The sequence below is a fragment of the Cornus florida genome, unplaced genomic scaffold, assembly GCF_030987335.1.
Source record: "Cornus florida cultivar Cherokee Brave unplaced genomic scaffold, ASM3098733v1 CherokeeBrave_3.0.0_Hap2_Chr05, whole genome shotgun sequence".
Lineage (NCBI taxonomy): Eukaryota > Viridiplantae > Streptophyta > Magnoliopsida > Cornales > Cornaceae > Cornus > Cornus florida.
This window is the reverse complement of record NW_026775575.1, coordinates 84682672-84754760: the sequence shown is the minus strand read 5'-3', so window position 1 is coordinate 84754760 and position 72089 is coordinate 84682672. Positions and strand designations below refer to the sequence as shown.

The window sequence follows — 72089 nt, the reverse complement described above, 5'->3', positions numbered from 1 at the left end:
AGAACGGCACTTGTCGCAACACTAGATACTCCAAGATATAGAAATAACTTTTCTTCTGGATCCGGGGCTGACAGGACTGGTGGATTCTGCATATATTCCTTCAAATGGGTCAATGCTTGTCGTTGCTCATCTCCCCAGACCTATCTTCCATGACTCCGAATCGTGTCAAAGAACGGCTTGCAGCGATCTGACAACTTATAAATGAATCGACTTAATGCAGCTATTCGTCCTGTGAGGGCTTGCACCTCTCTGATCGTCTTTGGCTCGGCATTCTTAATCAAAGCCTCTGCTTGAGCAGGGCTAACTTCGATGCCTCTGCGGTTGACCACGTGTCCCAAAAACTGACCGGAACTCACACCGAACGAGCACTTGGTTGGATTGAGCCTCATCCCATATCGCCTCAGCACATCAAATACATCTTGCAGATGTTTCAAATGATCATCCTTCTTCCTACTCTTTACCACCATATCATCAATATAGGCTTCCACAATCTTTCCTATTTGATCCTTGAAAATTTTGCTAACAAGTCTTTGATAAGTTGCTCCCGCGTTCTTTAGTCCGAAAGGCATAACTTTGTAACAGTATGTCCCTCGCTCGGTTACAAAAGAAGTTTTTTCTTCATCTGTCGGGTCCATAGGGATTTGATTATAACCTGAATAAGCGTCCAGAAAGGTTAAAGGCTCATACCCGGTGGTGGCATCCACCATTTGATCAATCTTTGGCAGCGGGAAGCTATCCTTTGGACAGGCTTTGTTCAAATTGGTGAAATCAATGCATACTCGCCATTTCCCATTCTTCTTCTGCACGACAACGACGTTGGACAACCAATCAGGGTAGTGTACTTCTCTGATGAATCCCGCATCAAGCAGCCTATCAACTTCCTCGGCTATGATTTGGTTGCGTTCTAGAGCAAATCTTCGTTGCTTCTGTTTTACTGGTTTGAAATTGGGATTGACATTCAAAGAATGACAGGATACGGAGGGATTAATTCCAGGCATGTCTAGGTGACTCCATGCAAATACATCGGCATTGTGAGACAAGAAGTCAACTAGCTCTTGCTGCTCTTCCCTGGTCAGTCTTACTCCTACTCTGGTAGTTCGTTCTGGCCTGGACTGATCGATCTGCACATCCAGAAAGGGCTCCTCGGTCGAGTCAACTGACTCCTCCACCCTGTTCTGCTTGGGCGGAGGTTCCTGTAATTGCTATTTGGGGCTCGCCGATCGGACGGGCGCCTTCCCTTTCCCAGCATACTTTAGTGTGACGGAATAACACTCTTTGGCTGCAACCTGATCCCCACAAATATCTATTACCTTATTTCCATCGGGTCCGAGGCACCTCATGAGCTGATGCAGAGTTAAGGGTACATCTTGGACTCTGTGAATCCATCCTCTTCCCATCAGGAGATTGTACGAGGGGTGAATCTCCACAACCACAAAAGTTTCCATAAGAGCTCGTTCTGCAGCTTGAACTTCTACTTCCACCATTCCGACAGGCTCCACCCTCTTGCCATCGAATCCTAACAGGGGATTTCCCGTGGGCTTGAGCCTCTCTGGTTTAATCTCGAGCCGATCAAATGTATCCCTCGGCATGACATTCGCACTGCTCCCGGGATCGATCAGGACTCTGCGCACCAGGCAGTCCGCCACTGTCAAACTGACTACCAACGGGTCTTCATGGGGGATTTGAACACGCTGCAGGTCTGTCCTGTCGAACTTTATCTGTATCGATGTGATCTGCTGGTGTAGAGTATTCACACTGCTGACCCTTTTCTTCATCTGCGCCTGCCGTAGGCGCGCTCGGAGTAGCTCATCTGAATCTTCGCTGGGCTCGGGTCGACCGTGGATAGCATTGATTATCCGAACTGGTTGTGAATTGTGGGAGCTTTGTTTATGACTCCTTTTTATTTGTTCCATCGGTCGATTCTGCTCTGTCGCCAAGCCTTCTCAACATCTAGCTATCAACATCTCCACTTGCCTTCTCAAATTCCTGCATTCGTTAGTCTGATGACCGAAATCGGAATGGAAAGCACAATGTTTAGTCTGATCCCTCTGTTCGAGGGGTTGCCTAATTGTCAGTGGTGGATGAAACTTATCTTTGTTCTCCTGATATAGCCTCGCCAGAGTGACCTTCAGCGAAGTGATCAGCTCTTCCTCCCTGGACCTCTTTTCTGCCTTCCAGGAGGTCTGACGTTGCGGTTGAGCCTGCTTCTGCCTGATCTTTGCCTTGGACTTTTCCTCGGTCGACACGAGCGACGCTGTCCGAGCATTGGCTGCCTCCTCTTCTTCTAGGCGCACAAAGCCATCGGCTCTTTCATTGAGTTCATCCATAGTCGTCGGCGTGTTCACTACCAGACTAGTATGGAACGGAGTGCCACATGTCATGGCTAACTTGAAGGCTTGAACCGCTGTAGAGGGGTGGCATTCGATCACCATACTCTTAGTGAGATTAGACCTGGTGAGAAAAACTTGGAGACGTTCATCTTTGTGCTGTCTCATTGTGAATAGGCTCGAGATGTCCTTCGGCGGACGCTTGTTCCCATAGTACTGGCTTATGAACCAATCGCACAGGTTTCGGAAGCTACCAATGGAGCTCCTAGGCAAGTTCTTGAACCAGCTGAGCGCCGGTCTAGCTAGGCTTGTAGGGAAACATTTGCACATTAAAGCGTCGTTTTCCGTATTCAGGGCCATCTTCAACTGGATATGGTACACATGATCGATCGGATCGGTTGTTCCGTCAAACAGAATAAAGACTGGCATAGCAAACTTCCTTGGATGCGGGGCATTCAGGATCTCGTCAGTGAATGGTGAATCAACCGTCCGAGCCGCGGATCGGAGTGCTTCATTCTCTCTTTGGCACCCAGTGGTAGCTCTGTGAGCTACGGTTCTGCTCTCCGAACCGCAATGAGTGATTGTAGCCATGGAGGGCCGGTAAGACGGATCGAACGACCGTTCCTTTATGAGTTCTCTTTGCCAAGGAGACACAACTTGGCGGCGATCAACCTCTATCACTTCCTCTCGGTTGAACCTTTCCCGATGCGGATCGAAGGTCGTGGCTTCGTTCTGTCTGATCTGCTCATGTCGCGGATTAACGTGAGTCGATCCTTCGTGATCCTCAACTCGAAGAGCATTTGGCGGCAAATCATCCATCCTCCTTTCATCACGGTGGAGAGCTGACTGATTGTTCTCGTCCTGCTCGCCTTGATGCGCGATATTAGATTGAACACCTCCTTCACCGGCCGGAAGTGGACGCGAAACCGCGGGTATTTGCTGATGTTGCATTCCAGCTTTCAATTCTGCATTCTCTTTTTTGAGAGCCTCGATCAAGTTCATCAACTCCTCAAGCTTCGTTTGCTGGACAGCCTCCATCGGATTGGAGCTTTCACCTATCATTATTCCTGAACAGAGTAAAGACATTAATCTCAAGTTCGCGAATAGATCTGAGCTTCGTGAGTGGGAATTTTTCAGATCTGGTTTCGAATTCTCTGAATTATGTTCACGGTTGACGAGATCTGAATTGTCCGAATTCTAAATCCGTCAAATCCTGCCACAATCGAACAACTCGTTGTTGCGTAGATCTGAAGCCACTTCTGCCAAAGCAACATGAACTAAAATTCCTCCAGAGTAGGTCACAATCGCTCAGATCTGGATCCAACTCCCAAAGATCGAGTTTCGTTCCCACGAATTGGTCTGTATCCACGCGATATTGATCAATGATCAATCAATCTTCAACGACTTCCCACAGACGGCGCCAATTGAAGATGCAAGAAATTCCTCCTTTCTTTCTCTCTCTAGAATTCTTACATTTCAACCAAAAAATATCTCCCATTCTCCATCCATCACTTTTCCTATTTATAGATACTTACAAATGTTGATGGACTGCTGGATCTAGGCCCGTTCCTCTATGAGTTTTGGTCATCTTTCATGGGCTATTCGCGTTCGGCCCATATGGCAGTGTCTTTCTATGGGCTTGACCCATCTGTACGGACCGGATGTCGTGTTTGCAGGTCATATCCGGCCCATCTCACTTTAGGCCTCCTCAGTATACATTCGAGACATTATCTGAGTAAACAGCAGCATTTTGGAAATTACTTTGTTGTTCTTTAATGCTAAAATATCAAAAAAATAAATAAATAAAAAAAATAAATAAAAAAACTTTAGTGGAAAACTAAAATATCAAAATAAAAACGTAGATTATTTTATTTTATTTTTGTCAAATTTTAATTTAAGGGAGAATGTGCAAGAAAATATTAATTAATTAGAATTTTAATAAAGGTCAAAAAGGAGTTGAAATTTTAAAAGAGTAGCATAGAGAGTGATAAGATAAAAATTCTAGTAAAGGTCAAAAGGGTGTTAGAAATTTTGAAAGAGTCCCACAGAGAGTGGTAAGATAAAAATGCTATCTAGTCTCCACCAGGCGAGACCCTAAAAATGTCCGAAGAACAAGAAGAGGAATTTATGGGAAAAGGCAAAAAGAGGAATTGCAGAAAACAACACAATATTCTGAAATAACATCAAGATACAAAGGTGTTATCCACAGCTATGTTCTTCTCCTATTTGAATATATTTTATATTAATGTTCATTTATTGATATTCTCTTATTTATCCTCTGATACCTACTTGAAATCTTGATATTTGAAATTTTATTCTATCTACTGCTCTGCTAATCAGATTTTATAGAATTTTAGGAAATTTTTTAGTCGAAGTTTTCACTTATTTTAACAATTGATTTCTTAATCAGAATCTCTAAACCTGGAAGGGTTTCTAAGAACAAGAATGTCTTATGGTAGTATGAACACACACGCACACACACAAACACAGCAGGAAGCCACCATAAAGTTGAATGAATGTGACCTTAATTTGCACGCTGATTCTCAAATTTTAAGGGATCACATTCCATTCCATTCCAACAGTTGTATCACATATCCTGTTTTCCAATAATCATGGTTTTGGATGCTAATCTTCTTAGCCATGTTTGTATTTTGTGTAAAGCTTGTTATAAACATTGACACTGAAAAAATGAATTTGCCTTATGTTGTAAGCTTGGTACTGAATTCTGTTCCTTATTTAAAATTGGCACTTGCTTTGACACACATTTACAATTAAGAATCCAATACAGACTACGATTTAACCGTGGATGATATTTTTATAACTTCCAACACAAATAAATATGGTGGCCATGTTTTTTTCTTCTGAGACGTTATGCACATCATGATGTTTTTTAGTATAGTAGATACAGGTGAACAAGAAAATCCTAATATTGATAACCACATATTTATTAACAGAAATCCATTTCATTCTCTGTAATCATATATATTGTTGTCCTCGTGTAAACTTAGTTTTTAACATTGTTGATGTTGCAACCCCTGTTACGGTGTCCGTGGCAGTTCCAGTTATGGAAGTTCAGAACTCCTAAATGGGATTTCTGAATAATGGACTTTGTTTTTTTGGTGTCTCCATTATATGTCACAAATAATAACATTATTAATTGTTTCTGAAGCATGATCAGTGTTTTGTAAGTATTAGTTAGGCACCTTTGGTTAAGTTTGTCCAATTTTTAATGCTTAAGCGAGCAATTTCACTAGATCAGATGGACGTGTTATGAAGAACATATTACAGCCTTCTTCGCGCCTTCCGTTATGGCAGACTTGAGATGTTTGCATTTCTCTATAAGAAGTCAATGAAGATATTGAAAGTGAAGCAGATCGCAGGGCATTTTATTAGGAGGAGTATAAAAATCATCAAAGCACTATGCTTCACATGGCTGTTATTTCTGGGCATTTCGGTGAGTTCCTTTGTGGAAAGCATTTCTCAAAGAAAATGTAAAATATGAATTGGCTTCAAAACTTGCCAACTTCTTAGTTGAAAAAGTCAATATTTCATGGAAGGACACTAGGCCTGTAGAAGAGTCTTGCCAAGAGCTACCGGAAATAATAGTTCAGGAAAAAGATGGAGGAGGGCCATCCACAGTTTCCAATCTTGAAGAGGTAAAGAACGTGCAGAAAGTAACCCCAAGAAACAATCCGGAAACACCATTGTTCTTGGCAACTAAGGCAGGTTGTGTGGACATTGTTGACAAAATACTCGACTTGTACCCTCAGTCGGTTAAGCATGTTGATGTCAATGGGTGCACCATTTTACATATAGCCATCATGTACCGCCAATTAGAGATCTTTGATAAGGTGGAGAAAATGAGAACTCCAATTAGGAAGCTGACACAAGACAGACAAAGATTGGAATTCCATTCTGCACATGGTTGGAGAGAAGAGAGAATATGCTGTTGAACAGAGCATTCGGAATATGGTTGGAGATAATAGAAAATTTCATAAATTGAAGAGACAAAACAAAATTCTGTTATGCAATTGCAAGAGGATCTGCTCTTGTATGAGGTATATATATATTCATTTCTATAGTTCCATTCCTTGATATTGCGCAAAGAACAATTCTTCCCTCCTTATTAGATAATATTCATACTTATTCATAACATTATGTAGTGTTACTTTTGTTTAAGAGAGATGTTAGGATAAAAATACTATATACATACATAGTATTAATTTGTTATTATGTGTACACGTCCTATACATGTATTGTGATATATAGTAATAGTCAGTCTAAACTTTTATCATTGCACCAAAAGGCGGTATTGATACAAAAACTTCAAAAGATTAATGGCTGTGGTTTCTGTTGTATTTTTTTATGATGCTAGAGACCATGATCCAAAATAGTGAAGCACCTTGTCTTGCTTTAATATAAGAGGGTCACACGATCATAATATATATTTATATTTAATTAAGCTTGAGTTGCAAAATTAGGAGCAATGCCTTGACGCAATTTCTGTTTGGATGCATGCAGAGAATAAAAAAAATCTGCTCAGAGCATTTCTTCAACCATATCAACGCAAAAGGTCAAACTGGCGAAGAACTATTTGCTCTGAAGAGTGAAAAACTTCACAAGGAGGCCAAAGAATGGCTAAAGCGTACATCAGAAAATTGTTCCATTGTTGCTGTTCTCATTGCCACTGTTGCCTTTGCCGCGGCCTGCACAATACCAGGAGGTTCAAATGAAGAAACAGGTGTTCTCATTCTTCTCAACCAACCTTTGTTTGTCATCTTCACCATCACCGATGACCTTTCTCTTACATGCACATTAACTTCATTAGTCAATACTCACGTCAGCTTTTTGCTTAAAAGACTTCAAGCACTCTCTTCCACAAAAACTAAGCTTCAATACTCTCTTCTCAGTGTCAATGATCATGACAATTAGTGTACCAAGATCCCTTGCACTTATCTCTGATTCTCTGCTACTATTTCTTACCATTATCGCTTATTTTTTTACACCTCACATGGAATCACAATTTGAAGACTTACAATGCAAGACACGCTATGTTTGTTTGAGCGTAAAACACTTTCTGAAAAACATTTTCTGTGTTTTCTGTTTGGTAGTTCCAAATTCAAATAAAATCTTTTACGGAGAAAAATAATTTCTCAAAACTTAACCAAAATAACTTACACATTAATCCTTCGGAAATCGATTTTCGAGTCTATCTATTTCACTCTAGATCTCCTCAACAAAAGCATAAGGCATCGAAAACGTCAATCAAGTATGTAGAAGAGTTACATAGTGGCCAAAAAGCCGTCTAGAGAGAGAGAGTTTAGAGAGAGCAAGAGGGCTTCTATAGAGAGAAGGAAAGGAGCCCTTTAATAAAGATAGAGTTTTTGGAGAGAGAAAGAGATGAGCCAATAGACCAATACCTATTGTGGGGCGAGAGGCACGAGGCCAATCTATTCTTTAACAACAATCATACAATTTCCTATTTTTGATTTATTCAATTTGCTTTTATTATTATATTTTTTTGTCATCATTATTGGCTTAGTGATTAACATGTAGTATTACTTTCTCAAACCTTAAAAAGTGATATGTAAAGTGGAGAAAAAAAAGAAGAGATTAGACTTGTTTCAGTTTCCTTATCATTTTTTTCAAAAATCAATTGATTATATTTTTATTGTTGATATAAAAAAAATTGGACCAATTGATAGTAAGAGAAAATTTGAATAATTAATGACTCAAATAAGAATTTTGATTTTAATTAAAAAATACTTTTAGAAGTCGACACCAAAAATATTTTCTGAAAAATATTTTCAAAACCTTTGCCAAGCAATGGAAAATAAAAAATAAAGAAAACATTCTACATGAAAAGTGTTACTTAGAAAACATATTACAAGAAAAATATTTTATGCTCAAACAAACGGAACCGTAATGTAGGCTCAAGAATGCAGAGAAGAAAGAAGAAAACAGAATTCTGAAAAGGGCAGAAATCTCGTGTTGCTAATGGGGTGGCACATGCTTTGGCAATAGTTGGTAGACAACTTAGGGAGCATTTCCACGTGCTTGAGGGTCTGCTAGGTCACATTGCTAGGGAAGTTAGAGTTGGATTGTTCTTGATTCTATTTACTAAAAATAAAAAATAAAGAAAACATTCTACATGAAAAAGTGTTACTTAGAAAACATTTTACAAGAAAAATATTTTACGCTCAAACAAACGGAACCATAATATAGGCTCAAGAATGCAGAGAAGAAAGAAGAAAACAGAATTCTGAAAAGGGCAGAAATCTCATGTTGCTAATGGGGTGGCACATGCTTTGGCAATAGTTGGTAGACAACTTAGGGAGCATTTCCACGTGCTTGAGGGTCTACTAGGTCACATTGCTAGGGAAGTTAGAGTTGGATTGTTCTTGATTCTATTTACTAAAAATATTTGTTGCTTTGCTAAGTGAACAATAAAAAATGGTTGCCAAGGACATTTATAGACAAAGAGGTGTATGTTCGGGTATTCATGGTGCTGTTCGGTAGGCCCGAACTGCCAACAGCTGCAATGTTTTGGATGAACCAAAACACCCCATGCCCATTCGGATATAACCACCCAACCGCAACCGATTTTCGGGACAGCCCACACACTTAACCAGGTCAAAATCACTAATTCTTTTTATTAAAATGAATAGTTTTTTTTTTTTTTTTTTTTTTTTTTTTTTTTTTTTTTTTTTCGAACTGTTATCGAGTAAATAACGAAACAAAAGTGATCAATTATAAAATGGATAATAATATGACAAAGAATTGTTATTATTATTATTTTAATATTGTAGGTTTATTCTTAATTTTACACATTTCTAACAGCTTTTATTCAATATTAGGTACATTTTGGTAATTGCAATACGGTCACATGTATTTCTCCATAATTTTAACAAATGAAAAATTGTTATGAATTCGTGAATTGAATTTGAGGATTGACAAAATTGAATTCACGAATTGCAGAAGGATTTGCTCTCAGAGCGTCATTCACGCACGGAGCGTGGGAGCCGCACCCCTTCAAAAGGATTATGTGACTTTGCCCTCTACACTGTAGGGTTTTCGACGTAAATTTTGTTGCCCCTTGTTTTGCTCGCATTATTTATTTATTTACCACTAGAATTGACCTTTGAGGATGTGAATTAATTTTAAGAGTGGTCATTTTGATTAAAATAACACCAGAGTTTAAACGTATCTCTAAACTTTTCCTCCCAGGACTCGTGTAGATAGACCAATAGTAACTGCTCCTTAATTTCAAAAAGTACAAGAGCGCCTTCTGAAATTCATTGCAGAGAATTGGGTGACTGTTTAAAAAGAAAAAGAAAAAGAAGAAGTTACAACCCCAATAATGATTGCAAAAGCATTGCAGTATGGATTCTCACAATGTGAAGTGCATGTTCATCACAGAGCTTCTCATTTTTTCATTGCTTTATCCTTTATAGATGAGCAACAATGATAAATGATATGATGTTAAGGAATCCTCTGTTTTGTGAATAATCTTAGTTTCCGATGCTAATCTTTCATTGTGTTTTCGTACAAAACTTTGTCATAAACAGCGATAGTGAAGGGACAAATTTGATTATGTTGTAAGTTAAGGACTAAATTCTGTTCCTTGTTTCATCATGGCACTTGCTTTAAATAGGTTACAGTGAGAACCCATTACAGATAAGAAACTGCAGATTGACATGTCCAGCACAAGAAAAAAGGTGATCTTGTATTTCATTCTGAAAAATTATGTGCATCACGATGTTTCTTAGTAGATATGACACATTTACAGTGATCACTTTGTTGATTCAATCTCATATATCTGTTAAATTCCATAAATCATTTCATTCTTTGTAAATCTTATACGTTATGGAAGTTTACAGCTGTTAAATGGGAATTCCCAAAAATTGTTTATGGTGTCTTTGATGTCCTCAATATATATTAGTGGTAATTAACTATAATAGCATTATGTGACCTTCAGAAGTAGCTCATGGAATATTATGTTGGTAACAGCCCAAGCCTTCATTTTGTTCCTAGTACATATATATATGTCTCAATCCTTTTCTCTTTTTTGTTTCAAGTTACAAGATCTATGCTTTCTTGGTCAAATAATATCATAAACAGAAAGTTAAAAGTGCGATCTGTTACATTACTGTACGTATATCCTTTATTCCTATATAACTTTATTCTAGCTAGCATTAGAAAAGTTATGAGGGCCTGAGAATAAAAAAATGCTTCCTCATGAACATTGCAACATTAACGAGAAATTAATGTTTCACATTTGAACAAAGTAGTCAGAATTAAACCACTTTATTATTAAATGAAGTAAGAATAATTACTTTAAAAAGATGCCAGCAGGCCAAAGTGGAATCACAGTACGTACAGTGGCACTTGCTTAGATGTTTACCGAATTGATTTTACCTGTTTGTGCGTGTCTATATGTACAGTATATAAATAGACATTGACAAGCACGCGTGTGTATCTATGTATGTTTTCATAATCTCATTCTACCACGTACATCCGGCAAATGGTGCAATCTCAATCTGCCATTGAACTAAGATATGATGTTAGTATGACAGAAGATGAGCCTAATGCTCGGCTTTACGAGGCTCTAAAGAAGGAAAAAACTAGAGATGTGGTTGAACTCTGCGGAGACGGTGAAAAGTATCCAGATGGTCCATTGCACGTCCTAACCAAAACTGGTGACACAGTACTACATATGGCAGCATACACTGTGCAAGCTGACTTGGTAATTGAATTGCTAGGGATGTTGACTGGGGATCAGCACGGCAAATTGATCTTTCAAAATTCTGTTGGAAACACAGTCCTCCATGAGGCAGCCGCCTTCAACAAATTAGTCCCAGCTGCTGAGAAAATGCTATAAATGGCACCCCAGTTGTTAAGTATGCGCAACAAATTTGAAGAGACGGCTCTGTTCCGTGCAGCTTACTATGGAAAAATTTAGATGTTCGCAATTCTTGATAGGGAAGTTCGGGGAAGCTGCCCAAGTAAAGAAGAGCGCACGACTACATTTTATAAGAAGGAGAACAATAGCACCATACTTCACACTGCGATTATCTCAGGGCATTTTATTGAGTTCCTCCTGGCTCTTAGCAGCTAATTTCATCATCTTTCAATCTCATCGGGCTTTAAATTTGAGTTTGGTACTTGCATTTTGGATTTGGTATATATGATGCATGATTTTTTGGCATATATAATTAAGCTATAGAATTGCCTGATCGGCTTTATAAATTAAGTTACCTGGTTTTGTTATTCGTTGCTGCTTCTTTTTCTAAATTTTTCTTTTTTACAACTAACATTGCAAATATATATAGATATATATATATATATATAGATATATATATATACACTTTGAAATATGAACAGAATTGGCTGTTAGAATTGCGAAAAGGTGTGACTATTTAGTTGGTGAAAGAGATGAATTTGGGTTGACTGCTCTTCAATATCTTGCATGTAGTTCATCGGCATTTAAAGCGAGGAATGTAGGACACCTGAAGCGTCTTCTCTACAAACGTGAGATACATTTTTTCATAGAAAGTTATATTTTCATTTAGCCTTTTCTTTTATCTATGCCTATTTTATTCACCATTTATTATTAGAAGTAAAAGACAGTGGTCTCATACATATCAAAATGTGTTTCAAATACAATTATTGACAGGGAGGCGTGAACTCACACGACCTTACAAATTAAAGGCTTAATTAGATAAACTGATTACATATTTATTTGATTAATTTATAGGGTTTCTATTACATTCTATTAAAGAAAAGTGCTTTTCAGGTGTACATGTCAAAGAAGATTCCACTCCAGTATTACGAGAAGAATATGGTATGTGGTATATAATAGTACAACATGTTTAAAATTAATCACATCAATGCTACTGACTTTCATTTTGTTTAATTAAATCAAAAGATGCAGGGGGTTGGAGAGTGCCTTTGTGGGAAGAAATTAAGCAGGAAAAGCTAACATATGAATTTGCTAAGAAACTTTCGAAAATCTTAGTTAAGAAAGATGCTCCATCATGGGATAAAACTAAACATGTTGAAGAGTCATCCCAAAACTCATGGGATAAAACTAAACATGTGGAAGAGTCATCCCAAAACCATGGAAGACGGCCATCATCAGCTCCCATACAGGGCAAAGAGATAAGGAATGTCGTCAAAGCACCATTAGTTTTGGCAATTAAAGCAGGGTGTGTGGACATTGTCATGGATATACTCGACTTGAACCTTCAGGCAGTTGAGTTTGTAGATGGTGATGGGTGCACCATTTTACATTTAGTGACAATTAGAGATCTTTGATAGGTTGGAGAAAATGGGAGCTCCAATTACCAAGCTGATGCTAAAAAGGGACTACCATTGGAATAGCATCCTACATATGGTTGGAGAAAAGAAGGAAGATTCCATGGTTTTTGAAAAGACCAACCGCAACCCTCATCCAATTGCACCAGGATTTGCTCTTCTTTGAGGTACGTGTACCTACCTAGTTGCAGTACATTCTTGATCAATATATATAGATAATTAATTAATTGTGATTTTTGTGTATGGATGTATATGCGCAGCTTGTAAAGAAAATGTTGTCAGCATATTCAATCAATTTAAACTTGCTCCGAAACAATGAGGGGCAGACTGCTGAAGAACGATTTGTTGAGAACAAAGAAGATCTTCGGACGGAGGCTACGCAGTGGCTAAAGGGGACAGCACAAAATTGCTCCATTAATGCTCTGCTGAATGCAGCTACTGCTTTTACTGCGGCCTATACAGTACCTGGAGGTTTAGATCAACAAACAGGTTATCCGATTCTTCTCAACCAACATTTCTTTGATGTTTTCCTCATCGCGGATACCCTTTCCCTCACATGCACTTTCATATCAATAGTTGTATTTTTGTCCATCCTCACATCCCCATTTCGCTTTAGCGACTTCAAGCATTCTCTTCCACGAAAACTAGTGCTAGGACTTATAATTCTAGTAATTGCTGTGACAATGCTAACGCTGGCATTTGCAGCGTCCATATTTCTTCCGATAAGTAAGAATGAGCGATGGACAAGAATTGGCTTAAGTAGTGTCGCCTTCCTCCAATTCACGGTCTTGTCAATTTCATTGATGCCTTATTACCTAATACACCTTGTCAAAGTTTTCACCCACACCATCCACCAAATTGAACCGGCTTTTCCTCGGTATACTGGTTTATTTAGTAAATTTGAAACCAAAATTTTGAGTTATATTAGTAATGCCAAAACCAAATTTATGAGTTTTATTGGGAAGTCCGAAACAAAAGTTCCCCATCCCGGCTCTGTTGTTTGAAAAGCCAAGTGAAGATGATCTCATTTAGTACTCTCCATCTTCTAAACACTTTTGTTGATTATTATTGTTGAGTGATTACTAGTACTGTTCTGTTTTCTAGATTTCAAGTGCGGTCGCAAGTAATTTCTTTTAATTACAGTGTGTTGAGAGTGAATCCAAGCAATGTACACTGTGATATATCATAAATAGCACTGGTTTGTGTTATGTGGTTTGCACTCGTCTGTGTTTCCCTTTAATATTATCTCGAATTATTTTTCACACGCATGAATCCACAATTTGAAGAGCTAATTAAGTCCAATGGCAACCCCATTGTCGATTATGCATGGCCAAGGTAATAAATTCAAGAAAGAAGTTGGGTGTAATTGAGATGATGGCAATGATATATCTCAGACCTTGAGATCATTGCTGCTTGTGTTGATGTAATATTTTGTTTGGGAGCCTTGCTCTGTTGTTCAACTTTGCAAACAACATCCACAACAATGGGTTACTTTTGGGTTCAAACTTTGTTTTGTATGGATTTAATATCCTATCTGTTGGGCCACTTTGTGGATTTCTCTTTTCTCTCTCTTTTTCAGCCCACCTTTAATGGGCCGGGGGTCATACCCTCGTTATCCTTGTAATTTATTTTCAAATCCTTAATTACCCAATATATATATATATATATATATATATATATATATATTGTCAACTCCCATCTTTTTTACTTCGTCACTGGAAGTACTGAAACTACACTGTTCTAACATTCATAGCACATACTACCATGCTCCTAATCAATCATGTAATATATGAATGAACACCAAAACAACCTTAGATCCAATTGCCTAAATACTAGTGTTCAATATAGTTTGCAAGGACAATTGATAACGGTCATGGATGTTTCATCAATTACCCGAAAAGGAACTGGGGAACAATTACCCAAATTAAAAACAACTAATTCTTGTCAGTATGATTAATGGCATTAAATCATCACCTGAATTAATATAAGTGGTCAGTATGGCTACCATTTCAAGAACTCTGGGTAAAGAGACCAATTTAGATTCAGGAAAATAAAGAAGCAAATGAAGCATTATTAGGACTTCTTACCCTCAGAAAAGGCAATTAGTACTAACCCGAGAAAAAGATACAATCACATAGGTTTAGAGAGAGAAAAATCAGATTTGAAATAGCATTTAGAGAGAGAAACAGAGAACACACATGACATATGGTCTTCTGCTACAGTGTTACTACAACCGTCGATATGGGTTTTGATTGTTGAAGAGAGGGAGAGAGAAACTGAGAGTTCCTTGTAGAAGGATTCGTCTACATGCTCTGCAAAAATTTGCCCTAAGTATTCGTCTGCGCGCGCAAGGAGGATGTCGACTGTGTTCTCTACAAAATTTGCCTTCATTTTTATTTTTTAAAAGTAAATCCGAAACAAAAGTTCCCCCACACCCACTTTGCATGGTGTTTGAAAAGCCTAAGTGAAGATGATCTCATTCAGTACTTTCTTGACACATTGTCAATTGCTATGTTTGAGAGCACGGTGGTTTGGAATTTGGAATTGAAAGAAGTTGAGTTTAAAATTTGTACTAAATTTTCTTTAATTCTAAATCCAAAACGTCCATAAAGTGTCATCAACATAGCATTACAGAAATTGTAAGTTTGCTTTATTACTATTGCTGAATTATTAGTACTGTTTTTCATTTTCTGGATATTAATTACTGTCGCAAATAACTTCTTTGAAATTACAGTGTGTTAGTGAATCCAATTTTTTGTGATTTCAGAATTTCCACTACGTATATGTGCACCTTTGATATATATCATGAGTACTGGTTCTGTGGGTGGATCCGAAGGGGGGCTAAGGGGGCTTGAAACCCCAACCCCCGACTCCCCTATTTCAGAATTGACCTTTGAGGATGTGAATTAATTTTAAGAGTGGTCATTTTGATTGAAATAACACCAGAGTTTAAACGTATCTCTAAACTTTTCCTCCCAGGACTCATGTAGATAGACCAATAGTAACTGCTCCTTAATTTCAAAAAGTACAAGTGCTCCTTCTGAAATTCATTACAGAGAATTGGGTGACTGTTTAAAAAGAAAAAGAAAAAGAAAAAGAAGTTACAACCCCAATAACGATTGCAAAAGCATTGCAGTATAGATTCTCACAATGTGAAGTACACGTGCATAACAAAGCTTCTCATTTTTTCATTGCTTTATCCTTTATAGTAGATATGACATATTTACAATGATCACTTTGTTGATTCAATCTCATATATCTGTTAAATTCCATAAATCATTTCATTCTCTGTAAATCTTATACGTTATGGAAGTTTACAGCTGTTAAATGGGAATTCCCAAGAATTATTTATGGTGTCTTTGATGTTCTCAATATATATTAGTGGTAATTAATTAACTATAATAGTATTATGTGAACTTCAGAAGTAGCTCATGGAATATTATGTTGGTAACAACCTAAAACGACCTGAATCCGAGGGTCCGAATCGCTAATCAGGTCTTTATCCTAACCCAAGGTCAACTAAGGACAGTACTATCCTTTCCTACGTCAATACATAATATACGTGTCATTCCAAAGTTTTAAAAAAATAGTAATAGCAATAATAATAAAAAGAAATCATAATTACAAGATATGTCAAAATAGTCCACTAACCCATTGAACCCTGTGGAGGAGTGTCGTTCGTCACTTCCTTCCCGTGACTTGAAAAATGTTAAATATATGGGGTGAGCAAATTACTCAGTAGGTGGTGCCTAAGACACACCTTTTGTGACCCCGTGAATCCAAATAAGGAATAGGAAAAAGAACCGGGATCATGCCATTACCGGGATAAATATAACAATAATATCAACCACAATAATCCAAGTCGTAACAAACCATGCCATGCTATGGAATGCAATGTCATGCGTATCACTCCCCATTTCGAAATATTTCCGTTTCAACCTCCAAACCGTTAGTGTAATCCGACCCAAAGCACCTCCAAGGCATCACGAAAGGAGGATTGACTAACTATCCATGACCACAAGGCACCTCCAAGGCATCCCATCCAGCCTAGTTAGCTCAACCATACTCCCCTTTAGACTACACTAACACCACGGACCACTAGGCGCCTCCTAGGCGTCCGGTTTTCGCAAACACTTTTAGAAAAAAAATTTCCAAAAACAATTCCATTTATTTTTAAAGCAAACTTTTCTCTTTACTTTCCCAATAACAATGCATGAATTATGCAATATCTTCAATGCCATGAGAACATAGAATTTCATACATATTATCCGCAATCATTTAAGTATGTTTTAAAACATGAATTTCCACACAATATCGCATTCTCATATTTCCAAATCATGGCATTTTACATACTTTCAATTCGCAAATCCAACAATTAAATTCTACACATTCCATCAACGTCATATTCACATTTTGAGAAGAAATTCTAAATTTATTTCTACAACTAATACTTCCAATTTTTACATTTATTTCCACAACTAATAATCCCAATTTTACATTTATTTCCACAATTAATAATCCTAATTTTTACATATCAATTGACAAACATTTTACATACAACTTGTTATAATTGAGCATGCTTTTCATCACAATAAATTAATTAAGTTCATAGGCTCAATTAACACACCACATCACTTAACATCATGAACACAACTAAATACAATCACCATATTCAAAATAACTAAAACTAAGCATGCTTATGACCAACTTTAGAAGGAAAATTTCACAACGAATCAAAGAAATTGTGAATTAGAACACCCCTACCTCAAATTAGATGAAAAGCCCCAAATTAGACCCAAAATTTGAAATTTCAAGAGTGCTCCAAACTAGAAATTGCTCCGATCAAAACAAAGTTCTTGACGCGCTCATTAACTTTGCTTCAAGCACCAATATCAAATTCCCAAAAGTTATGGTAAGATCAAGCTTGAATTGGTGTAAAGAGAAAAAGAAAATAAGAAAATAAGAGGGACGAGAGAAACTGCTGAAATGAGAGAATGAGAATGGGTCTGTGATGACCCTAAGTCATTTGTAATGTTTTATAGTGATGGTGGGTCCCACAGCTTATATATATATATATATAAATCACAAATTTTACAATCTACCCTCCTTAAAAGATTTCGTCCTCGAAATCTACCCTCCTTAAAGAAGGAAGTTCACAGTCACACACCTTCTCAAGAAAACCTCACATAAACCCCGAGACTATGAACTCACCGACGTATTGCCTTAATACCGGACGTCACCAAGCAATCACATGTCATTGCTACTAATACCCAATGTTCACCACCCTATGAGGGTACTCATCACTCATAACAACACAACACAAAAACCGACTGGACTCTACGCCTAACTCATAACGGACATCAGTCTACTCCACACAGCTACGAAAGGCTTCAAAGCCCGAAAGAAGAATGGTCGCCTTACCACCAAACATGACGACGTCCAAGTCCAACTTATCCACTAAAGAACACACAAGACCCCAGACTAGAACCCAGTCCATCACACAATCAAGCTCAAATTCAAACTTACACATCCTTATTAGACCAATCACTCGTTATCTACTGCCTAGCTATACCATCACATAACCGCAACAGCGACTACTAACCGCAGTATACAACAATCATCATACTAAACAACTTCAAGATGACTAAACAACAGATCTCCCAACGACTATATAATCATAAGTCACCAAAACAATAAAGCGTATTATCCTGTACCTAGGACTCAAATCCTCAAAACAAGATCTTCAATAATCAACAATCGTACCGCAAACCCCTTTATTGGACACTTAGTCCTACTTAACACACCTCGTCACCCGAGACAAACCACCCGAATCCACACTGTCACACCGACACAACGCGCAATAATGTGTTCTCACTATTCTTGACAAATCGAAACAATCATTGACCTTTAATCCGACATTATGCTAAGAGGGATTGATTCAGGAGAAATGGTTGGCCAGGCCATTCCTATCATCGATCTGGTCTCAACACAGATGTCGTTCCTGTCCTCAGGTCCAAACTTTAAACACAATCTCACACAGTTCACAAAACAATAATGAGATCCACTCACTATCAATTCATCGTTCTACGTAACCACAACGGCTAAACAATCACATACTTACTCCAAAAATCCCAATCATGCTTTAATCATACAACCCTAACAAGCTAGTAATAACACAGCACCAAACGTCACAATCATCGACCAGGGTAAAAACTCTCTAATGATCTCATAACACCCATACCAGGTAGATAACTCCATAACATCATTCGGTTCAATTCTTATTGTCTTCAAAACACACAATACGACCATCTCATACCTGAAACCTCAAAACCAAAATCAATCATTCCCATTATTTCTCAACGGAATCTCACATTCACTTTCTTTAATCACGTAGTTCTAAGGCGACATCGATACTTGTCCTCAAGACACTACTCGAATCAAATGCCTATAAAAACATCCGAGTACATGACTCACATCACATCACATAACCATCCTCAAGCTTATAATTCACAACACACCCCTAGCCATCACCGAAAGTATTAGACACCGGAAACACAATCCTTATTCGGCAACTCGTGCCGTTAAAACCACCTTCAAAATAAGCACTACTAAAATCAAAGACTACACCTCCCTCCGTGGGAGTGAGTAAACCAAATCAAACAAACCTTTATCGATGAACTTAGCAACATAACAAATCATACACAGGTCCGTCCACCCACGACCACGCACAACTCCTAAATGGAAAACAAGACTCACGACAAACGACGTCCTTGTCAGGATTAGAACAAATGGAAAGGGTAACAAACCCTGCTCTTATAAGAGACTGACGACTTGCACCTGAATGCACCTGACACCTTATCACGTGCTACACACCAACTGTCTAACCATAGACACCCAATCTCACCTGAGATGAACTAAACTCCTTACACGCGAAGAGAAGAACCAAATGAATACCGGTACAGAACTACGAACTCAATTCTAGGCGACCTCGCCACTAACGGACTGTCATACACTATCAACACAGAAACCTCGCATACGATACCCCGCAACGCCCATGCTAACCAAAACCAATCAGATCCCTATCACTCATTCGTCGAGTACTAAGATACAACTCACAACACAACCATCAGATAAGAGCATTAATGCTTACAACATACCAACACTAGAAACGATCACAACCCATCGGACACCACATCCCGTCACTCCTAAATGACAACCCATATGCCATAAAATGACACTTTACCACTCGTTCCATTACTACCTTCCTAGACGATATTATCTCGATCACCGTGCACACCCGACTCGTGACCTCAGTCACAACAACCCACTGACTCGTAAAAAAAAAAGGGTGCATATCTAGCAATATCATCCCCACTGGCTCTAAAAGGCTAAACAGTCCATAATCGCCTTGACTAGTGTATAACCCCATCACTTACCTGACAACACATAACAAACAACTCATAATCTTTAATCCATCCTCGGATCATACCTGAAATCATTCTGCTCATCAGTACTAAACATCATGCCATAACGCCTCTACTACCATCATCCTCGAATGACAACTCAAACTCGCGTCTCATCGACTCAACAGGCTACCGCCAAACGATCTCTCCTCAAGCATCCCTAGGATAACACCATCATAACAAGAGAGTATGCCTCACTCTCGATACTCCCCACACTAACCACCACATACCACTAGGATAGAACCCTTACATGGCAATGCCATGTCGACAGATCCCAAAAAAAGGAATGAGCACAAAAACCAAAATGCTCAACACCCAACTGTCTCCTCAAACCATCTACAACACAATCAGTCACCAACACTTAATCGACTACCCCAACCATACTTCCCAAGACAATCTACATGCCTTAACAAGAAAGCTTCATACCCCAGGTTCAACGTCACTACTTCCCCTCTTCCCCGTTTCTCAAAACCCCCTTAGCCCTGACAAAAATCAAATGGGGCTACCAACTAAACCTACAAGATCAATTTCATTCCAATCGTTTTAATCTTCAGTCTTTTTCTTCAGATCCTCAAACAACCAGCACTATCTCCTGACACCCCAGACGCAATTGAAATACAACCCCAGTCCACAGCTTCCAAATTGTAAACACAATTTATTTGGTAACATAATACCTATCATCTATCACTTCATCCGCAAACGATCAAGCACTTTAATAACCCCAAACTACCTGCTTTATCGTGCAACCCTACACTACACAGCTAAAACTAACCACTATACCTCACCTCAAGATTTTCTCGACAAACGTGACAACCTATAACTCCGCTCATCCATCGAGCCATGCTATCAACTCACCGAGAGTCAATTACTCGTCACGCTCCTATAGCTATCCGAAATAAGAATCACTCCTCAACTAACCAGTCTTTAAAACAGACTTTTACAACCCACGAAATGAATCACATCAAACAGTCAATCACCCAACACTGGCATGACTCCAGTTAATGCCAACGTCACACAAGACTTACTGAATCCAACAATCCCCTTAACAACCATGACCAACATGCTTCCCCAGACTGTACCAGAATACCCAAAATACAAGTCTACAACCAATAGACTATACTCGTGACTCCAGCAACCTCTATCACACCCACCACGAACCGGTTCGAAGAGAACTTCAGTAAGAAACTGTGACCCAAGTCACCAACACTAACCTCTTAAGGTCACGCCTTTCTCTCTCAAAATCCTTACTCGCATACCTGGCCTCCATGGTTATAAGAACCCATCCACCGATGCATAAAACTCGCACACAACAAAGACACCATGCCATGAAATATGAACATGTTCTAAAGTCGTGTTCTAAGCACTACACAAAATGCACTAAGAAGATCAAAATGACTACACACTGAATAGCTCAATCCACGAGCTAGAAGTTCACACCATTCGTTTGATAAGAACCGGTACCCCAAAGGGCCCAAATAACCCTAAAGCAACCGAGCTCCTTGCCTGCTCAGGTCAACCATCCATGCTCAACACATACTCCTATACATGTATACATACATATATATATATATATATATATATATATATATATATATATATAAATATGTATATATAATAACCGTATCCCATACCATAATACAATCATGTCCCATTATTTAATTAATTTATTTTTACTTAATTAATTAAGTAATTAATTTTATTATTATTATTATTTTTAAACACCCTGTCTTTCATTTAAAAAAATATTTACATAACCATGCCTAATAACCATCACAATACCATACGAAACATGCTTGTACCTACCGTGCTCACTACTTACTACATTATCATTTAAAATAAAACTGCACACACCGTGCCTACCACTTGCCGTTACCACTTAAATCACACTTGTCATCTTATCATAATTAACATGGTTTCAATCATTTATACATTTTATCGCCATAGCCATGTAACACACATTTTAGCAATTAAACATATAAGCATGTGGACACTTAGCAAATAAACATGCCCTTTTAAAACCGTAAACATATAAGCAACTAACAAGTAGGCATGCTTCTTAAAACAGTAAACACGTAAACACAAGCACGCAATCAATGCAAGTCAACCTTCTACCCTATCTAGGTAAGCCACTATCCGTCGTCCTAAAGGTTTTCGAACCTAAAGCTCTGATACCAAATTTGTAACGACCCGAACCCGAGGGTCCGAATCGCTAACCAGGTTCTTATCCGAACCTGAGGTCAACTAAGGACAGTACTGTCCTTTCCTACGTCAATACATAATATATGTGTCATCCCAATGTTTTAAAAAAATAGTAATAGAAATAATAATAAAAAGAAATCATAGTTACAAGATATGTCAAAATAGTCCACTAACCCATCGAACCCTATGGAGGAGCGTCGTTCGTCACTTCCTTCCCGTGACCTGAAAAATGTTAAATATATGGGGTGAGCAAATTGCTCAGTAGGTGGTGTCTAAGACACACCTCTTGTGACCCCGTGAATCCAAATAAGGAATAGGAAAAAGAACCGGGATCATGCCATTACCGGGATAAATATAACCATAACATCAACAACAATAATCCAAGTCGTAACAAACCATGCCATGCTATGGAATGCAATGTCATGCGTATTACTCTCCATTGCGAAACATTTCCGTTTCAACCTCCAAACCGTTAGTGTAATCCGACCCAAGGCACCTCCAAGGCGTCACAAAAGGAGGATTGGCTAACCATCCACGACCACAAGGCACCTCCAAGGCGTCGCATCCGGCCTAGTTAGCTCAACCATACTCCCCTCTAGACTACACTAACACCACGGACCACTCGGCGCTTCCTAGGAGTCCGGTTTTCGCAAACACTTTTAGAAAAAAAATTTCCAAAAATAATTCCATCTATTTTTAAAGCAAACTTTTCCCTTTACTTTCCCACTAACAATGCATGAATTATGCAATATCTTCAATGCCATGAGAACATAGAATTTCATACATATTATCCGCATCATTTAAGTATGTTTTAAAACATGAATTTTCACACAATATCGCATTCTCATATTTCTAAATCATGGCATTTTACATACTTTCAATTCACAAATCCAACAATTAAATTCTACACATTCCATCAACGTCATATTCACATTTTGAGAAGAAATTCTAAATTTTTTTGTACAACTAATAATTCCAATTTTTACATTTATTTCCACATCTAATAATCCCAATTTTACATTTATTTCCACAATTAATAATCCCAATTTTTACATATCAATTGACAAACATTTTACATACAACTTGTCATAATTGAGCATGCTTTTCATCACAACAAATTAATTAAGTTCATAGGTTCAATTAACACACCACATCACTTAACATCATGAACACAACTAAATACAATCACCATATTCAAAATAACTAAAACTAAGCATGCTTATAACCAACTTTAGAAGGAAAAATTCACAAAGAATCAAAAAAATTGTGAATTAGAACAGCCCTACCTCAAATTAGATGAAAAGCCCCAAATTAGACCCAAAATTTGAAAGTTCAAAAGTGCTCCAAACTAGAAATTGCTCCGATTAAAACAAAGGTCTCGACGCGCTCATCAACTTTGCTTCAAGCACCAATATCAAATTCCCAAAAGTTATGGTAAGATCAAGCTTGAATTGGTGTAAAAAGAAAAAGAAAATAAGAAAATAAGAGGGACGAGAGAAACTATCGAAATGAGAGAGTGAGAATGGGTCTGTGATGACCCTAAGTCATTTGTAATGTTTTATAATGATGGTGGGTCCCACAGCTTATATATATATATATATCACAAATATTACACTAAGCCTTCATTTTGTTCCTAGTACATATATATATATATATGTCTCAATCCTTTTCTCTTTTTTGTTTCAAGTTACAAGATCTATGCTTTCTTGGTCAAATAATATCATAAACAGAAAGTTAAATGTGCGATATGTTACGTTACTGTACGTATATCTTTTATTCCTATGGAACTTTATTCTAGCTAGCATTAGAAAAGTTATGAGAGCTTGAGAATAAAGAAATGCTTCCTCATGAACATTGCAACATTAAAGAGAAATTAGTGTTTCACATTTGAACAAAGTAGTCAGAATTAAACTGCTTTATTATTAAATGAAGTAAGAATAATTACTTTAAAAAGATGAACTAGAATCACAGTCCGTATAGTGGCACTTGCTGAGATATTACCACCCTAAATTCAAGGCGTCGATTCGGTGCCATCAACATAGCATTACAGAAATTGTAAGTTTGCTTTATTACTATCGGTGAATTATTACTACTATTTTTCATTTTCTGGATATATATCGATCCAAAAGATTCCAAAATGGTAATAATAATAAAATATATAAAAATTTCGGCATGACTTCCGCAAAAAAAGTCTCTCTACAACCTGTTGAAATACATAAAAATGCAATGGCCTCACTGGCCTTAAAACTAATCTATCATGTCCCAACGCACAATACAAATATTATATTACATTCCCAAAATGATTACATACATATAAAAAGTCTCGTTCTTCCATCTCATCCAAACAAGAAACACACCTTAGTTACATCAAGTTACAGCTCATAAAATGTAACTAAAATTTTAAAGTTCATAACTTATAACATTATACCAATTAAACTAAAGTTTCACAAAATAGTTTCACAAAATAGTTTCACAAAATAGTTAAGATTACATTTACAAAATATTAGAGTTCTAATACAAAAGATAGCAAAATAAAATGGATCTCCAAGTTCGTCTAAAATTATGGTGGACCGTCGTCTGCCACCTCTTTTTCGTGTCCTAAAAAATGTTAAAAATAATGGGGTGAGTGTAAGCTCAGAAGAAAATGTCTAAGACACACTTCTTATATCCCCATGAATCCATATAATGAATAGATAAAAAGTGAACGGGATCATGCCATAGGGAAACGCACATTCTAAATCACAACAACAAGTATGTAGCAAATATCAACCAATAACAAGTTTACCACAATGTCATGAACTGCAATATTATGCAAATGTCACTTTCCATTTTCTGAAACATTTCCATTTCAACTTCCAAACCGTTAGTGTAATCCGACCCAAGGCACCTCCAAGGCGTCACGAATGGAGGGTTAACTAACTATCCACGACCACAAAGCACCTCCAAGGCATCGCATCCGGCCTAGTTAATTCAACCATACTCCCTTCGAAACTACACTTACAACACGGACCGCTAGGCGCCTCCTAGGCGTTCGGTTTTCGCAAACTCCTTTGAATTTTTTTTTTCAAGAACAAATTCATTTATTTTAAAACATTTTTCCCCCTATTTCTTTCCCAATGGATGCAGGAATGCATCATGCTTCGTTTCATCATTTCAACCATAAATTTCCCCCACACTTTTTCAAATAAATTTATAAATTACTAAAAATACACAACTCATATTCTCATTCCACATTTTGCTTGCAATTTAAATATACAATTCTCAAATTTATTTTACATAAGCATGTTTAAACACAATATAATCAATCAACACCTTGTCATAATTTCATATATGACATTTAAACAATTTTCAGGAACTTTTGCTAATTAAGCATGCAATTGAACAATTTATAAGAAATAGATTCACAAAAGTACAAGAAGACAATGAATAGAGACCCCTACCCTGAAAAAGAATTTTCCTCACTAGATCATCAAAGCCTCAAACCTCTAGCCTTCTCTGCAGACTCTCCGCTTTCACACTCTGTCGTCTCTCCCAACTCACTGTCTTTCCTCAAAACTCTCTTTATTTCTCTCTCTCAAATTTTCTTTCTATATAATTACGTCTCAAAACATAATATATATAGAGGCAATCCACCGACTCCACACAAATATGACATTAGTGTACACCATACGCTTCCATCAACATCATTTCTTAAACACTCCATCAGAACCCACGTGAAGGCAAAACAATTTTGCCCAAAAGGTCACCCAGTGGGCCCCGCGAATCATCAAAATTGTTTTCTCAATTCCCACCCTCGGTAACCACCCATTTGCTTCTTTCCTTCCATCTGATATATATATATATATATATATATATATATATATATATATATATATACATAAACATGTGACAAATACCAAAACCCATTAAAACTCTTTCACATCATTCAAGTGGGACCTGCAACCCACCTAATCAACTTTTCTTTCCTCATTTCACTCTACCTGTGGCTGCCTTCCTCAAATCTCTCTTTCACTTTATTTCCATTACATAGCACACACACAAGATATATATATATATATATATATATATATATATATATATATATATATATATATATGCCACAAAAAACAATGCGACAATTATCAACCCAAAAAAAATATCTCCAATCGGGTAACTTTCTAATTAAAATTAAATACTTAATCCTAAAAGTCATCACAATCTCCACCACTTAAAAAAAATTTCATCCCCGAAATTCAAATCCAATAGTCTTCGAATACCCGAAAACACCAACAACCACATAACAAAATCCAGATCTTTATCTCAGGCGATGTGAGATACTGTGATATGTAGGATGTTGTGGTAACTGCCAGTGCTAGTCATCCGCCCACACACTCCGTAATCGTTGTGGTAGCTAGTCGATGCGTCACTCGTCTACTAAAAAAACAATAACAACAAACTTGGGCTACCTGCCTAATCACACTAACTAACCATCCTAGTAGCTGCCAGTGAACGTTATCCGCCTACACACACCCGATTACGAGTGGTAGTTAACCAGTACTACATACTCGCCCACTCACACCCGTCTACATCATCACTACAGTCACACATTCAGCTGGGTACAGGCTAATAAAATTTTCAATTCGTTCAAACACAAATATTTCACTATACTCCCATTATCATAAAATTATGTTCTCTTTACACAAAATCAATTTCCTCAAATACACACAAAAATTCTCTAAATAAATAAAATAAATCCTGCAACACCGACTCTTCCACCTCAGCTCGAATCTAACAATCCACGTTCATCTTCGGTACCTGAAACTGAAGGATGGTGAGACTGAAAATCCTAGTAAGAAAAACCATAACAAGAATTTCAATAATCAATGATCATACCACAAACCCTTTATCGGACACGTGGTCCTACCTAACACACCTCGTCACTCGAGGCAAACCATCTGAACCTACACTGTCACACCGACATGACTCACAGTACCATGCTCTCGCTGTCCCTGGCAAAACGAAACAATCATTGACCTTAGACCCGACATCGTGCTAGAGATGGACTGATTCAGAAGAAATGGTTGGCCAGGCCATGCATTCTCATCATCAATCCAGTTTTAACACAAACGTCGTTCCTGTCCTCAGGTCCAAACCTCAGACACAATCTCACACAGTCCACAAGATAACCATGAGAGCCACTCACTATTAATCCATCGCTTTACGTAACCACAACGACTATACAATTACATACCTACTATAAAAATCCCAATCGTGCCCTAATCATAACAAGCTGAAAGCAACATTGCGCCAAATACCACAATCATCGACCAGCCTAAAAGCTCTCTGGTCACCTCATAACACCCATACCAGGTAGACAACATTATAACATCATTTGATTCAATTCATGCCTTATTGAAATACTTTATAAGGCTATCTCATGCCTGAAATCTCGAAACCAGAGTCAATTACTACGATTACTTCTCAAAGGAATCATACATTCACATTTCAAATTATAAATCCTGAAACGATACCGACACTAGTCCTTAAAACACTGCTCGAATCAAACGTCTATAAAAATACCCAAATATATGACTCACATCACATCACCTAATCATCCTCAAACGTACAGTTCACGACATATCCCCTAGCCGTCACCGCTAGTACCAGACACCGAAAACACACAATCCCTATTCTATAACTTATGCCTCACATACCACCGGTCGAAATCGCTCACAAAACAAGCACTACCAAAATCAAAGACCTCATCTCCCTCCGTGGGAGTGAGTCGACCTATACAACCAAACCTTTACCGGTGAACTCTAACAGCGTAACAAACCACACACAGGTCCGTTTACCCACGGATGCGCAAAACTCCTAAACGGAGAACAAGACTCACGACAAACGACGCCTTTGTCAGGACTAGAATAAACAGAAAGGGTAATGAACCCCACTCTCACAAGAGACTGACGACTCGTACCTGAATGCACCCGACACTTTGTCACACTTTACTCACCAATCGTCCAATTATGAACACTCAATCTCACCTAAGATGAAATGGACTCCTTACGCACAATGAGGTGAACTAACTGGATACCCGTATGGAACTATGAACACAATTCTAGGCGATCTTGCCATTAACAGACCATCATACACTATCAACACCGAAACTTCGCACACGCTACTCTGTAACACCCATGCTAATCAAAACTAATCAGATAAGAGCACCCATTGTTCACAGCGTACAAACACTAGGAATGATCATAGCCTACCGGACACTACATCCTGCTCTATCTGGAACTCGTTACTCCCAAATGATAACCTCTATGCTATACGATGACATTAGACCACCCATTACATCTCTACCTTTCTAGGCGACACTTCCTCGTATACCGTGCACACAAGACCCTTGACCTCAATCACAACAACCCACTGACTCTTCAAATGAAAAAGATGCCTATATGGTAACACCGCTCTTACTAGCTCTAAAGACTAAACCGTTCACAATCGCCTCAACTGGCATATAATCACATCACATACCTGATAACACATAACAAACAACTCACAATTCCTAATCTTTCCTCGAACCATACCTTAAAATGTCCCGCTCATCAGCACTAATCATCACATCATAACACTTTTATTGTCACTCATTTCAAACAACAGTTCAAACCTATCATCTCACCGAATCATCAAGCTACTACCAAGCGATTCTTCCTCCAACATCCTTAAGATAACACTATCACAACAAAAGAATAAGTATCACTCTCGATACTCCCCCACACGGCCACTATTTATCACTAGAAAAGAACCTCCATATGGCAATGCCATGCCAGCAAATCCCAGAGGGAAAAGTGGCCATAAAGACTAGAATGCTCAATACCCAAAAGACTTCTCAAAACCATCTACAACACAATTAGTCACCAACACTTAACCGATTACTCAGACCACTCTCCCCAATGCAATCTAAGCACCTAATCAAAATAACTTCACGCTCTAGGTTCAACATCTTTACCTCTCCTCCTCACCGTTCCTTAGAACACCCTTGGTCCCCAACAAAAGTCAAATGGGGTTACCAGCTAAACAACCTACGGGATCACCCTCGTCCCAATCATTCTAATCAACATTCTATTTATTTGAATCCTTAAAAAACTAGCACTTCAATTACCTTATATTACCTACCTTATCGTGTAACCTTGTACTACACAGCGAAAACTTACCACAATACCCACCTCGAGACTCTCTCGACAATCGTGACGACCTATAACCCCGTTCATCCATCGAGATATGCAATCAACTCACCAAGAGTCAATTACCCACAACACACTCATGTACTCATCCGAAATAAGGATCATCCCTTGACAAACCAGCCTCTAAAACAAACTCTTACAACCCATGTAACGACCCTCACCCTGGCCAGACACAATATTGTCCGCTTTTGGCTCACCCAAACCAGAGACTTCCCAGGGGGTCACCCATCCTGGTATTACTCCAAGTTAAGCACGCTTAACTACAGAGTTCTTATGGGTTCACGGCCATCACGGCTTTAAAACGCGTTGTGTCATAGAATGGTGTTGAATCTACATATAGCACTTGCCCCATCCACACCCAGACGATGTGGGATTGTGCACCTATAGCTCGCCCAGTGTGGTAGCCTACTGGTGCCCCCTGCACACGCTCACACACACCCGCCCACAAGGTCGCCACAATCACCCCCCCTTTGGGGCCCAACGTCCTCGTTGGCCACACTTCTGGCTGGGTTAGGCTCTGATACCATTTGTAACGACCCTCACCCTAACTGAATCACATCAAATAGTCAATCACTCAACACTGGTATGGCTCCAGCTAATGCCTACGCCATCCTAGACTTACAGAGTCCAACAAAATCCCTCAATAATCAGAACCACCACACTTCCGTGGATCATACTAGAATACCCAGAAAATACGTCTACCACTGATAGACTACACCAGTGATTCCAGTAACCTCTATCACACATATCATAAACTAGTTCGAAAAGAACCACCGTACCAAACCTTAACTCATGTCATAAACACCAATTTCCTAAGGTCATACATTTCTCTCTCGAAACCCTCACCCGCACACCTGACTTCCACGGTCACAAGAACCCACGTGCTAACACAAGAAACTTATACGTCTCACCTTGGAAATCGTGCCGTGCCATACGCAATCGTTCGAAAGTCGTGCCCGAAGCACTATGCCTAAAAATAACAGAAAACTGAAGCAGCCATGTACCAAATAGCTCGATTCACGAGCTAAAGACCTACGCCATTCGTTCGATAAGAACTGACACTCAAAGAACCCTGAAGCAACCGAACTCTTCGCCTATTTAGGTCAAAACTCACACAACTAGCTATGTCGCGATAAGTATTCTACTATACTAGCAACCATCCTATACTCGACCACATACTTTTATACATACATACTTATGTATATAATAACCGAAACATATACCTTGACACAACCATGTCCTATCCCATCATTTTAAACAACGAGTCCACTAAATCATTATGTGAAAAAAACAAACATCCTGTTCAGCATTGTCATGTTTTCAATTATTTATACATTTCATTGTCATTGCCATATAACACACATTTTAACAATTATACACGTAAGCATGTGAACACTTAGCAAATAAGCATGTCTTTTAAAACCATAAACGCATAAGCAATTAAGCAAGTAAGCATGCTTCTTAGATAACAAACACTTTAACACATAAACACATAAACAATGCAATCCACCCTCCATACAACCTTAGGTATGCCTCTACCCGTCGTCCTACTGGCTTTCGAACCATCGCTCTGATACCAAATTTGTAACGACCCAAAAGATACCAAAATAGTAATAATAATAAAATATATAAAAATTTCGGTATGACCTCCACAAAAAAAGTCTATTTACAACCTGTTGAAATACATAAAAATGCAATGGCCTCACTGGGCCTTAAAACTAATCTATCATGTCCCAACACATAATACAAATATTATATTACATTCCTAAAATGATTACATACATATAAAAAGTCTGGTTCTTCCATCTCATCCAAATAAGGAACACATCTTAGTTACATCAAGTTACAGCCCATAAAATGTAGTTAAAATTTAAATGTCCATAACTTACAACATTATACCAATTAAACTAAAGTTTCACAAAATAGTTAAGATTACATTTACAAAATATTAGAGTTTTAATACAAAAGATAGCAAAATAAAATAGATCTTTAAGCTCGTCTAAAATTGTGGTGGACTATCGTTCGCCACCTCTTTTCCATGTCCTGAAAAATGTTAAAAAAAAATTGGGGTGAGCATAAGCTCAGTAGGAAGTGTCTAAGACACACTTCTTATATCCCCGTGAATCCATACAATGAATAGATAAAAAGTGAACGGGATCATGCCATAGGGAAACGCACATTCTCAACTACAACAATAAGTATGTAGCAAATATCAACCAATCACAAGTTTACCACAATGTCATGAAGTGCAATATTATGCAAATGTTACTCCACATTTTCCGAAACATTTCCGTTTCAACTTCCAAACCGTTAATGTAATCCGACCCAAGGCACCTTCAAGATGTCACAAATGGAGGGTTGACTAACCATCCACGACCACAAGGCACCTCCAAGGCATCGCATCCGGCCTAGTTAGCTCAACCATACTCCCTTCTAGACTACACTAACAACACGGACATCCAGGCGCCTCTTAGGCGTCTGGTTTTCACAAACTCCTTTGAATTTTTTTTTCAAGAACAAATTCATTTATTTTAAAATATTTTTTCCCCATATTTCTTTCCCAATGGATGGAGGAATGCATCATACTTCATTTCATCATTTCAACCATAAATTTCCTCCACACTTTTTCAAATAAATTTATAAATTACTAAAAATACACAACTCATATTCTCATTCCACATTTTGCTAGCAATTTAAATATACAATTCACAAATTTATCTTACATAAACATGCTTAAACACAATATAATCAATTAACACTTTGTCATAATTTCATATATGGCATTTAAATAATTTTCAGAAACTTTTGCTAATTAAGCATGTAATTGAACAATTTATAAGAAATAGATTCACAAAAGTACAAGAAGACCATGAATTAGAGACCCCTACACTGAACAAGAATTTTCTTCACTAGATCATCAGAACCTCAAACCTCCAGCCTCCTGTGCAGACTCTCCGCTCTCACACTCTGTCGTCTCTCTCAACTTACTGCCTTTCCTCAAAACGCTCTGTGTCACAAATTTTCCATATATATAATTACTAAAGTCTCAAAACATAATATAGATAAATAGAGGCAATCCACTGACTCCACACAAATATGATATTAGTGTACACCATACGCTTCCATCAACATCATTTCTTAAACACTCCGTGAGAACCCACGTGAAGGCAAAATAATTTTGCCCAAAAGGCCACCCAGTAGGCCCGTGAATCATTACAATTGTTTTCTCAAATCCCACCCTCGGCAGCCACCCATTTGCTTCTTTCCTTTCATTCATCTGACATGGGATATATATGTTGGGATTTATATGCCCTGGCATAGCAAATTCCTGTTTGGATTAATTGACATATGTTCCTGACGTTTCTGAAATATTTATGTTTTATACAATTGGTGAATTTAATGTATTATATTTCGATTCACTATGAAATTGATAGTGTCCATGTAATTACAAGAAATATTTATATATATGTATGTGATGGCAATCAATGCATGATATATAAATAGTAATTATAAATTGTTCATAGTCGGTAATTATGGATGGACTCATAATTAATTAAGACTTGAACAGGATCCGCGTTAGGTTGAGATATATTGCGAGAGCCGTCGTATGCAATTACTCCCTATCACCGTCATGGCATTTGACTCTTAAGCATGAGAAAAGTATAGACTCTTTTATTAATTAATAATTACTTTGATTTGTTCGGCGGATTCTTCGGGATCCTTAGACCGACACTTCGGGTAGTTATGTAATTAATAGTTAGAGGGTTATATTTTCAATATTTGCATCATTGCTACTTGTATTTATTTTGTATTGATTATGGTTGATCACAAAGTAAATTCGAAGGCCTTCGTATGATTTTAGACAAAATGATTTATTATATATTTATTTATTAAATTATTATTTTTGTCGAACAAATGTTTTATTGTGATCGAGCCAGAAATAATCAAAGGTACCAAAATAAATATATTAATTAAGTAGTCGGATTGATGACATTATTTATCCGATAACTAATTATGCATAGAGGGGTCAAAGTGCAATATTGACTTAGAGGTTATTTATTATTTAATTGGAGTTCAATTAATTTCTTTTAGTGGAGTAGAAATTAATTTATGAATTAATTGAATTGGGTCCATGGACCGGGCCAATTATTAATTCATTGTAGCCAATAAAATAATAGGCCCAATGGATTCTCACTCATAGCCCAACTTGATATTGGAATCATATTAGATTTGAGACATGTAAATTAGAGATTGAGAAGGATTCGTTGTTTTCTTTTCTTTACCTTTATGTTGCCTATAAATATACATGGTCTATGTATATTTTAGGGGTGATTTTGATGAGAGGAAAAAAAGGAATAACTTTTCTCTCTCTAGAAAATTAGGGTTTATGTTCTCATCTAATGGAGACTCCCACAAGCCTAGTTTTCCAAGGTCATTCATGGAGGCTTATGAGTGATTCCTAAAGGCAAAACAATTACCAAGAAGATGGAGATCCAAGGAGAAGGCATCTTGCTAAGGGATCTACAATAAGTGAGAACATTCACTTTAGAGGAAAGTTTTAAAGGTTTACTCAGACCTTTGATGTAAGTTTCAATCCATTAATTGAATGATACATCATATTTTTATTTTTGCATAAAACTTGTCTCTATGTGATGAATCAAGATCTATGAATCAAAATCCCTCAAAAAGTTTTTAAAACTTGCACGTTTCCCAACAGTGGTATCAGAGCATGGTTTGATTCATTACTAGAGATCATGATTTTATGAAATTCATCATTCATAGATCCAAAATTATATTCATATATATTTTTATTGATGTATGTTGATGTATGATTTAATATGTTGATATATATTGATACATGATGATATATGAATAATTGTGAATGAATGATGATGTATGGTTGGGCCATGGATGAAGCTTATAGGAATATTGAATGTAATTTTATCTTTGGATGAATGTAATTAAGGCTTTGATTTAGCCGTTTGAAAGTTCAATGATGTAATTTATTTTTCCCATTGTATTTCAAGTTGTAAATATTTTTAAAGCCATGTAATATTCATCAAAGGATACTATGAAGCTTCAAGAAGGTCCAAATGGGTTAAATTATGCTTCAGTAATTTTCTGGAATTTTTCTGGAATTTTTTTGAGGCTTAATTTAATTTTCTGAAAATTTTTCTGATTTTTCTGGAATTTTTCGGCGATTTTCCGGCGACCGGAGTTTGGCCGGCGACAAGGGACAGCTCCGGAAGGTGGACGGATGATCCGGTGTGGTGCGGTATACATGAGCGCACATCAGCAACCGTCGGATCAAAGTTCAGCGAGGCAAAGATCCAGTGGAGTGCGGCTGGAAGTTGCTCCATGCACCAGCAGTAGCAAGGCGCGTGCATGACACGCGCCGGAACCACAGCAGCGCGCATAGCGCTTGCCAGTGCGTGGAACGCGCTGGCAATTCGCACACGCGCGTGCCCGCGCGTGAGAGCGCGTGGCACGCGCTTCAGTATTCTCCCAGCGCGTGCAGGCGCGTGGAAGCGCGTGGCACGCGCTGGAGACCTCTAGAGACGCGTCCAGGCGCGTGAAGAGGTTGGAAGGTGCGTGGAGAGCGCGTGAGCCGCGCGTGTTGGTGCGTGAGACTGCATATGACCGGATTTTGTTTTTTTTCAGGCGTAGAGATACTTACAGATGATCTCCAGGCTTATTGTAATGATTATTTTGTGCTGTTATCGCTCATTAGGGAGTTAATTATTGCCCCAAAGTGGATTTTAATATTATTCTCCATTATTTAAAGATAATGGGAGTTTAATAGGGTGCAATAATTATAGCACTTAATAATTATTTAGTTAAATGTTAAAAGCTGATTCCATTGGCCATTTTATTTGCTTTATCTGTTATTTGTTTATTTATGCGATGTATGAAATGCATGGAATATATAATTGTTAATTATTATTCATGCATTGGATCCATGATATTTATTTAAATGGCTTGATTTATATTAATTAAGTTATGAAAATGAATTGGATTTGATTACTAATTAATTTGAGGGCACCTATTGGGAAACGCAAAATTATTTTTGTAAATTATTTTTAAAGTGTGCTTCAAATTAAATATTAGTAAATCGTTTAAAGTCCAAATATTTTCTAAATTTAATTGGATTAAAATCAAGACGTTTTGCATGCATTATATCATGTGAATAAATAAATTCAAAACCCTAATTATGAATGATTAAAAATTGAGTGGGAGCGGGGATTTTTATACATTGCCCCATGACCTTCGTTATTAATACCATTGTAATTAGATCTTCAAAAATAAGGCCCCACGCATGATTTGAAGAGTCTTAATATTACAAGAATGGTTATCTCATAAAAATAATAATATTAAATGTTCATTGTAATTAGATCTTTAAAAATAAGGCCCTACGCATGATTTAAAGAGTCTAGATTATAGTGACAAGATATTTAATATTTTATTTTTCATTAGAGCATTAATAATGTTATACACTCAATCTAAAATCAATAGTGTTAGCTCCCCAACGGAGTGGTCTACACTAGGTGATTTTAGAAAGGCTAAACATAATCGGGAATCATTTCATATAGATAGACAAGGCATTGTCTTCAGAGATATGGAGATGATGGGATTTGTCCGCCAATAGCAATAATGAACTTCGCCTACCGAATAAGTTATTGGTGTATTGGTTATCTGATTTTTCATGCAGTGGTTAAGGGACCCACATATTATTTTAATGGAAGTGCTCGCCTAATAGCAAATGAATCTCAATAATAGTAATAATGAACTCCTCCAACAGGATAAGTTATTGACATATTGATTGGTTGATTTATTATGCTACAGAGTTGAGGGACCCGCATTAATTAAAAGGGATTGTTCACCATAATGATAATGATCTATTGTTCGATTGAGATTTATTATATTATGTGGTTAACAAACTCATTTTAATTTTAAATATGCATGACAGAATTAATAATTCACCTTGCATGTTGTATGAATGTATTTATATTTAGATGAATTATGTCTAATCCATTTTATCTGCTTGCTAATTTCAATGTATGTGGACTTCATTTATAATGACTAGAAAAGGAATTTAGATATTTTATTCACAACGTGGTGGTACAAAATGTGTTTATTACTCCTATACCTATCTCTTTTACTTTGAGATACCAAATTTGACATTAATGCTTTTAATAAATTAGATAAGGCAAATGATATGACTTGGTGCAATATTCTAGAGTTTAGCTCGAATATACTCCAAAGCTAACATTTGTATTATTTTATTTTCTTCAAGCATCATATTAAATGTCAATGAGATATTTTGGTGAGATTAGATAGAGCATATGCCTAAGTACTGTGTCAAATTTAAATACCATCAAGATAGCCTCATGAACTCCAGTTTGAAATCAAATTTTGGAAAATGATTGTTTATTATTTAAAAATTAGCTGGAGATCAATAAGGCTGACTTGGGTGGTAAGTTTCAAGTTGACATGATTATTGCCTTATTACCAAACTCATTCGACTCTGTTAGAGTGAACTAAATAAGGAATCAGTTTGAGTTCACACTCGCTGATATTCTTATAGAATTGGTAACAGATGAAGGGATAATCAAGAGTATGGGCGTTCCTATCAATCTAACCTAGTCTATACCATCTTCTTCTAGGCCCAAGTGGACGGGCAAAGCAAAGAAGAAGGATGATAATAGGACTAGACTAGCACAAAACATGGGTATTCAAAAAGGTTAAAGGGAATAAGGCAGTGTATGTTGAGGGCGAAGAAAACTGTTTCTTTTGTCGCTAACTAAAACACTAAAGGACGAACTGTTTAAGCAATGACGTGGCATAGGAAAATATATATTTAATCATTGAGCCATGTTATGTGGTTGTGTCTATTAATTCCTGATGGATAGATTCTGGAGCCACTAAACATGTTTGCAATTTATTGTAAGGATTTCAGGATTCCAGAAGCCTCGATGATATGGAATATATTTGTACTTAACCTGATGTCAAGGTTGTAGCTAAGTCAGTGGGAGTATTACATCTGAAAATAGAGAGTATGAGGATATTAGTATTAGAGAACTATTTTTATGCACAGAAGTTAGACGCTATCTTATTCTTGTTTCAGTTGTGGTTTATAAAAACTGTATTGTTATTTTGTAAAACTGGTTTTATAAAATTGAATAGATATGCGATTACTTCTGGTGTATTGAAAGATGGTTAATATACTATAATCACAAACTCTTAAGATTTGCAGGATGCAGAAACTAATGTTGCATCTTCTAGATTGAATGTTAAGAGAAAATTTGTTATTCCTGACTCATTGTATTTTTAATGTCTATTTTTGGGTTGTTATCAATCAAAATAAGATTCAAAGATTGGTTAAAGAAGGTTAATTACCTAGTGAGGCAGGGGAGCCTAAACCAAACTTGTGAACCCTGTTTTGAAGGATAGATAACTCTTAGGGCTTAATCAGCCAGATGAAATAGACATAAAGGACAATTGGAGTCGGTACACACTGACACGTGTGGTCTTATGAACATCCAAGCAAGATTACTCACGTTTTGGATAAGTTTATCTGATGCAACACAAGTCTTAAACTCTTGGTATTTTCTGAGAAGGTTAAGACTGATGTGGAACACATATTAGGTAAACTTATCGAGACACTTCGATCTGATCGAGGATATGAGTATTTCTTGGGATAGTGCAAAGACTATATGGTCAATGAAGGTATTATGTACCAGTTTTCCGCAATTGACGCTAAATGTATTTAGGTGTCAAATAGGAATAACAGAATTCCACTTAACATGGTTAGATTTATGATCAGCTATGCTACATTATCTCTTTCATTTAAGAGTTTAGCGTTAATGACATCGATGCGTATTATGAACTGCATTCCATCTTAGTCTGTCTCAAGGATACCGTTGAGCTGTGTTTTTGACTAAATCTTAGTTTGAATCACATGCACATATGGGGTAGTCTTGCACATGTGCGCTTGATATGGACAAGTAAGTTAGAAACAGATCATATGCATGATAGATTTGATAGCTACTCTAAAATGTCACTAGGACTGATTATTTTATGATCTCAATGATAAAAGTTGATTGTTTACACTCACTGTTTATCTATAAGAGAATCATATTATGAATCACATACCTAGTAGCATAGTGTTAGAGAATATGGTAAGAGTACCAGATGTACCACATATGAACACACTTATTATAGAAATTGAGAATAATATATGAATTCCCTATTAATGCGTTAGCATCATCGATTTCTGCATCGGTACATTGATGTAGTGGGAGGATTATCATCCAATTCGACAGAATCATGTTTTTAGGTGAGACCATTATGGACATCCATGTTAAACATGAGTTGGACCCAGTAAGCTACACGGAAGCGTGAACCGATGTGGATACAGATCGTTTTGGTGAGTTACTATGAAATCAGAGTTGGAATCTATGTATTCTAATAAATTCTGGGATCTTGTAGAACTTTCTAGTAGGGTGATTCCTATGGAAGGCAAGTTAATCTACAAAAAGATACCAGAAGATTTCTTAGTGAATAAATCATGAGTGTGCAAGGGAATGTCATTATTTTTCTTAATTCTATATATTGATGACATCCTACTCATTTATAATGACGTGGAAGTTTTGTCATCAATTAAAAGGTAGTTGTTCAATTACTTTTAAATGAAGGATTTTCAAGATGTAAGCTATATTCCTAGGATCAAGCTTTTGCAAGATCAGGTTAAAAGGAAAATAGGCTTATCTTAATAATCCTACATTGATAAAGTTTTGACCAGGTTTGGTATGCATAACTCAAAGAATGAGTTCTTGCTTTATTGATATGGATCGCTCTCTCTAGTAAGTAGTTTTTCAAGACTAGCAGAGGAGATTGAGCAAATGAGACTGGAACAATATGTTTCGGCATATGAGAGTCTCATATATGCCATGGTCTATACCAAACAGGACATCCGCTACATAGTAGGGATAGTCAGTAGAGATCAGTCCAATACTGGACTTGACAACTGGTCTATTGTGGAAAATATCATTAAGTACCTAAGGAGAATCAATGATATCATACTCATTTATGGATGTGATGATATGGTCCTAGTCAGGTATGCTAGTTCTGATTTTCAATCAGAAGTAGATACTATGAGGTTCATGACTTAGTGTATGTTCACTTAATGGAAGGGAAATCAGTTGGTAGATTGTCAAGCAGATTTCAACTGTTGACTCAAACCTGCAGGTGGAATATATTGCAGCCTTAAAGGTGGCAATATAAGCCTATTGGTTTGATCTCACTGATTTAGAGGTTGTGGAGCATACTAGCCTGCCTATCGAGCTATATTGCGACAATAGTGCAGAAGTAGTCCAAACCAATTACCCAAGGTTCCATAGATGAACAAAATACACTGATAGGAAGTATCATGTTCTACATGATATTGTCCGGCAAGAAAATGTACTTGTAGCTGGAACATTGCATTGGAACACAACTTTGTTGATCCATTATCAAAGGTGTCATTGATCAATAATTTTGATCATCATCTGGGTAACATTGGAGTTAGGTGCAATTTGAATTGGCTATAAGGGCAAGTGGGAGCTGTTGGGATTTATATGCCCTGCCATAGCAAATTCCTGTTTGGATTAATTGACATATGTTCCTGACGTTTCTGAAATATTTATGTTTTATACAATTGGTGAATTTAATGTATTATATTTCGATTCACTATGAAATTGATAGTGTCCATGTAATTACAAGAAATATTTATATATATGTATGTGATGGCAATCAATGCATGATATATAAATAGTAATTATAAATTGTTCATAGTCGGTAATTATGGATGGACTCATAATTAATTAAGACTTGAACAGGATCCGCGTTAGGTTGAGATATATTGCGAGAGCCGTCGTATGCAATTACTCCCTATCACCGTCATGGCATTTGACTCTTAAGCATGAGAAAAGTATAGACTCTTTTATTAATTAATAATTACTTTGATTTGTTCGGCGGATTCTTCGGGATCCTTAGACCGACACTTCGGGTAGTTATATAATTAATAGTTAGAGGGTTATATTTTCAATATTTGCATCATTGCTACTTGTATTTATTTTGTATTAATTATGGTTGATCACAAAGTAAATTCGAAGGCCTTCGTATGATTTTAGACAAAATGATTTATTATATATTTATTTATTAAATTATTATTTTTGTCGAACAAATGTTTTATTGTGATCGAGTCAGAAATAATCAAAGGTACCAAAATAAATATATTAATTAAGTAGTCGGATTGATGGCATTATTTATCCGATAACTAATTATGCATAGAGGGGTCAAAGTGCAATATTGACTTAGAGGTTATTTATTATTTAATTGGAGTTCAATTAATTTCTTTTAGTGGAGTAGAAATTAATTTATGAATTAATTGAATTGGGTCCATGGACCGGGCCAATTATTAATTCATTGTAGCCAATAAAATAATAGGCCCAATGGATTCTCACTCATAGCCCAACTTGATATTGGAATCATATTAGATTTGAGACATGTAAATTAGAGATTGAGAAGGATTCGTTGTTTTCTTTTCTTTACCTTTATGTTGCCTATAAATATACATGGTCTATGTATATTTTAGGGGTGATTTTGATGAGAGGAAAAAAAGGAATAACTTTTCTCTCTCTAGAAAATTAGGGTTTATGTTCTCATCTAATGGAGACTCCCACAAGCCTAGTTTTCCAAGGTCATTCATGGAGGCTTATGAGTGATTCCTAAAGGCAAAACAATTACCAAGAAGATGGAGATCCAAGGAGAAGGCATCTTGCTAAGGGATCTACAATAAGTGAGAACATTCACTTTAGAGGAAAGTTTTAAAGGTTTACTCAGACCTTTGATGTAAGTATTCAATCCATTAATTGAATGATACATCATATTTTTATTTTTGCATAAAACTTGTCTCTATGTGATGAATCAAGATCTATGAATCAAAATCCCTCGAAAAGTTTTTAAAATTTGCACGTTTCCCAACAATATATATATATCTTTAACATCATTCAAGTGGGACTCGCAACCCATCTAATCAACTTTTCATTCCTCATTTCACTCCACGTGCAGCTGCCTTCCTCAAATCTCTCTTTCACTTCATTCCCATTACACAGCGCACACACAAGATATATATATATATATATATATATATGCGCCACAAAAAACAATAAGACAATTATGAACCCAAAAAAAATATCTCTAATCGGGTAACTCTCTAATTAAAATTAAATGCTTAATCCTAACTAAAAATCATGAAATGAATTAAATTAAAATCCTAAAAATCCGAGGAGTCACAGTATATTAAGTATTGTTGCAAATAATTTCTTTGAAATTACAGTGTGTTGAGTGAATCCGAGCTTGTGTGATTTCAGAATTTCCACTATGTCTTTGTACACCTTTGATATATATCTTGAGTACTGATTCTGTGTTATGTGCTTTGAACTTGTCCGTGTTTCCCCTTGAATAAATTTTTAGTCCAACATGAATTCACAATTTGAAGAGCAAAATCCAATTTTAAGCATCAGAACGCTGCAAATTCACACATTCATCCTACCCCAATACTGCAAATCGATCACATACAGTATTAATTGCAAGTTCATGGGCTTTGCATGAGGTTGAACTTTTGTTACGTTTGTGAGTAACCGGTGACAACCCATTGATGATTCTGCATGGCTAAGGTAACGAATTCAGGGAAAAAAAGTTAATTAATGCTAAGTCATGAAATCATGAATCCTTCAAATTCGGATCGTTTGCTTAACAAAATAAGTCCAAGCTGAACTTTAAACGAGCCGAGTCCGAATTATTCATGAACAACTCAGTTTATTTGGAATTCCCATGCTTAATTAAGGCAGAGCTTTGTGGATTTGAAGTTCCTTTATTGATCCTTTTGTGAATGTATAGCTTTATTATTGTTAATTAATTTCAAGCTGCACAAGTGATTCTTGTGAAATTCAGTACTGAAAATTGGGTGACTGTTTATACACAATGGCTTATAATTAAATTACCACCTCTCAAAATAAATAGCTAAAAAGAAAAAGGAGAAAGAAGAAAAAGTTAAAGGCCAAATACTGATTTAAAAAAAAAAAAAAAATTCCAATATGTTTCTGTAGTTACAAGCTACACATTCTCACAATGTGCAGTCTGAGAATCACAGTGCTGCTCAAATTTAATTTGCTTTATCCTTTGTATATCAGCAGCCAATATTCTCTTCGTTGAAGTGTGCATCACAAGGCTTCGCATGTATATATATATATATATATATATATATATGATTGTAAGGAATACTCGTGTTTTGCGAGTAATCATAGTTTTGGATGACAATCTTTTCATTGAAGTTTGTCTTTTTTGTTTCAAGTTCAAGATATATGCTTCTAGGTCAAATAATATGTATATAATTAAATCCAAGTATCGTACTCATGCTTCAGATTTGAGCAAAGTAGTCGGAATATATTAAACCCCTGTATTATTAAATGACATAAGAATAATTACTTTATAAGATACCAGCAATCCAAAGTGGAATCATATTTGTACTGCGCGCATATAAATAGGCATACACAAGCACATATATGTGTGTATGTTTTCCTAGTCTAGCACATCCCACAATGGAGCTCATCCACAAATACAATGCTGCGCTCTACGACGCTCTAAAGAAGGAAAATTCTGACGAGGTGGTTAAACTCTGTCAAGACGGTGAAAAGTATCCAGATGGTCCATTGCACATCCTAACCATACACGGTGACACTGTCCTCCATATGGCCGCATACACAGTGCAATCCTACTTAGTAACTGAGTTGCTAGACCTGTTGGCTAATCGTAGTAGCTACAATCTGACGGTTCAAAATGCAGTTGGAAACACAATCCTCCACGAGGCAGCGGCCTTTGACGAATTACTCCCAGCTGCCAAGAAAATGCTAGAAATGAATTCCTTCTTGTTACTTATGACGAACAAATCTGAAGAGACGGCTCTTTTCCGTGCAGCCAAATTCGGACAATATCAGATGTTCACATTTCTTGATAAGGAAAGTTTGGAAACTAGAGCTGAAATAAATGCAGAAGATTTCAACCAATTTTATCAGAAGAAGGACAACAGCACTATACTTCACGCTGCTGTTATCTCAGGGCAATTTGGTGAGTTCCTATCTTCTACCTAATTTCATCATATTCAATCTCCTCGTCCTCTATGTTTGAGCATGGAACTTTCATTTTGAATTTGGTATGATGCGTTTTTTTTATTTTTATTTTTATTTTTTATGTGCGGCATAATTAAGCTATAGAATTGCTTAATTACCTGGTTTTGTTATATATTAATTAACTTGAGTCATTGCTGTTTCTTTTTTACAACTAGCATTGTAACCTTTTCACTGTGAATTGTGAACAGAAGTGGCCCTTAAAATTGCGAAAAGGTTCGAATATTTAGTTTGTGAAAAAGACGAAAATGGGATGACTGCTCTTCAACATCTTGCACGACATTCATGGGCATTTCAAGTCAGAAAAGCAGGATACCTCAAGGGTTTTATCTATAAGTGTGAGACACATTTTTCATAAAAAGTAATATTTGATTTAGTTTTTTAGTTTGGTTCACAATTCTTAGAGGGACAAACATTTTATAAAAGAGGAGTATCTAACATCAATATACTGCTTTTATTCACCGTCTATTCTTTAAAGGTACGTTAAGACTGGTGAAACTTAATTATTAGTAGTCTTACATATAAGTACTAAAATGGGAATCAATTATTACTATTATCATAAATTTAACCAAATGTGCAACAATTATTTCTATTACCAGAGTGAGACCAAGATGTGAATTCAGGACCTTACAAATTAAAAGCTTAATTAAATAAGCTCATGATTACATTTTTAATTTTATGATTAATTCATAAGGCTTCTATTACGTGCTACAGCCAAAAATAACCCAAAGAAAATTTTGTTTTCAGGTACTGGTGTCTCAGAAGATCGTTCTATAGTACCTGAAAGCGAAGGTACGGAATAGAAAAGTATACTATAAAATAAGGATAGTGCTAGTTTGTTCTTTTTTTGTGTGTGTTATTTCTATCTATCTATCTATTTTTTTTTTTAATTGCCATTGCATATATGTTGTGTGTGAATTTTTTTTCCCACTTTGGTGGAATGTGGTGTGTGATCATGGTGGTTTATTCCTAGCTAACAGCTACTGATCGGACTTTGATTTTTTCAAAAAGATCCAAGGGGTTGGAGAGTGCCTTTGTGGGAAGAAATGAAGGAGGAAATGCAAACATATGTTTCTGCTAAGGAACTTGCAAAATTCTTAGTTATGAAAGATACTGAATCATGGACGGACACTAAACCTTTGGAAGGAATTATAGTGAATACTGAGCCGAAGAAAAGAAATCCGGAAATACCATTGTTAATGGCAACTAAGGCAGGTTGTGAGGATATTGTTGAGGAAATTCTGAAGTTGTACCCTCAGGCAGTTGAGCATATTGATGACAAGGGGCGCACCATTTTACATATAGCGATCATGTACCGTCAATTAGAGATCTTTGAAAAGGTGGAGAAAATGGCAATTCTATTTAAGAAGCTGATACAAAAGACTGACTATGAGGGGAATTCCATTCTGCACATGGTTGGTAAGAAGACTGAATTCAAGAATGAACAGAGAAAAAAAACGACAAAAAAGGTCAAGAATTCGGATCCCAATAAGGGCGAAGACAATAAAAAAGATCACACACTCAAAGAGACCAATCAAAACCTTGTTGTCCAATTGCAAGATGATTTGCTTTTATTTGAGGTATGCATGCATTTTTACTTCTATATATGCAATGCATGTACTTCCATTTCTTAAATGTACATGTTTGATATATATATATATCTCACCAAATATTTCATTCAACAATGTGCATGTTTGGATGCAGCGAGTAAAGAGACACTGCTCAGAGCTTTTCTACAACAATGTCAACTCGAAAGGGCAAACAGCTGAACAAGTATTTGTTTTGAAGACTGAAGATCTTCACACGGAGGCTAAAGAATGGTTAAAGCGTACATCAGAAAACAGCTCCCTTGTTGCTGTGCTCATTGCCACTGTTGCCTTTGCGGCTGCCTACACAGTACCCGGAGGTTCAGATGATAAAACAGGCGTTCCAATACTTCTTAACAATCCTTTGTTTATCATCTTTACCGTCACCGATGTCCTCTCTCTTACGTGCACTTTTACTTCATTAGTTATATTTTTGTCAATCCTCACTTCGACTTTTCGTTTAAGAGACTTTAAGCACTCTCTTCCACAGAAGCTAATGTTAGGATTCACATTTTTGCTCCTATCGGTAGCAATGATGATGTTGTCATTTGCTGCTACCGTCGCCCTTATGATACGTAATAAGGAACGGTGGACAAAAATTGCCCTGTACACCGTCGCCTTCCTTCCGGTCACTATCTTTGTTTTGTCATACATGCCTCTCTATCTACCCTCCTTGAAAACTTTCAAGTACATCATCGAGATAATAAAACCTTATTTCCCTCACTACACTGGTTCTATTAAATCTGAAAACGAAACCAAGTTTTGGAAGTTTATTGGTAAATCCAAAACCAAATTTAGGAGTTTTACCATTAAATCCAGATCCAAATTTTGGAGGTTTTTTGGAAAATCCAAAGCAGAAGTCCCCCACCCCGACTCTCTCGTTTGAAAAGCTTAGTCCTCTCGGTATCTTCTGAACATCTTGCCAATCTTCATCTTTTCAGAAATTGTGAGCTTGCTTTCTTGATTATTATTGTTGGAATGATTACTAGTACTGCGTGCATGTTTTATGTCTCAAGATTTTAAATATTGTCGCAAATAATTTCTTTTAATTACAGTGTTGAGTGTTCGTAGCTTGCATGATCGATTTTAGAATTTTCATTTTGTACACTTTGATATCATAAAAATAATGGTCTGTGTTATGTTACGTGCTTTGCACTCTTTCTGTGTTTCTCTTTAATATTATATCGAATAACTTATACACACGTGGATTAATTTTCAAGCTCTTCCAAGTTCTTAGAAATTAATCAGGTGCATTAGCAGTGGTACCATGTTGTGTATGTATCACCATCTCTTTGTTAAGTTTTGTTTGTTTTTTAGGAAAATATTAAATCTTGAAACTGCATTGAACATCCAGTAGTAAAGGTCTACTCAGTATCGGCCATTCATTTTAGTTCTGGTTATGTGGGCTAGGCCCTTATTGTAATTATGTACTTTGGGCTTTTACTTATTTTAGACTTGTGGGCTTTATTGACCAGGTTGGGCTCTACGCCCTATTGGGCCAATATGAGTCTCTGACTAGCCTTTCGGCTCTCTTCCTGTATATGTATTTAACATACATACAATTGTTTAATGAAAAAATAAACTGTTAATTATTGGAAGAAATTAATTGGCCAGTGTAGCTACAAATGTCAGTATCAACCTCTAATTTGTTGAATTTTTTTTTTTTTTTTTTAACCCGGTAATGGTTAGTAGTTATTTAGGGAAGGGAGAATCAAACCTAAAATCGGTGGGGGCACTTTTGATCAGCCTTTTACACTAGGACAAATTGATTTGGACTCACAGGACCTTGTTTTTAATTCACAGAATGTAGGCTTAAGAATGCTGTATGGAAGTCTGGCCCCACTGATATGTATGTATCAGAGAGAGGACCTTCGATCTCCAGTGTGAGCTCAGGGCACCGGAAGAGAGGCCGGGCTCTATGTAGATTGAAGGATTTCAGATGAATGCTTTTAACAGCAATTATAGTACAATTTAAATTTAATTATTGACTTTAATTATGTTTGGACTTAAAAAAAAAAGGTGCACTTAATGAAGTTAATTAAAATCCATACAGAAAAATGAACAATTCTAGATGCACAAAAAAATGAAATAAAATATAAAATTATATGATCTACAGTGCTAATATCAGATCCCTTTTCCATTTTTAATTCAGTTTTGTATTTTTATTTGAGGTTCAAATGACACAACGAACTTATTTTAATTATATATATATTTCATCAAAAACTTAAAGTGTGCTCTAATACCTTACTTTGGAGCTGGTCTGGGAATATGACAATATGAACATTAACAAAGTTGCCATAAAAGAGGGCCTGAGAATAAAGAATTGCCTCATGAGCACTGTAAAATAAAAGTGCAATGCTTCACATTGGAGCAAAGTAGCTAGTCAGAATCTGCTTTATAACTAAATGAAGTAAGAATAAACTACTTTAATAAGATACCAGCAGCTAAGATTTCCGAATTGATTATATATCTTTTTGTGTGTCTATATGTCACATATATATATAAATAGACATATACAAGCATAGTTTACCACATCCGGCAAATGGGGCAATCTCAATCTGCCACTGCACCACAGCGTGATCTTACGAAAGAAGATGATTGTAACGCTTTGCTTTACGATGCTCTAAAGAAGGAAAAGACTAGCGATGTGGTTAAACTCTGTCGAGACCGTAAAATGTATCCAGATGGTCCATTGCACGTCCTAACCATACACCATGACACAGTCCTTCATATGGCTGTATACACTGTGCAAGCCGACTTAGTAATTAAATTGCTAGGGTTGTTGACTGCAACTGATCACGGCAATTTGACCCGTCAAAATGCTGTTGGAAACACAATCCTCCATGAGGCAACCGCTTTCAACAAATTAGTCCCGGCTGCACAGAAAATGCTAGAAATGGCGCCCGGGTTGTTGATTATCACCAACCAATTTGGAGAGACGGCTCTTTTTCGTGCAGCTCGCTATGGAAAATTTGAGATGTTCCTATTTCTTGATAGGGAAGTTCGTCGAAGTTGCCTAAGTGAAGAAGAGCGCAAGGCATTTTATCAGAAGCCGACCAACAATAACACTGTCCTTCACACTGCGATTGTCTCGGGGCATTTTAGTGAGTTCCTAGCTCCTACCTAATTTCATCATATTCAATCTACTTGGGTTTTATATATGTTTCAGTTTGCATGCATCTTGCATCTTGGATTTGGTCTATATGATGTTTCATATATTAAGTGACCTGGTTTTGTTATTAACTAACTCGAGAGACATTGTTGCTTCTTTTTCGTAATTTTTACTGTCTACAACTAACATCGTAACTTTTTTACTATCAAATGTGAACAGAATTGGCCCTTAAAATTGCAAGAACGTATGAATATTTAGTCGGTGAAAGAGACGAAGATGGGATGACTCCTCTTCACCATCTTGCACGTCATTCATCAGCATTTCAGGGCAGGAATGCAGGATATTTCAAACGTCTTATCTACAAATGTGAGATACATTTTCATAAGAAAATAATAATTGATTTAAGCTTTTTCTTATATTCATATACTATTTTATTCACCATCTATTCTTAAAGGTTAAGAAGGTGACATACTGAAACTTGATCATTAGTAGTTGAATGTGAATCAATTATTATTATTGTCAAGGAGATTGAATGAGATAAAGATGTCAACTCAGAACCTTACAAATTAAAATCTTAATTAATTAAGCTAATTACATATTTATCTGATTAATTCATAAGGTTTCTATTACATGCTATGGCCAAAAATAACCCAAAGAAATTAAATGTGCTTTCAGGTGTCTCAGAAGATGCTACTCCTATAATACAAGAAGGCAAAGGTATTTAATAGAAAAGTACACAATAAAATGATAACGTTAGTTTGTTCTTTGTTGTGTGTTATTTCTATCTTACTTTCTTTGTTGTCATTACATATTTGTTGCATGTAATCTTGGGAAGTTTATTCCAAATAGTTACTGACTTCGATTTTTTCAAAAGATGCAACGGGTTGGAGAGTGCCTTTGTGGGAAAATATTAAGAACGAAAAGCTGAAATATCATATGGCTATGAAACTTGCTAAATTCTTAGTTATGAAAGATACCACATCATGGAAGAATACTAAACCAGTGGAAGTGTCATCCCGATATAAAGTCCAGGATGATAAGACCCAAAGTGATGGAAAGGGGGCATCATCAGCTCCCAAGGTCGAAGAAACAAAGATTATTGTGCAGAAAGAAGAACCGAAAAGAATTCCCGAAACACCATTGTTTTTGGCAACCAAGGCAGGCTGTGTGGACATTGTTGAGGATATACTCCACTGGTACCCTCAAGCAGTTGAGCATATTGATGACAGTGGGTGCACCATTTTACATATAGCCATCAAGTACCGCCAATTAGAGATCTTTAATATGGTGGAGAAAATGGGAACTCTAATTAAGAAGCTGGTACAAAAGACAGACAACGATTCGAATTCCATTCTACACATGGTTGGAGAGAAGACTGAATACACGGTTGAACAGATCAAACTAACACAAGAAAGTAGCAAGAATTTGGATTCCAATCAGGGCAAGGCCGGAGATGATAAAGAAGATCATACACTCAAAGAAACAAATCAAAACCTTGTTCTCCAATTGCAAGAGGATTTGCTCTTATTTGAGGTTTGTATTTTTACTAGATATATAATTAATTGATATGTATATATTGTGGATTTTGGCATGTGTTACCATAAAATCAGTGATCTTGATGCAATTGTGCTTGGATGCAGCGAGTAAAGAAACACTGCTCAGAGCATTTCTTCAACAATGTCAACTCTAAAGGGCAAACTGCAGAACAATTATTTGCTCTCAAGACTGAAAAACTTCACACAGAGGCCAAAGAATGGTTAAAGCGTACATCAGAAAATAGTTCCATTGTTGCTGTGCTCATTGCCACTGTTGCCTTTGCCGCGGCATACACAGTACCCGGAGGTTCAAATGGTACAACAGGCGTTCCAATACTTCTCAGCAAACCTTTGTTTGTTATCTTTACCATCACTGATGTCCTTTCCCTTACATGCACTTTAACTTCATTAGTTATATTTTTGTCAATCCTCACTTCGACTTTTCGTTTAAGAGACTTTAAGCACTCTCTTCCACAGAAACTAATGTTAGGATTCACATTTTTGCTCCTATCGGTATCAATGATGATGTTGTCATTTGCAGCCACCATCGCCCTTATGATACGTAACAAGGAACAGTGGACAAAAATTTCCTTGTACACCGTCGCATTCCTTCCTGTCACTGTCTTTGTTTTATCATACTTGCCTCTCTATCTATCCTCCTTGAAAACTTTCAAGTACATCATCAAGATGATAGAACCTGCTTTCCCTCGGTACACTGGTTTTATTGGTAAATCCAAAACCAAATTTTTGAGTTTTATTGGTAAATCCAAAACAGAAGTTCCCCACCACCTTTCTCGTGTTTGAAAAGCCGAGTGAAGATGACCTCATTAGGTTTAGTACTCTCGATCTTCTCAACACCTTGCCAACCATTTTTTTCAGAAATTGTGAGCTTGTGTGATTATTATTGTTGGAGTGATTATTAGTACTGTTTTCTTTTTCTATTTTTTTTTTTAAGAATTGTCGCAAATAATTTGTTTTAATTACAGTTCTGACTGATTCCTAAGATTTCAGGATTTCTATTATGTACACTTTGATATTATAAAAGTACTGGTTTTGTTATGTGCTTTGATATCATAAAACTGCTCAATAATTTCAAGACGTACAAGTGTTTCTTTTGAAGTTCATTAATGAAAGTTGGGTGACAGTTCATACACAATGGAATAAAATTTACAAATCTCAAAAAAAATAAAAGAAAAGTTAAGTATATTTCAAATGGAATTTACTCACAGATAAAGAACGGATGCTTTTGATCAGATGAGTCAACACTAATCTCTTAAAAGGAAGGAGTCTACGGGAGGTCAACATACCTGGACAATGCTCATGGAACTGGAGGAAGTTGCTGCAACTCAGACCTGATGTTCAGTCTCTTGACAAACTTGAAATTGGCAATGAATCAACCTCCAATTTCTGGTTTGACAGCTGGTCACACCCTGGTCCTCTTCATCTCAGAATTTCAAGTCAGCAGCTCACCAACTCTTCATTGGACAGCAAAACTACATTAATTAAGCACCTTCATCTCTGTCGATTCATGGACATTTCCTCCCAGTATTACAACGCTCACATTTACTATCGTCATTCCAACGCTCACATTTACTACTCTCCTACCAATTCCCAACCCCACGGACCTGATAAGCTTCATTGGACCCCTGCCCCATCGAGTGATTTTTCCATTGCTCACCCCTTAGAGTACTACTCGCAGCACGTACCATTTAAGTCCAATCCATATATACCTAACCACTCCTTTATCCTATGGCTAACTGTCCAGTCTAGTTTTTTCCACTCTTGATCGTGAATGCACCTCCTTTTTTAGCACACCAAACATTTGTCCTCTATGCAGCCTTGTCCCTAGATCACACAATCACCTCTTTTTTCAATCCTCATTCTCTGCTCCCACTTGGACATTTATCCAAACACGTTGTGCGTTTCATGTTCTACCATCCTCACGGAACAATTTGGTGGCTTGGGAGCCCAACCCTGCAAAGGTGAGGAAGCAAATTACATAGCGTCCGTATCACAATCGAAGAGTTTTCAAAAAGAAATGTCTTTCAGCAAACTCCCTACTCAATCGTATTCTTGACACAATTCAATTGAAATTGCAGACATGTCCTGTTCACTTATTGATTACTCTCCAATCAGCAGACATATTGCTTGTGAATGGGACCTCCCTAACGCTGTCCTCATACCTCCACCACGAACTCCAGATTGATCGTGGCTTCTATACATTCTAGAGATGGGAGAGAGATGATGCGGGCTACCCGCTTTCTAACTAATGTAACAAATAGTTTCTTTTCATTACAATAATCAGGGCGAGCCTGGATTTGAAAATACGAGGAAAAAAAAAAAAATATTCAAGTAGAGAATTTATTGGAAAAAAAAAAATTCAAGAAGATAAAAACATCACATCATGCCAAACAGTTCTCAAGGCTTTTTCAAATTTTAAATTCTAATTTTTTTATTGGCTTATTTTTTAGACTGTATCATTTATTATTTATGTTTTATTACAAATTTGGCAACTTAAGCTGGGCTATGATTAATAAAAAATAATAATACTAATTTTTAATTTTTATTTTTTGGACCTGGGTTATAGCCGAGGTTAGCCTACAAGAAACTCCGTCCGTTAATAATGTTGAGTGATCCAAACTTATACGATTTCAGAATTTCCATATGTACCTACACTTTGAAATCAAAATTTTCCCAACACGCCCCAAGGCGAAATAAAAAGAACACGACAGCCCACCAATACCTAGCCCTACGACCGTTGTGCCAACAACAATTTGACCACAATGGGGCAAGGGATCAAAGCATTTTTTGTGGAACAGGAATCAAATCTTTCACGGTAGCCTCTAAAAAAATGGAATTTGATAATGTAACAAGCCCGATCCAGAGATTATAGCAATGTAAAGTAAGATGCAAAAGATGCTCATAATTTAGGCCCAATCTATTACAAAAACATAGGCCCAAACCTTAGGTATTTGGAGCCTAGCTATGCTGGGTATAAAGTAGTGAACCTAGCTCCTTCAACAGTCTCTGCAAGTTTTGTTTGATATTAATGAAGTTTACTTGGGAAAGAAAAATATTCCAAGTCTTGTAACCACCATGGAAAAAGATTAATTTTTAAGAGGCAAGGTAAGTAGTTAAGACTTGAGATGAAAAAGTTTTAATCTCTTAATTATTGAAAGAAGGAATATTGGTTTAAGTACCTAATTCAAAAGTTACTGAATTTAATTTATGTGAGTGGGGTGTTGGGTGGGGTCACATAAATTAAATTGGACAATCCTTAAATTACTTCTCAAACATAAGTTAATTAACCAGAATTTTAATTCTTGTATCCACCTCTTATTTATATAGTTTTTTCTTTATGCAATACATTTTGTAAAATATCTTGTCTTAATTACATATCATAATGGAATGATTAGTTCAGAATGCAATGACTTAGGATAAATTACACTGACACTCCTAATTTTTTTTTTTTGGACTCTAACACTTGCGAAGTAATCCATTTACCTCCAATTTTTTTTAATACAATTTAGGGTTAAGTACAAGAAACACCCCTGCAAAGAACCGACCCCCCCCCCCCCCCCCCCCCCCTTTTTTTCCTACTCTTTGTTTTGGTGCAATTTGCCTCCTAATTACCCATTTTTACCAATTTTTTTATTTATTTATTTTTATTTTATATATATATATATATATATATATATATATATATATATATAAATCCCAAAATACCATCCCTCTGATGAAAGCCGAAGTTGGCAAACTCCATTTCTGGCCAAGCTTCGGTCATCCCAAAAACTCCGTCCAACCACTCCATAGTCGGCAATATTTGCCCCGCTTCTTCCACCAAACGTTGCCCTCCTCCTTCGTCGCCCCTGTAACGACCCTAAAATGATACCAATTATTAAAAAAAAAAATTTGGCAAGACCTTTGCTAAAAAGGATTCTATAACAACCTGCTTCAATGCATAAAAATGCAATGGCCTCTCTTAGACCTTCAAAACTTATCTAACATGTCCTAACACACAATGCAAATAATACATTTCAACATTCCTTTCATCCATTCATTATGACTCAACATAGTTCAACTCATGGTGGAACAATCACATACCATTCAATCCAAATATCATAATTACAGTCCCAAAAATATGGCTAAGATCAAAAGTCCATATCTTACAACGTTTAGACAACTTATATTAAAGTTACAACCCATGAATGTAATTACAATAACAAGAGTCTGTAAATCTCAGTACAGAATACAATATGTTAAGTTTTACAAAAAATAGTGAGACTTAGATACAAAAACAACAAAATGATCTTCTAATCTATACTAGGCCTATGGTGGAACGTTATCCGCCACTTCTTTTCCGTGACCTGAAAATGTTAAATATAAGGGGTGAGCAAATTATTTAGTAGGTGGTGCCTAAGACACACCTCTTGTGACCCCGTGAATCTAAATAATAAATAAAGATATAGGGAATGAGATCATGCTATACCGGGAGAAATTACAACAAATTACAAGACCAAAATGGACAATGTGATGTTATGGAATGATATGCCGTGCTATGTCGCTCCCCGTTTTCAAAATCACTTTCATTCTCTGCTTTTTAAACCGTTAACATAACCCGTTCCAAGGTAACTCCCTCGCTACACGAGAGAAGGATTGGCTACTGTCCCTGACCCTTGGTAACCCCGCGACGTCATTTGGGGCCCAGATAGCTCAAAATTTCCCTAATTCCCTCTAGGTTATATTAACGCCACGGACCCTCAGTACCCCCTCGGCATCTTGGTTTTTTCATAAAACCACTTATCAAAACTTTTTCCCAAAGTCCTTTTTTTTTTTTTTTTTTTTTTTTTTTTTTTTTTTAAATCTACTTCCCATTTCTTTCTCTATGCCTATGCATAAATGCATCATGCTATGTCAATAATCATCATTGTACAACTAATTCAAACTTAAACCACATAGCATGCTTTACAAGAAATTCCAAAGAAATTACAACATGCTTTCATTCAATCATAATCTAGCATGGTAGGTATATAAAACATGAATTTTAACTCATACAAGTATGCGATTTCAAATAGCATCAAATAGAACACATAATCACACATTTTATGTACAACTAAACACTTAGAGGAAAATTTAACACAAGTAGCATGCTAGGCAACATATTATTGGAATTAATTCACAAAGGTGTAAGACTACATGAATTAGGAACCCCTACCTTCCTTAGATGCAAAAACCCCCAAATGGGTTCAAAATTTTGAAATCCCTAGAGTGCACCAAGTGATGAATTATTTGTACTCACACGTAGATCTCGACAGGCTCTTCGATTTGCCGCAAACAGCCCCCAAAAATTCCAAATGGTTGAAGAGTAATCAAAGATGGAAGTTTTGTGAGAAAAGAAAAGAAAAATAAAGAGAAAAGAGGGAGAGGAAGCTTCAGTCGGGGAGAGAGAAAAGTGAGACCAAAATGTGGTCTCTTGGCCTTTATGTGTATTAGTGGTGGGTCCTACCACTAAAAATCCTATTTTTTTTAACTTTTCTTTTCTTTTTCCACCACCACACACACATATACATATAAACTATACACATACCACATAAAATACTTTAAATAAAATAAATGAAATGCAAATGGAACCAACTGATACCCCTGTACACGACAATTCGGGTGGCAGGTCCCACACGGGACCATCCGGCTCGAAAAATGGAAAAAAATGCTGAAATGGCAACCCTTACATTTTAAAGAGTCCTAAACTCAATGAAATGCCCAAACCAACTCTCAGACACAACTGGCACACTCTACGGTGTCCGGTACGCAAAATGAGAAAAGACGGAAATGTGCTTGCAAAAACAGAAAACCTCATAAAATGAAAAATGGCGAAAAATGAAAACATTACAATCTCCCCAACTTTAAAGGATTTCGTCCCCGAAATCAAGCCATACTTGAGGGAGAAAATAACCCTGGATACTTAGAATGAACCTCCTGTTCAAGCTCCCAAGTAGCCTCCTCAACTCCGTGGTCCCTCTAAAGAACCTTCACTAGTGGTATCGTCTTATCCCTTAATACCTTCTGCTGTATGTCAAGAATCTGAACTGGTCCCTCTTCGTAGGAAACATCCTCATCAATAGTCACATCAATCCAATCCCAAACGTGAGATGGATCTGGTTCATACCTCCGTAGCATCGATATATGAAAGACATTGTGGACTTTGTCCATCTGCGATGGCAAAGTAAGTCTGTAGGCAACCTCTCATACCCGGTCCAAGATCTCAAAAGGTCCAATGAATCGTGACGATAACTTGCCACTCTTCCCGAACCTTATCAACCCCTTCCGTGGAGAAACTCGAAGAAAAACGTGGTCTCCCACCTCAAAGGATAGCGGTCGTCTCTGTTAATCCGTATAACTCTTCTGTCAGCTCTGAGCTGTTAGCAACCTCTATCTAACCAGCTTAATCTTCTCAGTAGTCTCGAGTAAAATATTGGGTCCTAAGGCGGCTATCTCGCTTACCTCAGTCCAACAAACAAGAGACCTATAAGGTCTACCATACAACGCCTCAAATGGAGCCATCTGAATACTCACCTGATAACTGTTGTTGTAGTGCACATGCCCGAAGCATATCCTCTATGACCTAGATGGTACGCTCCGACTGGCCATCCATCTGTGGATGGAATGCCGTACTAAGGTGCAACGATGAATCAAACGTTGCCTGAAGTCCTTTCCAGAACCTCGAAGTGAACTTGGCATCCCTATCTAAAACAATAGCCATTGAAACTCTATGCAACCTCACAATCTTTTTCACATAAAAAACACCAAGTGCCTCTGCATCATCTGTTGCCTTAATAGGCAAAAAGTGAACCTTCTTGGTTAATCTACCAATAATGACCCATACGGCTTCATTTTCCCTTCATGACCTAGGAAGACCTGTCACAAAATTTATATCAATCTGCTCCTATTTCCACTGCGCTACAGGCAATGGTTGCAACAAACTAGCGGGTCTCTGATGCTCAGCCTTCATGTGTTGACAGGTAAGACATCTGGCCACAAACTGTGTAACATCCTTTTTCATTCCATTCCACTAATAATGTCTTATCAAATTATGATACATTTTGGTCCTACCAGGATGAACTATAAAGTGGGAAGTGTGAAACTCTCGTAGAACGTCCTCACGACAAACTATGGGAACGACCAACAAACCTTTGAACCAGAGACCTCCATCTGCATGCAAGTTCCAATCTTTCACTGTCTCACCACTGGAAATCAAAGTGTAAATGGCATCCAAATCTGGATCCTATCTCTGTGACTCAATCACTCGTTCGATAAAAATAGGCTGAGCCATAAGGCTAAACAAGAATGCCGACTCACTACAAACATCCTCATCAAAGCAACACAATCCCATTTATACTAAGTCTTCAAGCATCTTCCACTTCCGAATGGCTAAACTGGCCAAAGTCCCTCGAGATTTCCGGCTTAAGGCATCAACTATGTGATACCCCTCAGATCTAAGACATAGGTTGATCAGGCCCAGGCCCAAACCCGAGGGATACCAAACAATTAAAGTATTTTAAATCGAACACAGAATACAAAGTGAAATAAGAAATAAAATTAAATAGCTGGAAGAAACTAAATTAATAAACCTTGGATTATAAATATTTTAAATCCGATAATCCAAACCAAAAATCCATACAACTCGGGAATCCCTCTAGAGGACTCCTAACAAAAAGTCTCGAACTGGAAATGAAACATAAAGCTAAACATAGAGAGTGGTCCTACGTAGTTGGTGGAATGGAAGTCTGTATCTGCTCTGCACGATCAACCTCTAATTCTGGAACTGCTGAGCACCTGAAAAATAAAGGAGTGGGTCAGGCCCACATGCAAGTCCTGATCTACTACAATCCAAATAGTAATCTGATACGCAGATACATCATGGGAAGACTCAACAATATCTAGAGTAGTCCATATATGTATATAGTACACACTATAGGACGCTCGCTAGTCCAGTAGGTCTGTCTCAGCCTGAATAGAAGGTAACATGCAAATACGCACCCTAAGGTGGGCATGAGTACCTAGACCTACCAAGGAACAACACCTATGTCCAGTTATCCATCCTAGGCAATATACGCGCCATAACCATGGTCATGAGACTCAAGCTCATACTATGGCACCATATAACATGTATATAAAGTCCGAACTCCTAATACAAGATATCAACCATCTGTATAGTGGTCTGATATATGTATAACACTCCATTCTGAAACCATAGTAGGTCATTCAATTATTTTATTGACATGACACAAGCAGGAGATGGACTTAACCTTTATGGTTAATCCATACCTTAATCCAAATTAGGTAGGACTTAGCGTTTTGAACTAATCCATTCCCAATATAGGTAGGTCTTAGTGTTTTGAACTAAGCCATCCCTAGTATGACACCGTCCCATACCAGTTCATATATATCCATATAAGTAGGACTTAACCTTTTTATAGTTAATCCAACTCATTCCAAATTAGGTAGGATTTAGTGCTTGAACTAATCCATACCTAGTATGTCACCGTCCTATACCGGTACATACAATCCTCCAGTTAACATAGTTGACAAAACAGTATTACATGTAAACCAACCATACTCCAGTATAAGCATACATAACAATCTAACAGGTGTAGGATCAAATTATGCACTCAATATAAGGTTTAGAAGTCCTAAACCAACCCTTTAAACTGATCAAGAATAATTGATCATTTAACTCCTCCGAACTGCGTAGTTAATAAAACCACACTATATAATCAATATCCATCCTCCAAAGTATGCATCAATATATATACATACATACATAACAATGTAAGGTAATCACAACAGAACCTAAATATCATGCTCCAATAAATTTAAATAGCTAGAATCAGTCATAGCATTTAAATTCTTATGAAATCCATAAATTAATAAAATTAACAGAATGTATATATCAATTTATTTTAAATCAAGCACAAATGATTTCAAGAACCTACCATATTTATAAATCTATTTAAATATATTTAAACAGAAATAAATTATATCCCATAGAAAATCCAAGTTCCAGAAATAAATTTAAGTATTCAAAACCGTGCGCAACCTTTGAATTTTCCATAGGTTCATCCTAATTCTTTTCTTAGTCCAGTTGAGAATTAATGTTTTCCAAAGTATTATAGGTATATTACAGTCTCAAACCACATTTAAAACAGTTTAAAAACCATGTCAATACACTGTATAGTCCTAACCCACGCCCAAAACAACATACTGTATATAAAACTGGGCAAGAGCAAGCTCCAAAATTTGAGAGCCTGCTCTATTTAAAGTGAGAGCCGGCTCTAGGCTCCAAGAGCCGGCTCTAAGGCTGTAAGAGCCGGCTCCCCACCCTTTGGGAGCCAGCTTTAAGAGTAGGAAGAGCCTGCTCTTCCTCCCTTAGATGCCGTCGTCCGTTTCTGTGTCTTCTTCTCCAACTCAGATGATTAACAGAGCCTCTGTGGTATTTTAAAATCCTTGTTCGAGGTTTAAACTCAGTCCTAGGTACATCTTAAACCACTGACATCCCACCATAACATGTATTGAACACAACCTTCTGAAGCAACGACTACAAATTCTCAGTTAAAAACTTAAGCGATTCAAAACAGATTTATTCAGTGAAGTTGAATACTATTTTTAATACTTGATTCAGGGTTCAATCTTAGACCCAGATTAATTACAAGTCATCAATACATAACCATGATCTCTATTTTAATCAAAGCTTAAACGCAACCACCGAGAAGAACAAAATAACAAAAACATCAAGGATTATGCAAATCACTTATTTCAACGAGATTTATATAATTCATATATGCATACAAGACTTGATATAATATCTGTTTAATCCGTTTTTAGCCTTTAATTAATCCCTGGAGTCTAACAAGGCATGCACAGAACACGAATTAAAGGGAAAGAGAAGAACAGAGACTTGCCTCTAATTTCCGATTAGAAAACTGAAACTGTCGTCTCTAAGTTTTCTGTCAACGTTGTTGACTATTGTTCTACACCTCCGGCGCTCTTGGTTCAACCCAGAAGCACTCCGTTACAACCTTCTTGAACCTCTCTGCAAACTCTCAAGTTTCCACTCTCTGCTTCTCTGTGTCTCTCTATCTCACTGTATACGTGAATAGGGTTTTGTTTGTAACCTAAACATACGTATAATGCAATATATATAGGGTGTCATTAAAACCCTAAGTCTAATTCTGCACCAACCCTAAGTCGGCTACAACGTGAACATACAGGAAAATACAAACCTAATTAAAACCAATTAACCTATTTAATTTTTTTAAACAACTACAATAATTTAAATAAAACAAATTAATCAATTAATTAAAAAAAAATGCACACAAATAATTAAATTAACTGCAATTAATCAATTAATCAAATAAAAACACAATTTAACTAATTAATAAAATTCCAGGACTGTCCTTTAAATATTAGGGGTATTACAAACTACAACATTAGCCTTGCCCAGATGATACTGCAAATCAAAATTATAATCTTCCAAAAATTTAACCTATTGTCTTTGTCTGTTGTTCAAGTCCTTTTGGGAGAAAAGGTACTTAAGACTCTTTTGATCCGAGAACACCTTGAATTTCTCGCTATACAAATAATGTTTCTAACACTTCAAGGCAAATACAACTGCCGCTAACTCCAAGTCATGAGTAAGGTCGCTAAGCTCGTGAGTTTTCAACTGTCGAGACCCATAAGCCACTACTCTACCATCCTGCATCAATACACAACCCAAACCATCACGTGAAGCGTCACAATAAATCACATAACCCAAGCCACGCTCGGGTATCACCAACACTGGAGTTATAGTCAACCTTGTCTTCAACTCTTGAAAGGAAGACTTGCAGGCTTCATTCCATGTAAACTTGATCCCTTTCCGGGTCAAGCGAGTCATAGGTGCTGCCAAATGGAAAAAATCTTTCATAAATCTACAAAAATAACCCACTAAGCCAAGAAAACTTCAGATCTCAAAAACATTCTTGGGTTGCTCCCAATTCAAAACCGCTTCTATCATCGATGGATCCACTGACACTCCACTTTCTGAGACAACATGCCCCAAAAATTTCACCTCTTGTAGCCAAAACTCACACTTCTCATTTTTGGCATACAAACGGTGCTCTCGCAAAATCTGCAATACAATACTCAAATGGATCTCATGCTTCTCCCGAGTCCGTGAATACACAAGAATGTCGTCCACGAAAATACCACAAACTGGTTGTGATGTTTCTGAATTTCACCATTTTTCATTTTTTCAGAATTTTTGTTATTGTAAGGACATTTTCGTCTTTTACCGTTTTACGAACGTCCTGTGTAGAACCCACTATTGGAATTGTTGTATACGAGGATTTTAGTTGGGTTCAATTACGTCATGTTTATATTATTTAATGTGATTTAGATGATTGTGAAATTAAATGTGTATATGTACATATATATGTGGTGTAAAATAAGAATAAGAGAAAAAGAGAAAAGAAATTAAAAAGTGGTGGACCCACACCTATGTTAAAAAGGAAGCAAGAGGCAAATTTTGCCTTATTTTCTCTTCTCTCTATTCTCTCTCCTGCTGGTATCTCTCTCTCACCCTCTCATTTCTTTTTTTCTTTTTCTTTTTACTTCAATCTTTAAACTTAGATCTCTCTTTCAATACTTAGTATTTTTAAGTGCCGTTTGCGGCAAATTGAAGCCCACGACAAGATCTATAAGTTGATCGGAGCAATTTTGTGTTTGGTGCACTCTAGGAGGTTTAGGATCTAGGGCACAAATTGGGGCTTTTGACTTAGATTGAGGTAGGGGTCTCTAATACTTAAATTCTTGTTCCTTTGTGAGTTTTTCTACTTTAATTGTTGTCAAGCATGATTAAATTGAATTGATTGTTCCTTAGATGATTTAATTGAGTATATGAACCATGTAATTATGTGTATTTGTTGATTTACTTGGAAAGTATGCTTAATATGTTAATTTTCTATGCCTATGATGCTTAATAATTTGTTAGAAATTTTATATGAACCATGTAATTATGTGTATTTATTGATTTACTTAGAAAGTATGCTTAATGTGTTAATTTTCTATGCCTATGATGCTTAATAATTTGTTAGAAATTTTATATGAAAGCATATTAATTGTGTGATAATAATTCTCTCAATTTCCATAGTATTAAAAGACATGTGATATGCGTACAAGCATTGGGCATGAAAGAAAAGGGAAAGTATTTTGAAATGAAATTGAAAAGGGAATTTTGGGGAGAAATTTGATAAAATGGTTTGGAGAAAACCTGGTCGCCGTGGAGTCACTAAAGAGTCGGTATATTAATACAGCCTAGAGGGAACTGGAGAGATTGCCCTAGCGTGGTTGAGCTATCTGGGCCCCAAATGACGCTGCAGAGGTACCAAAGGTTAGGGATAGTAGCCAATCTTTCTCTCGTGTCGCTGCAAAGTCACCAAAGGGCGGGTTATATTAACAGTTTGTGAAATGATGGAAGTTTCTGAAAAATGGGGAGTGACATGCATGACATTGATCGGGTCTCGTCGACTATCAATAATAATTAACCCTTTGTAATAGCACAAATCATTATAAAATAGGGCTATTGGACGGGTAAGTCGAACCACTAGGACTGCTAGTTTATGGCAACCAAGGCTTTTAAATTCACTTTTAGTTTGATGAAAGTGGTATAGAGTTTTGATTGGTTTGTCACTTAGAACTAGGGATTAGAGAGTGCATAAAACAATAATTGCAAGGAAATTAAGAGGAAAGAAATATAGGTAGGGAGGACTAGGGAAGTGAATCCACTACCTACCTATAAACATGTTAGAACTTGATTTATTTGGAGAAACAACATATATATATGACCATGGAATGCAACAACACAAAATTGCTACATTATCTTCAAGAGATTCATGAAATCAAAATGTAAGAATAACCTATCAAAGTTTCACATGCTTGAACTACCTAAACTAGGGTGTAGCCTTAGACATATTCACTAAGCTAGAGATTATCAAGCCCTTAATTAAATGATAAAAGCACATGAATCAAGATTCAAGATTAATCCATCAAAGGGAGGCCCTAAGCTATGGACTAACAAGTTCTTATAAAACATGCCAATAAAAACACTTCCACAATCTCATTGTCATTGTCACTACGAAAATGAAAGCAATATAATCATAAAAGGAAACAATCTAAGACAAGATAAGTAAGTCAAAATGATCGTTTATAGACATTGAAGTTCATTACAACATATAAAGTGCTCTGGGTCATGGAAAAACCACATATATACATCATTACCCCAAAATTAAACCAAAACTAAGGCATGCTTACAAAGTAGGCCTTTATCACCTCCCTAGATAGCGAGTTAGTTACCTATAGGAGCAATGGAGGAAGGAGAAGAAAGGATGAGGACTTCCATTTTCACACCTTAAAGGTCAAGAACACACAAACCTCCTAACTTTACAATATTTCTCTCTAGCCTTCCAAAAATATGAGATAGATAGATTACAAGCCTCCAAGCCCTTAACTAGCCAAAAATATCCTCATTTTCGTGGCTCAACAACCCTAGGAGAAATCAGGACCACACAATGGGTCAAGGGGACAACTTTGAACCAAACAATGCAGACCACGCAAGAGCTGTTTACAGATTGGCGGGTGCCCACTCATTTCTGAAGTCACTGGTCATTTTGGCGGGCGCCCGCCGCTTGTCAAGTGGTGGGGAGATGCGTGCCAACGGGCGCCCGCGGGAGGCAGGCGGCCGCCCATCGACGGGTCTTCTTACTAGACATACGGGCGAGCACTCGCGGGATCTGGGCGAGCGCCAGCCCCGCTTCAGGGTTTTGTACCAGTTTGCTTCAACAGCCCCTCTTTGCTCGGTCCTCTGGAGCAGCCATCTTTCTTAGCACTTTGTAGGGATAACCATGAGTTCGTTGAGTTACTGGCTTGGCCAAAACGAAGGTTCCCGGCAATGGCGTACTTTGATCTTCAAAAACTCATCAAAGTGTCACTTTTAACTTTCTTTAGGGAACCAATTTGAAAATAGACAAAAATATACAAATAAAACTAAAATATGCAGTATAATCAACTAATGAACTTAACTAATGCAAATAAAGGCACTTGAATATGCAATATTCGGCGCTTATCGACATTGCTTTCATAGCACGGCATTATTTTGTTTTGGACTTGAAAATGTATATTGTATTTTTTCCTGGCTTTGTATGACCCCGTTCCCTATTGTCCTATTCATTGTTTGGATTCACGGGGCTATAAGAGGTGGGTCTTAGGCACTACCTACTGAGCAATTTGCTCACCCCATTACATTTAACATTTTTTAGGACACGGACGGCAAGTGGCGGACGACGCTCCTCCACAAGGTTCGGTGGGTTAGTAGACCGTTTTGACATACTTTGTAGCTATAATCTTATTTTATTATCATTATTTATTTATTATTATTACTATTTTTTTTTTTTTTATAAACCCGGAGTGACACGTATAATATGTATTGATGTAGGAAAGAATGGTGTTGTCCCTAGTTGACCTCGAGTTCGGTTAAGGATCCAGCTAAGTTCGGACATACGGGTTCGGGTCGTTACAAATTTGGTATCAAATCAATAGTTCAAAAATCTTTAGGACGACGGGTAGAGGCCTACTTAGGTTTGCATGGGGAAGTTGAATTGCATGATTATGTGTTACGTGTTAAAGTGTGTAAATGTTTGTGAAACATACTTACTTACTTGTTTATTTACTTACGTGATCACATGTTTATATGTTATATATGTGTATCACTGACTTAAATGATTTATGAGTAGATGCTATGTTTTCAGTGTGTAATTGTTTAACAGGCACATTTTTATGTTGTATTAGTTCTACGAGTTGTCACCTACGACTGGGAAAGGTATCGGTGTTGTGAGCATGGGTGATGTGAATAGCACGATCTTTTGAGTCCGGTTTGATCTGGACGCGTTGTTCCATTAGGAGTCTTTTCCCTAGAGACTGGTAACGGTGGAAAGGTTTGATCTTAGGTGTTTTCCCGGACGGAAGTTCTTATTTTCTTGCATGAGCGAGAGTTTGTGTTGTTTTTTCCCGGTGCAGTGAGTAGACTCTTGGGATGATGGGTTAGTAAGGTATGGTGTATGAGTCATGGGACCCTTTTGTGTAAGCAAAGTTGATTAGATGTCATAGGATGCGAGGTGGTATGTAGTGTATGGCTTGTAAGGTTCAGGTGTTGTACGAGTTGAGCAAAGTTTGTATTTGGATTTTTATTTAGAAGTTCACTGATGTTAAGGTTGAGAGTTTGTCTTTTAATTGCCGTTTTGGGAGAAAGAGTTGAGGTTGACTATGAGTAGGTGACGAGATAAGTAGGTTGTACCTTTTGTTTTGATTTCCAGTGAGGAAGGCAGAAGCTTGGTGTGGTGTTGTTTAGTGACCATAAAGTGTTAGTCACAGATTGTGTTGAGCCAGGATGAGGAGTGACCTCTTTGGCTTGGTGGCATGTTCTATTTGATTTCTTTGTTTTATAGCCCTGTGGGTGGGTGTGCGTGAGTGTGTGCAGGTGGCACTAGAAAGCTACCACACTGGGCGAGCTGCGAGCACACAACTCAGATGAAATTGATGTGGACATTCTATTGTGTTAGATGGTAGTCACGACGATTTGTTGGGAGATGATAGTGTTAAAAGCGTAGGAGTTGTATACCCTTTTGTTTGGTAGGGTAGTTCAGTTATAGGTATGACTTTAGTGTCCAGTTAGATACCAATGAAAGACCAATGTTTTGTAGTTGTCGTAGAGTGTAGTTTGCGTGGTTGATCGTTTGGTGTGGTGTGTGTTATCCCTTTTAGGAATTGTTTCTGTAACATTACCGCGTAGGATTCTTATTTTCTTGTAATGGATTGTTGACTATAGTGTCGAGTATCATGAGTAATGTGTGTGTTTCGTGTTAGGTTGGTATCACTTTTGAATAAGTGATTGATTAATGGAGGCTCATTGTTTCCAGGGGATTAAAGTTGTGTAGTTGTTTTGGGAAGGATGACCTGGGAGTATTAGTACTTGAGGTTTCTGTATTGGAGAGTAAGTCAGTTTTGGGGTGACCTCAGTATTCGGGAAGAAAGTAGTGATTGATTGCATCGTTGATGGTTTTAAGGAAATAGTTGGGTATTGAGCATTTTGGATTTTTATGCTCATTTTTATTTTGAGGATTTGTCGGCATGGCATTGCCGTATGGATGTTCTTTTCAAGTGGTGAGTAGTGGTCGTTGTGGGAAGTACTGAGAATGGTGCTCATTCGATTGTTGTGATGGTGTTATCTTAAGGATATTGAAAGAAGAATCGCTTAGTAGTGGTTAGATGGTTTGATGGGATGATAGGTTTGAACCGTTATCTTAAATGAGTGGCAGTGAAGGTGTTATGGTGTGATGATTAGTGTTGAGGAGTAGAACGATTTAAGGTGTGATTCGAATATGACGTAAAGATTGTGAGTTGTTTGTTGTATGTTGTCAGGTAGGTGATGGGATTGTGCGTCAATTGAGGTGATTGTGGACAGTTTAGTCTTTAGGGCCAGTGAGAGCGGTGTTGCCAAGTAGGCATCCTTTTTCTTTTGAAGAGTCAGTGGGTTGTTGTGACGAAGGTCACGGGTTTAGTGTGCATAGTGTTTGAGGCAGTGCCGCCTTTAAAGGGTAGAGGTGGAACGGGTGATCATGTGTCATTGTATTTCATAGAGTTTCACATTGGGAGATTATTAGGTAGAATGGAACATAGTGTCCAACGTACAATGATTGTTCCTAGTGTTAGTACGTGTGGGCGTTCGTGCCTTTATTTGATTGGTTTCGGTTAGCATAGTGTTGTGGAGAAGTGTGTGTAAGGGTTCTGTATTGATTATGTAGGACGGCCCGTCAGTGGCGAGGTCTATTAGGTTGGTGTTCGTGGTATCCTATATGTTTCCAGTTGGTTTTTTTCCTTGAGTGTAGGAAACTTATTCTATCTCAGATGAGGTTGGGTGTCCACGGTTGGATCATTGGTGAATAGCGTGTGATGGGGTGTCGGATGCATTCGGGTACGAGTTGTCAGTCTTTTGTGAGAGTAGAGTTTTTTATCTTTTCCGTTGTTCTAGTCCTGGCAAGGACGTCGTTTGTCGTGAGTCTTGTTCTTCGTTTATGAGTTGTGCCCGTCCGTGGGTGAATGGACATGTGTGTGGTTAGTTATATTGTTAGAGTTCACCGGTAAGGTTTGGTTGTATAGGTCGACTCACTCCCACGGAGGGAGGTGGAGTCATGAGTTTTGTAGTGTTTGTTCTGAGAATGGTTTTGACTGGTGGAATGAGAGGCATGGGTTGCAAATAAGGATTTTGTTTCGGGTGTATGATACTATCGGTGATGGCTAGAGATGTGTCGTGAACAATAATTGAGGATGATTCGGTGATGTGATGTGAGTCATGTGTTCTGGTGTTTTTATTGATGTCTAAATTAAACAGTATCTTGAGGACAAGTGTTGGTATTGTTTGAGTGTTAAATAGCTAGAGAGAGAGAATATGTGGTTTCACTGATGAATAATAGGAATGATTGACTTTAGTTTTGAGGTTCAGGCATGAGACGGGTATTATGTGTTCTAAAGAGGTAAAAATTGAATAGAATAATGCTGTGAAGTCGTTTATCTGGTGTGGGTGTTATGAGAAAATTAGAGATCTTTTGTACGAGTTGATGATTGTGACGTTTGGTGCCATGTTGCTTTTAGCTTGTTATGATTGTGTGATTAAGGCATGGTTAGGATTCTAAGAATAGCTATATGACTGTATGGTTGTTGACGTTACGTAGAGGGATGGATTGTTGGTGAGTGGATCTCATTGTTATTTTGCGGACTGTGTGGGTTTGTGTTTGAGGTTTAAACCTGAGGACAGGAACGACGTCTGTGTTGAGATTGGAACGATGATGAGAATGGCCTGGCCAACCATTTCTCCTGAGTTAATCCATCTTTAGCATGATGTCGGGTCAAAGGTTCATGATTGTTTTAGTTTGTCAAAAACAGTGAGAGCACGAAATTGCGGATTGTGTCGGTGTGATAGTGTGGATTCAGTTGGTTTGTTTCGGTGACGAGGTGTGTTAGGTGGGACCAAGTGTCCAATCCATTTGATTACTAAGGATCTTGTTTCAAGGATTTGTGTCTTGGGTACAGGATAGTGCGCTTTACTGATTAGGTGACAAATGTTTATGCAGTTGTTAGGAGAATTATTGTTTGGTCATCTTGAGGTTGATAAGTATAGTGATTGTCATATAGTGCAATTAGTAGTTATTGGTACGGTTATGTGGTGGTGTAGCTACGTACTAGATAGCAAGTGTTTTGTCTATCAGGGACGTGTACATTAGAATTGAGATGGATTGAGAGATGGATGGGATTTCTTGTTTGGGGTTTAGTGTGTCCCTTAGAGGATGAGTTGGGTTGGACGTTGTTATGTCCGGTGGTCCGGCGACCATTCATTTATTGGATTTTGTAACCTTTCGTGACTGTGTAGAGTAAACTGATGTTTGTTTTGAGTCAGGTGTACAACCTAGTTGGTCTCATGTCATAATGAGGTGAGAGATGGGCACCGCATTTGGTTTTAATGGCAGTGGTAAGTGATTGCCGGGTGATGTCTGGTGTTAAAAGCAATAAAGTTGGTGAATTCATGGTCTTGGGTTTTGTGAGGTTTCTCAAGAAAGTGTGTGGCTGTGGACCTTCTTCTTAAGGAGGGTAGATTTCGAGGACGAAATCTCTTTAAGGAGGGTATATTGTGATTTTTCTGAATTTCACCATTTTTCATTTTTCCGGAATTTTTGTTGTTGCAATGACATTTTCGTCTTTTGCCGTTTTGCAAACCGGACACTGTGGATTGTGTTGGTTGTGTCAGAGAGTTGTTTAGAGCATTTCATTGAGTTCAGGACTCTTCGAAATACAAGGGTGATCATTTTAGCAACCAGATGGTCCCGTGTGGAACCCGCTACCGAAATTATTGTATACGGGGATTTTAGTTGGGTTCAATTGCGTCATGTTTATTTTATTTAATGTGATTTAGATGATTGTGAAATTAAATATGTATATGTAAATATATATGTGGTGTAAAATAAGAATAAGAGAAAAAGAGAAAAGAAATTGAAAAGTGGTGGGACCCACACCTATGTTAAAAAGGAAGCAAGAGGCAAATTTTGCCTCATTTTCTCTTCTCTCTATTCTCTCTCCCGCTAGTATCTCTCTCTCACCCTCTCATTTCTTTTTTTCTTTTTCTTTTTACTTCAATCTTTAAACTTAGATCTCTCTTTCAATACTTAGTATTTTTAAGTGCCGTTTACGGCAAATTGAAGCCCACGATGAGATCTATAAGTTGATCGGAGCAATTTTGTATTTAGTGCACTCTAGGAGGTTTTGGATCTAGGGCACAAATTGAGGCTTTTGACTTAGATTGAGGTAGGGGTCTCTAATACTCAAATTCTTGTTCCTTTGTGAGTTTTTCTACTTTAATTGTTATCAAGTATGATTAAATTGAATTGATTGTTTCTTAGATGATTTAATTGAGTATATGAACCATGCAAGTATGTGTATTTATTGATTTACTTGGAAAGTATGCTTAATGTGTTAATTTTCTATGCCTAGATGCTTAATAATTTGTTAGAAATTTTTTATGAACCATGTAATTATGTGTATTTATTGATTTACTTAGAAAGTATGCTTAATGTGTTAATTTTCTATACCCATGATGCTTAATAATTTGTCAGAAATTTTATATAGAAACATGTTAATTGTGTGATAATAATTCTTTGAATTTCCATAGTATTAAAAAGACATGTGATATGCATACAAGAATTGGGCATGAAAGAAAAGGGAAAGTGTTTTGAAATGAAATTGAAAAGGGGATTTTGGGAAGAAATTTTGTAAAATGGTTTTAAGAAAACCCGGTCGCCGCAGAGTCACCAAAGGGCCGATGTGTTAATTTAGTCTAGAGGGAATTAGGGAGATTGACCTAGCGTGGTTGAGCTATCTGGCCCCAAATGACGCTGCGGAGGTACCAAAGGTCAGGGACAGTAGCCAATCATTCTCTCGTGTCGCTACGTAGTCACCAAAGGGCGGGTTATATTAACAGTTTGTGAAATGATGGAAGTTTTCTAAAAAATGGGGAGTGACATGCATGACATTGCATTCATGGCACGGCATTATTTTGTTTTGGACTTGAAAATGTATATTGTATTTTTTCCCGACTTTGTATGACCCCGTTCCCTATTGTCTTATTCATTGTTTGGATTCACGAGGCTATAAGAGGTAGGTCTTAGGCACTACCTACTGAGCAATTTGCTCACCCCATTATAATTAACATTTTTCAGGACACGGATGGCAAGTGGCGGACGACGCTCCTCCACAGGGTTCGATGGGTTAGTAGACCGTTTTGACATACTTTGTAGCTATAATCTTATTGTATTATCATTATTTATTTATTTATTATTACTTATTTTTTTTATAAATCCGGAATGACACGTATAATATGTATTGACATTAGAAAGAATGGTGTTGTCCCTAGTTAACCTCGGGTTCGGTTAAGGACCCGGCTAACGGTTCTGACCTACGGGTTCGGGTCGTTATACTGGTCTAAGTAATCGTGAAAGACACGGTTCATTAAGTCCATGAATATCGCTGGGGCATTAGTCAGACTAAAGGGCATGACAAGAAACTCATAATGTCCATACCGTGTATGGAACGCTGTCTTTAGGATATCTTTATCCCTAACCTGCAACTGATAGTAGCCTGACCTCAAGTCGATCTTCAAAAAATAACTAGCTTACCTCAACTAATCAAATAAATCATCTATCCTTGGCAAAAGATACTTGTTCTTGATGGTGGCATGATTCAACTTCCGGTAATCAATGCACAACCTCAAAGAACCATCTTTCTTCTTGACAAACAAGATAGGTGCGCCCCACGGTGACACACTTGGTCGGATGAAGCCTTTCATCATCAAATCATTAAGCTACTTCTTTAATTCTTCCAATTCTATCGATGCCTTACGATACGGTGCCAATTTCTTATACCGGTCATCAAATCAATAGCAAACTCAATTTTTCGGTGCAGAGGTAACTCCGTCAAATCTTTCGGAAAGATATCCAAAAAGTCACAAACAACTGCCGGATAGGCCTCTTCCACAACATCATCTTCTTCGGCTAAAGGAATAGCCAAGAAGTAATCACCACGACCTCTTCCACGAATTCTATAAAACGATGAAATGTAGGAATCACTCCGATCTCCCACGAAAAAGAAACAATCTCCCTCGGGAGTGCAAATTGTGACTCTTCCTCTGAAATAATCAATCGTAGCATGAAATGAAGTTAACCAATCTATCCAAAGAATGACATCAAAACTAGTTATCTCCGAGAGGATGAGGCCAAGCACAAAAGTTTGCCCGGCTATCACAATGGAACAATCCTTCACAACTCGGCTTAAGGACACTAAAACCCCAACTGGCGTATCAACACATAACGCCCAATCCATAAAATTGACCTCTAACCCCGATGCAAGTGTAAATGATAATGATATGAAGGAATGAGATGCACCAGAGTCAAACAAAACACAGGCCCAAAAACCAAATACTGGAAAGATACCTTGAAGAACTGATGGACTAAAAGATACATCAGCCTGTGTAAGTACAAAGACACGACCCTGTAGTGCCTGTGCCTGAGAACTGCTAACCTGAACACCTGACTGCTACCCTGACATAGTAGGAGTATCCCTCCTAGTTGGCCGTGAACCATGAGAAGACATAGTAGGTTGTGGTAGTAGCGGTGGTCTGAAACCTCACTGAGCTGTAGCCGACTGTGACGGCTTCTGTTGTAACCCTCTGCCACTACCAGTGCCTGCTCCCCAATTAGAACAATCCCGAATCAAATGGCCTTGCTGGCCACACCCATAACAAGCTCTCGATACTACAGAAATTACAAACGATTTCATAGGACAATTGGACTTGTAATGTCCAGGCTGCTGACACTGAAAACAAGCAACTCCACTCTTATCAGACCCAGCTAGCATAATAGTAGGAGGAACGGATCGTGCAGACTACTGCCCCTGAAACTGAGAC

General features: G+C 37.2%; 2 protein-coding genes and 1 long non-coding RNA gene across 7 annotated transcripts; all 3 read left to right on the top strand.

The window, feature by feature from the left end:
- The first annotated feature begins 4319 nt into the window (after nt 1-4319).
- On the top strand, nt 4320-13906 carry LOC132307266 (uncharacterized). 5 transcript variants are annotated; one of them, XR_009482200.1, is made up of 6 exons: nt 4320-4523; nt 5582-6385; nt 6849-11858; nt 12124-12171; nt 12256-12811; nt 12905-13906. It is a non-coding gene; the product is annotated as an uncharacterized LOC132307266 (long non-coding RNA). The 5 variants fall into 5 exon arrangements; XR_009482199.1 differs by having other exon boundaries at nt 4321-4523; nt 5587-6385; XR_009482198.1 differs by lacking the exon at nt 4320-4523 and having other exon boundaries at nt 4530-6385; nt 6849-7068; nt 9306-11858.
- A 29260-nt stretch (nt 13907-43166) lies between these two features.
- LOC132307265 (ankyrin repeat-containing protein At5g02620-like) lies at nt 43167-46478 on the top strand. The gene is made up of 5 exons (XM_059804978.1): nt 43167-43701; nt 43952-44098; nt 44508-44552; nt 44772-45340; nt 45465-46478. The coding sequence occupies exons 1-5, from the start codon at nt 43176-43178 to the stop codon at nt 46230-46232; spliced, it is 2055 nt and encodes a 684-aa protein (XP_059660961.1). The 5' UTR covers nt 43167-43175; the 3' UTR covers nt 46233-46478.
- A 1373-nt stretch (nt 46479-47851) lies between these two features.
- Nucleotides 47852-51047, top strand: LOC132307264 (protein ACCELERATED CELL DEATH 6-like). Its single transcript, XM_059804977.1, has 5 exons — nt 47852-48450; nt 48678-48824; nt 49134-49175; nt 49333-49991; nt 50099-51047. The coding sequence occupies exons 1-5, from the start codon at nt 47889-47891 to the stop codon at nt 50795-50797; spliced, it is 2109 nt and encodes a 702-aa protein (XP_059660960.1). The 5' UTR covers nt 47852-47888; the 3' UTR covers nt 50798-51047.
- Nucleotides 51048-72089: the final 21042 nt, after the last annotated feature.

Bases quoted from the DNA above. Each gene is read 5' to 3' on its own strand.
- LOC132307265 (XM_059804978.1), top strand. From the start codon at position 43,176: ATGGAGCTCATCCACAAATACAATGCTGCGCTCTACGACGCTCTAAAG. The intron at 44,099-44,507 runs GTGAGACACATT...TTTTGTTTTCAG, and splicing joins CAAGGGTTTTATCTATAAGT to GTACTGGTGTCTCAGAAGAT. The intron at 45,341-45,464 runs GTATGCATGCAT...GTTTGGATGCAG, and splicing joins ATGATTTGCTTTTATTTGAG to CGAGTAAAGAGACACTGCTC.
- LOC132307264 (XM_059804977.1), top strand. From the start codon at position 47,889: ATGGGGCAATCTCAATCTGCCACTGCACCACAGCGTGATCTTACGAAA. The intron at 48,825-49,133 runs GTGAGATACATT...ATGTGCTTTCAG, and splicing joins CAAACGTCTTATCTACAAAT to GTGTCTCAGAAGATGCTACT. The intron at 49,176-49,332 runs GTATTTAATAGA...TTTTTTCAAAAG, and splicing joins TATAATACAAGAAGGCAAAG to ATGCAACGGGTTGGAGAGTG.